General features: G+C 41.8%; 2 protein-coding genes across 2 annotated transcripts in view; both read right to left on the bottom strand.

Annotated features, from left to right (window-relative positions):
- TIMM13 (translocase of inner mitochondrial membrane 13) overlaps positions 1-6,003 on the bottom strand; it is a 6,768-nt gene extending 765 nt beyond the window's left edge. Inside the window, exons 1-3 of the mRNA XM_075282637.1 lie at positions 5,825-6,003; positions 3,442-3,510; positions 1-1,610 (exon numbers count right to left, since the gene is read on the bottom strand). The exon at positions 1-1,610 is cut by the window's left edge and continues 765 nt beyond it. Of these exons, the coding sequence (XP_075138738.1) occupies positions 1,512-1,610; positions 3,442-3,510; positions 5,825-5,953 (297 nt within the window). The 5' untranslated portion in view covers positions 5,954-6,003 and the 3' untranslated portion in view covers positions 1-1,511. The remainder of the gene's footprint in view (positions 1,611-3,441; positions 3,511-5,824) is intronic.
- Positions 6,004-23,709: 17,706 nt separating this feature from the next.
- LMNB2 (lamin B2) lies at positions 23,710-64,481 on the bottom strand. Its single transcript, XM_075283308.1, has 12 exons — positions 64,206-64,481; positions 55,699-55,835; positions 54,100-54,256; positions 49,375-49,500; positions 49,129-49,299; positions 47,950-48,075; positions 45,810-46,030; positions 41,408-41,714; positions 40,145-40,252; positions 34,467-34,586; positions 30,629-30,733; positions 23,710-23,799 (listed from the first exon to the last, which is right to left on the bottom strand). The coding sequence occupies exons 1-12, from the start codon at positions 64,434-64,436 to the stop codon at positions 23,758-23,760; spliced, it is 1,851 nt and encodes a 616-aa protein (XP_075139409.1). The 5' UTR covers positions 64,437-64,481; the 3' UTR covers positions 23,710-23,757.
- Positions 64,482-72,089: the final 7,608 nt, after the last annotated feature.

The raw sequence follows: 72,089 nt of genomic DNA, 5'->3' as shown, positions 1-72,089 counted from the left end.
ATAACCCTCCCTCTCCTTTAGTCTTTCTACCGCAGACCTCACCTCTGCATTCATGTACACTGCCTGCCAAGTTCTCAGACTACCTTAGGCATACTCTGCTTTGGACATGTAAGACACGCACAAATGGGCTTCAATTGGCTAGCTGCTGACATCACAGTATACATAGGGAAGTCGAAGATACAGTCAGCCAGTGTAGTTAAAGAGGACCTTTCACCATATCTGGGCACATGCAGTGTTATATACTGCCGGAAAGCTGACAGTGCGCTGAGTTCAGCGCACTGTCGGCTTTCCCCATCCGTGCCCGGTGTAAAGCGCTATCGGTCCTGGGACCATAGCGCTTTAGTGTCAGAAGAGCGTTTCTGACCATTAGCCAGAGACGTCCTTCTGCCTCGCGGCGCCTATCGCGCTGCACAGTGTGAGCCGGGAGGAACGCCCCCTCCCTCTGCTCACAGCGCTCGTCCATAGACAAGTATTATCAGGGAGGGAGGGGGGGCGTTCCTCCCCGCTCCACAGCACAGCGCGGGGAAAGCCATGGCTAACAGTCAGAAACGCCCTTCTGACCATAGAAGAGCTACGGTACCGGACCGTAAGCTCTTCACACCGGGCACAGATCGGGAAAGCCGACAGTGTGCTGAACTCAGCGCACTGTCAGCTTTCCGGCAGTATATAACACTGCATGTGCCCAGATATGGTGAAAGGTCCTCTTTAAATGCTGAGAAGTAGCACATCATCGGGGGTGGGAGATCAGATATTTGAACTGTAACCACGTTACGCTAAAAGTTAGAGTACCTAATCTCTTTTTCTCTTGAGAGTGTGTCATTTCTCAAACCCTTCTACATTTAACTACACTGGTCGACAGCTACTAAACCTAACCTATGTAATAACGTGATGTCAACTGTGCTGGCCAATTCAAGAGCACACACGTGGGAGTCCCGGATGCCCAAAGCAGAGTATGTATAAGGTAGTATGAGAAACTGGAAGCCAGTGTAGATGAATTCAGATGTCAGGTCTGCATAGAAAGACTAAAGGGAAAGGAGTGTTAGGCTACAAATTAAAGCAACAATTCGGTAGCCATAAAGTTAACAGACATAGATTCTCCTTGCACATATGTCTATTAAAGGTTCATGATCTATTGTAATCCTGAGAGAAGCATGTTTCTTTTCTTAAAAGCATATGCCACATCAGAAACAATAACCAGCACACAACTCATGTTTCTTAAGGAACACCTGGTAGAGACACAGGAAGACATAACACATTACAGTTGTACTACTGCTCTAGGGATCCTCCAAGGAGTAGGAAGACAACCTCAAATGCCATTTAAGTTCTAAATTAAGATAAAGGAGAATGGTTCAGCAGATTAATGAGCCATACAGTTTTTATCAATGGCATAGCCATTAGGTTTGTCCATTTAACCCATTCACTGCATAGCCTCTTGCTACACAATGAGAGGTTAACTCCCAGTTGTAGTAGGTGTGGGAATTCTGTTGGATGTTAGGTGGTCCTGGCCCATATCACATCTTAGAGCGTTCTCTTTGTAGTCTGGAGTTGTAGGCTCTGGACACAGTATTCCAGGCATCCATGTATCTGTCCATACACATTGCAATGCATTTCTATAAAGAAAAATCATTCTGTAGTTATCTAGATAGATATTCACACAACATTTATTTTGAAAAGTACAGAATTTTTTTTCCTTGTCACCACAATAGAACCAAAAATCTTGGGATACTACACTGAAGACTGGCACTGGCTAGATCAAGAGCGTTAAGTGTTTGGCACAAAAAGGAACAGAAGTATTATGAGACCACCTGTGGAGTTCATTGGCAATTGTCAGGCGTATTCATGGCTTATATTAACCCCGTAAAGAGGACCTATCAATCTGTCTAAAGAGCCAAACAACATACATCCTCTGATAGGTGCCGTCACCCTCAGCATTTTGGCATTATTCTTATCCAAATCCATTTAGCGGTTTCAAAAAATATATGCCCTGTTTAGGTATATTACAGTATAGTAGCCAGGTGGGCGGTAACACTAGTTTCTATGAAGGCAGGGTCTCTACCTGTTCGATGTCAGTCAGTGTTACTGCCCACTTGATGTGGATAAACAAAACACCAAAATGCTCAGAGTGACAAATGATGTATGTCACCGGGCCCTTTAAGATTTGGTAACTGTTTAAAGGGGATTGTCCCATTAAAAAACGATCAGGGACCGCCAGTGACAAGGAGAATGGGGGACTGAAAGTCCTCCATGTGAATGAAGCGCCACTGTACTTGTGTGACTAGCACTCTATTCACTACTATACCCCCATAGTAGTATAGTAGTACAGAGATTACACTCCCAGCAGCCACAAAGCAGTAAATAGAGCACCGTTCATATCAGTGCACTTGTGTTACATACACATTGAGGTGACAGTCTCCTATTCTCCTCATCAATGGGGGATCTGGTAGCCAGGAACACCAGTGGTATAATACTTATCTCCTATCCTGGGTGTCTAATGGGATAACCCCATTAAAGAGGACCTTTCATGTCGTCTGACACTGTGCGTGTTATAGCATGTCAGCTTTCCCGCCCCAGTGCCAGAGATACCAGTGCTGTTAGTTTCAGCACCAATGGGGTTTGGGGGTGCCAATATCAAGGGACACAAAAGGTCCTCTTTAAGGACCAGGCCTATTTTAGAATTTAGGACCAGGCATAATTGTCATTTTCATATTATTACATTTTTTTTCTATCCACACTACCATTACATGAAGTAACAACAATTTTGCCCTTAATTTTTGCATAATAAATTGTGTCATTTTAACATTTTATATTTTTTGGCATGCCAGTATGATTATAGTGATACGCAATATTTATAGTTTTAAGTTTTCAGTGTCTATATTATAGGAGCTAGAAAAAAAAAGGTTTTTGCATCAGCAAAGCTGTATAAGGGCTTTTTTTGTGGGATGCGATGAAGTATTCACAGCTGATTTTTGGAACATTACTTTTTAATCCATTTTAGCAAGGCAGGATCAACAAAAAGCATTTTTAACACGATACACATAAAGCGCTGTACAAAACGTACTGTCGAGAGGTATGCTTTTCAGTAATACAAGTATCTTACCAGTAACAATCATGCTGGAATTTATTGAACCTAAAGGGCCGCAGCCCATTTGCTCTATTTGTTGAAGGGTATCTTACTTCATCCACCCTGTATATAAACTTTAGGGGGTCTTTATGCCACTTACTTTTGGGGCTCAGTATAGACTTCCCTAAATAGTGTTTCCATAATACAAGCCTTATTTCTGCCAAATATCCAAGGCTGTATACCACTATTTCAAACTAACTCCCTGGTACTCTGTGTGTTCCCATGCATCTTGCTCTGTAAGTACAGCCAGCATTTACAATTGGCAGGACTTTGTACATAATAACTCAATCAAGTAGTAACTATCAATGCAAGTCACATACCTGTTCTGAATTATCCAGTGATCCTCCTGGTTTCCCAATACATTTTCGAAAACATTTATCAGTCATCCGCTGTCAAGATGTGCAATAAGTTGTTAGTAGGGGTACACAAGATGGCAAATTCTGATGCATATACATTATTTTCGTAAAGTTATTCATGATTAGGATTGCATGATAAAATATTCAATGTCATTTCAATATTTTGGTTCAGCAAATGGTTCAATACCACAGCTAGTTTCACATCTGCACCATTCTCTCCGTTGTTCAAGTCCACAGTTTGGCCTGCCTTGATCTCCTACTATTTTCATAAAAAGCGTGGGTCGTTGAGAGAACAACATGATCTCTGAAAAAGGGTCCAAGTACAAAGATGCGCCACATTTACACTCAGCTATGCCAGAAAATTGGCGTAGATGGGTTAGTAAATTTCCCCCTTAGTGTTATATTCATACATACTAAGGCTCTGCTCAGAAAGCTGTAAGAACAGCATATGTGTATGACATATATTGTGTTCCACTTTCATCTAATAGGATTAATCCTGAACTATATGCCAAAAAATTAATTTGTGACCGACTGTGATCCCAATGGGCACATGGACTTGAGTGGGGGCAATGGGACAGATTTACCAAGACTAAAAAGAGCTTAGCAAAAAGGTGCTATTTTTGTGTAATGAAGACAAAATAGTTACAAAAGCCAGGAAACTGACAACACTCTCTATAATTGGTGCTTTTATAAAACAATCCAACAAACAAACCCCAAAGCAAAATAGCACTGGTATTCGCATATGGGACACCGTAGCCTCTTCAAACAACTGATCTGTGGCTGTCCCTAGTGTTGGACACCAACCACACATTGGTGATTAATAGTTCAGTTCCAGAAAATCCCTTTATACTGAGGCCACACATGGAAGAAAATCTGAATTTTTTCAGGCCGATTTTGTTGCGTTTTTTTGAGCCAAAGCCAAGAGTGATTTCAATTGGAAAGGAAAATACAAAGGAAGCCCATATATTTCCCCCTTCTGCTAAAACCACTCATAGCTTTGGCTCAACAACCTGCAACAAACAAGGCGCTTTAAATCTACTCACCTGGAGACCTGTGCTGTAGATGATCACATGCCATAAACTCATCTATCCATAGCAGGCAATCATTTACCTCAGCCTTTATGCCTATGCATATGGCACAAGACCACTAAGGGCTATGTTCATATCTGTGCTGAGTGTCCACTCATTGCAAGTTCATCTAAAAAAAATAACAAAAACTGACAAACAATTACACCACACATACCGTAATCCATCAGTTTTGACGGCTCCAACAATGGTTATCCATCAAAAAAAAAGTGTCAGTTTGTGGTGGATCCTCCTGCAATCTAAGCATGCTCAAAGAACAATGAAAAGACGTAATGCAAAACTGACAAAAATGGATTACATCTGTTGGCAATGTTTGTATGTGGACCTCAGTGTTAAATAAATAAAAAATGGATACTTTGCTGTCCGTCATGTTTTGGGGATTTTTTTTTTTTTTTGCAGATGGTGAAGGTCTGACTTTTGTCTTGCTCCATAAGAGCATATACACAACGGAAAACGCACCAAACACACAATAGGGGATGATTTTAAACACCCATTGAAATTGATGTGTTTTTAAAAAACCCGTTCTAGTCAGTTTGTATGATCTTTTGCGGGATCACAAAAACCGATTAGATGCAGAGACACCAACACAGATGTGAACCTAGCCTAAACCACCTGGCAGGCAACCATGGGTCAGTGTGCTATCCAGGGTTTTTCCCAGACAGCACACTGATCCATTCATTTCTATGGGTCCATACACATGACCATGAATTACACGGTCACAGTAAGGGACGATCGTCTAGGCTGCAAAATATGGGACAGGTCCTATTCCTGTCCAAATTTGCGTCCCTGCTTCTGCGGCTCCTATTCAGTGAATGTAAGGGGCTGTGTAAGTGACATTCGCATGTCCCTTGTGCCATTCATTTAAGGTACCCGTTTAGTACATTGCCGTACGTAACCAGCTTAAGGGTAAGAATTCACTTGAGTGGCCATTTGGCTACATGGCATTTAACCACCACAGCAAAGAAGCCAAGGTCAGCAGCGTCCACCAAACCACTCGCTTACCCTGCACATCCATTTGGATGCAAACAGACAGACAGGTTTCTTTCTATATTAACTACTGAGATTCCCAACCTGGAAGGATTCACAGTCCTGTCACATAAAAGCCTTACACTGAAATTCATCATACAGGACAAGGCAGGGAACCGCCAAGTGACCACATCCATTGTGCGCCCATGTACAGTACAAGGTCATTGGTGAGAGCCCGGTCACATGACGAGGACGGTGTCTGTCAGGTAGTTACTAGTCTGTCTCTCCGTACTGACCTGCAGCAGCTCCTGCGCATTGGCCACCGCGATCTGCACCTTTACTTGCTCCATGATGGCGCCAGTGTCTAATTTGCTCGAGCCCGAGGCAGAGCCCGACGGGGAAAAATCTGAGCTGAATCCGTCCATGTCTCCACAAGCTGCCGCAACTCAAAGTCACACTCACATGTGCCGACTGCTTCCTGTGGGAGAGCGGAACCGGAAGCTTTACCCAGATGGCCACGCAAAGCCTGATGGAAGTTGTAGTTCTGCCTGCCCTCAGGCGCTTTGTTGTAACTGCTTTGCTTGAAGAGAATTGCAGAGGTATTAGGCTAAGGCCCCACATAGCGATATACAGCAGTAAATGCTGCGGATAAGAACGCAGGAGAAACTCGGTTTTTTTTTGGTTTTTTTTTGGGGGGTGCAGTGTTTTTGATTAAAGGGATTCTACCACTAAAACACATTTTTTTCTAGTTACCACATCGGAATAGCCTTTAAAAAGGCTATTCGTCTCTTACCTGTGGAAGTGCTCTCCGCCGCGCCGTTCGTTCAAAATACCGGTTTGTACTGGTATGCTAATGAGTTTTCTCGCAGTGATGGGGGCGTCCCCATCGCAGGAGCAGCGATGGCGTCCCCATTGCAGCTCGAAAACCAACCGCAGCGCCGCCTCTCTGGTCTTCGGTGTCCTCCCCTTGCTTCTTCAGCGTACTGTTGGAAGCCTGCGCAGTACGCTCTGTTCGGCGAAGATTGCCGAACGTACTGCGCATGCGCAAAATTGCGGTCCCAGCCATAGTGCAGGCACTGCAATTTCGCTCATGCGCAGTACGTTCAGCAATCTTCGCCGAACAGAGCGTACTGCGCAGGCGTCCGACAGACGCTGAAGAAGCAAGGGGAGGATACAGAAGACCAGAGAGGCGGCGCTGTGGTCGGTTTTCGAGCTGCAATGGGGACGCCCCCATCACTGCTCCTGTGATGGGGATGCCCCCATCGCTGCGAGAGAACTAATTAGCATACCGGTACAAACCGGTATTTTGAACGCACGGCGGACAGCACTTCCACAGGTAAGAGACGAATAGCCTTTTTAAAGGCTATTCCGATGTGGTAACTAGAAAAAAATGTGTTTTAGTGGTAGAATCCCTTTAAGTTTTTCTCTGCAGATTTTCTTGCTTTATTACCCTATGGGTAAAACACGAGTATTTCCTCAGGTATAATTGACAGTTCAAACTTAAAAGAGGAAAAGCTAATTTTTTTACAGAATAACTTATTTATTTTTTTTGTTGATGGGGTTAGCCAAAATCTCATTCACCTTAAACGGTACAAGGATATATATTTTATATTATATATTATATTATATTTTTTCTCTTACAGGTTCTGTAAAACACAAGGTTTATTTCCATCCCCCTGGGTAGTGAGAGGATCACTTCACACTGTTTTGTGATGACGCAGCAGTGCTCAGTAAGGTTGTGTTCACACAGAGGAATATGTCGTGGATTTCGCCCCAGAATCTCAGCTTCCCATTGTTTATATTGGGAGGTAGAGATTCCTGCAGGACATGGGAATAAAAAAAAGCGTTCTTGCCGCAGACAGCGAGACTCCCTGCAGATGAATTCATTTTCCTCCATGTAAACATACAGTTCTATGAAAAAGTTTTGGCACCCCTATTAATCTTAATCATTTTTAGTTCTAAATATTTTGGTATTTGCAACAGCCATTTCAGTTTGATATATCTAATAACTGATGGACACAGTAATATTTCAGGATTGAAATGAGGTTTATTGTACTAACAGAAAATGTGCAATATGCATTAAGCCAAAATTTGACCGGTGCAAAAGTATGGGCACCTCAACAGAAAAGTGACATTAATATTTAGTAGATCCTCCTTTTGCAAAGATAACAGCCTCTAGTCGCTTCCTGTAGCTTTTAATCAGTTCCTGGATAAAGGTATTTTGGACAAACAATTCAAGTTCAGTTAAGTTAGATGGTCGCCGAGCATGGACAGCCCGCTTCAAATCATCCCACAGATGTTCAATGATATTCAGGTCTGGGGACTGGGATGGCCATTCCAGAACATTGTAATTGTTCCTCTGCATGAATGCCTGAGTTGATTTGGAGCGGTGTTTTGGATCATTGTCTTGCTGAAATATCCATCCCCGGCGTAACTTCAACTTCGTCACTGATTCTTGAACATTATTCTCAAGAATCTGCTGATACTGAGTGGAATCCATGCGGCCCTCAACTTTAACAAGATTCCCGATGCTGACATTGGCCACACAGCCCCAAAGCATGATGGAACCTCCACCAAATTTTACAGTGGGTAGCATGTGTTTTTCTTGGAATGCTGTTTCTTTTTGGACGCCATGCATAACGCCTTTTTTTTATAACCAAACAACTCAATTTTTGTTTCCAAAATGAAGCTGCCTTGTCCAAATGTGCTTTTTCATACCTCAGGCAACTCTATTTGTGGCGTACGTGCAGAAACGGCTTCTTTCTCATCACTCTCCCATACAGCTTCTCCTTGTGCAAAGTGCGCTGTATTGTTACCGATGCACAGTGACACCATCTGCAGCAAGATGATGCTGCAGCTCTTTGGAGGTGGTCTGTGGATTGTCCTTGACTGTTCTCACCATTCTTCTTCTCTGCCTTTCTGATATTTTTCTTGGCCTGCCACTTCTGGGCTTAACAAGAACTGTCCCTGTGGTCTTCCATTTCCTTACTATGTTCCTCACAGTGGAAACTGACAGGTTAAATCTCTGAGACAACGTTTTGTATCCTTCCCCTGAACAACTATGTTGAACAATCTTTGTTTTCAGATCATTTGAGAGCGGGCTGTCCATGTTCGGCGACCATCAAACTTAACTGAACTTGAATTGTTTTGTAGAAAGAAATGGTCCAAAATACCTTCATCCAGGATCCAGGAACTGATTAAAAGCTACAGGAAGCGACTAGAGGCTGTTATCTCTGCAAAAGGAGGATCTACTAAATATTAATGTCACTTTTCTGTTGAGGTGCCCATACTTTTGCACCGGTCAAATTTTGGTTTAATGCATATTGCGCATTTTCTGTTAGTACAATAAACCTCATTTCAATCCTGAAATATTACTGTGTCCATCAGTTATTAGATATATCAAACTGAAATGGCTGTTGCAAACACCAAAATATTTAGAACTAAAAATGATTAAGATTAATAGGGGTGCCCAAACTTTTTCATAGGACTGTACCCTTAGGCTAAGGCCCCATGTGGCGTCCTACAGCAAAAAAGCGCTGTGGGAAAAAACACAGTGGCAACGCATCGTGGCTTTTCCTGCAACACTTTGGACAGAAAGTTCACAGAGGTTTCCTCTTTGGACTTTCTGTTTCTGTATATAATTGACATGCTGTGATTTCCAAAACCGCAACGCACCGTGTTTTTTACTACAAAGTGATTCACTGTGACTGTAAAACACTGTTTTTTTTTCCTTGGTATTTATGCCAAGAAAACTCCCCCTGTGCTCACAGAAGCTCACTCCTCCATGAAAGGTTCTTAGCATAAGGAAGCGCCTCTCTTCTCTATCTCCCCTTCTGAAGAAAATAATGTGTTGCCTCACAGACAAGAGCGCCACGTACCTGAAAAGGGCAGCAATATGCACTCCCCTCAAAGCTCCTCAAGACATGGGGCCGAGGGAGGGGAAACACTTAAAATGAAGCACTGGGCACCTGGAACGGGCAATGCTATATACTCTCCTTTGGGTTCGCCAAGCCACAGGATAGCAGAATTTTCTGGCGCATCCTCCCCTATATCTATCAAACAGAGGAATTTAGATAAGTGAAGAGTATGTTCTTCCTATTTACACAAAGCTGAACCGCCGTAGGCTAAGGGGGACTGAACATTACTGGTTTCTGATTGCATAAATCGAGGGTCAGATTTTAGAGTTGGGCTGGCAGGTAAAACATCTCCTTTGTCTCTCTCAAATGGGAGATTCGGGGGTCCTCCAGTCAGAGTGTGCACAACTGGCATTTAGTTCTATGTTTGCTAAAGAGGATGACCTTGGCCTACACTCTCACATTGGGGTCCCAAACATTCAAGCACTCGGCTTTGGTATCTATTATTAGGTCCACATAGTAACCAGACCCCAGTGACATCACACTTGTACATATTCATTATTACTCATATTCATGCTTTCTAAGGGTGCATTCACACTACGTATACAACAGCTTATTCTGAATGTTAAACACGTTCAGAATCAGCGGCGTATAAATCAGTTCCATTCATTTCTATGGGAGCCGGCATGCGAGCGCTCCCCATAGAAATGAATGGGCTGCTTCTTTCACTGCGAGCGCTCCCATTGAAGTGAATGGGAAGTGCCGGCGTGTACGCTCCGGCATGAGCAGAGCTTGCCGTATACGCCGGCACTTCCCATTCACTTCAATGGGACTGCTCGCAGTGAAAGAAGCAGCCCATTCATTTCTATGGGGAGCGCTCGCATGCCGGCTCCCATAGAAATGAATGGGAAGTGTTCGGCAGCCCTGCTGTAACACCGGCGTGTACGGCTGTGATACACGCTGGCGTTACGTAGTGTGAATGCACCTTAAGGCTGAGCCGGAAGGAGATGGCTCTTTAAGAGCCCTGTTATCCTTGCTCATAAAGGCAGCCAACTGAGCTGTCATAAGGTTTCTAATTATATCACTAATATACATAGAGCAAAGTGGCGTACCGAAGTCAAGATGATGATTTGGCGCCTAAAGTAAATGAATTCCCTAATCTTCATTCCTTGAATTTTTCTAGCCCTGAGTTTATAAAGGAAGTTAAAATCAGATCAAGTCATTTTCTGATGTAAAACGTGTTTTCCCTTCTGAAAGACTCTTTTGTTCAGAGGATCGCCCCGATAGGTCCGAGGGTCTAAGTATAGGTAACTCCGCTTTATGGAATTCTTCCAGCAAGATATATGGTAAGTAAGCACATGTGTATTCACTCACTTATGACAATTTCTCCCCATGTGAGAAAAGATAACTTCAGATCTGTGGAATGTTATTTGAAATGGCCTTGTTTCTTCACTTATATCGTTCCCTTTTCAAAGACGGCTTCCTTCTTTACTAACAAATGCCTAGATCAGGTTCTTTCAGTGGCTTCAGCCCAAGGTCGTATCTCTATGTCTCCCCCAGGAGTAAAGAAGTGAAATGGCTCCATCTGTCCGGTACTCAATGTCAGAGTACTGAATCAGTATTTGGAAACAAAACGGTTTTGTCTGGAGAGCATACTAGAGCTACGTTTATTTCAAGAACAAAGCCTGTTTCTTATCAAAATAGATTTAAAGGGAACCTGTCCAAGCATTTTGGTACACTAAACCACCCAGAAATCCTTAACGATTAGGAATTTAATGTCCCAAATTGCCCTATTGTAAAGCCATATATCCCTACAATAAAAATAAAAAAGCTTTATGTTCATCCTGCAGTTCTTCCCTAAAGCCGGAGGATTACACCTTGGCTTCAGTGTGCATTCACTGTACCTTGGACACATGTGCTGTGAAGCCTAGGTGTACGTCCTCGCTTTCACTGAAGAACTGTGTTGGCGCTGTGAGCACCAGAAAAAGAGTTCAGTTATACACATCAGATTCATCTCTAGGTAAGCATAAGGGTAAGTTCACACGGAGCTTTTTGGTCAGGGTTTTTAGGCCGTATCCGCCTCAAAACCCTGACCGAAAAGACGGCTCCCATTGAAATCAATAGGAGCCGCTCAGGTCTTTTTCCTTGGAGCCATTTCGTCCGGCTCCCTGAAAAAAGAAGCGACATGCTCATTCTTCAGGCTGAGTTGCCTCGCAATTTGGCCTGAAGAAACTCCCTTCTCCGGACTAATCCAGAGCAGAGTGTGCGGCTGGATGCCGATGCAGTGCACCGGCTTTCAGTCACGGCTACCCGTTTTTTGGATCGGATCCAAAAAACCCTGTGTGAACTTACCCTAAAGCTACGTTCACACAGAGGTTTTTGGTCAGGAAACTCAAATTCCTCCTCCTAAAAACGCCTCACCGTAGGACTGTATGTTGAGGCGTTTTTTGGAGGAGGAATTTGAGTTTCCTGACCAAATTTCTGACCAGAAAACTGTGTGAACGCAGCCTGTTTGCTGACGACCGTGGCTGTTTTCAGTGTGCTATTCGTGTATTTCATGGATAGCACACTGACCCATTCATTTCTATGGTCTCGTACACATGACCGTGAATTACATGATCCCTTGTGCAGACCAACAGTCAGGGCCGCAAAATAGAGAACACCAGAAAAACAAAACGAGGTAGACTGTACACTCAACATATAGAAAATATAAAAATATTTATTAATATATTAGTACAATCATAACAAGAAAACACATACAATACAGGAAAAAATTCCCACAAAGGATCTGCTTAGCCACAGTTTCATCGTCCCTTTGAAAAGACATTATATTGCCGAATTACACGGTATTTATATATATATTCAAAGTTAAAAGGCACATCAGCATGAGGATGAGATATAGTAAACATGAAAATACAATAAAGAGTTTGTGCATATAGGTATATCAATAGACACTATTATAACCACCAGTCAATAGTAAAGCACAACACTCATATCTATCAAAAACTGACAACTATGTCTTAGTATCTCAAAAACCTACAGCAATTTTCAAACCCAGCTAGATAGAGCAGGTCCTATTCCTGTGCCATTTTTTGGCCCCTGCTTCTGTGACTCCTATTCAGTTAATGTAAGGGGTCATGGAAACATGGCCTGTGCACAAACGGCACATGGGGAATATAGCTCTGGCTGCCTGGCATGTGCAGAAGACCAGAATGTACATTAATCTGTTTTTGGTGTTTCTGGAAGAGTTTTTTGGGTTCCATATAGATAATCCCTTCATTGCCAAAATTAAGATATATCCATCTGAGACTGGAAACAGACAGTTAATATGTAACTATAAACAAGCAAATGGACAATTTTTCACTTCTCATGTCTGACACTCAGCATTGAAGCATGTAAAAGATCACAGAGCTGACCTCATCAATCATACTAATAATAGGCGGTTAATAATATGGCAGTTTGCATTAGCAGACATGGGAGGGGAGAGAGGGACTTTTCTATTTTGCTAAAGGAGTGGGAAGAGGGTGGGTGGAGATATGAGTCTTCTGCTCCAAAGTTCCGAGACTCTTACTTCAATGTCACGGTTAACCCCACTGCCTTTACCTGAGAATAAACTGGCCTTTGAAATGACAAAGAACTGGATGTGGAGGTGGCTGCTCCTTCTTTTAGTACTGCTGCTAATTTTTGACAGGGGAGAATTGGAGACGAAAGTGCCCCCACCCCCTTCTGGGGTCTCTTCATTCTGCTGCCTGAGGCAAGATGATCATCTTTCGTCATTGCAGATGAGGCCCTGTAGTGCCTAGTGGCTTATAAGACCCCTTGCAATATCAATCTAGGAGTTGAGTGAGATTTTTGACCCTACTGTTCTTTTTTTTTTTCATAAGCAGAAACACTAGTCCTCAAAATAATGTATTACTCGAATAATCAGGTGTAAAGGTCCAGCAAACTTGAACAAAAGAGCAATAAAGCTCAAACGTATTTTAATAAAGATCAACTTATTATAAATCCTCCAAAATATTGTGCTAAGAAGTTTACATACCCCGGAAGAGGTCTGGGACATTACGATAAAGGCCTGAAGCCTGCTAAGAGTAACACTGAATCCAGGAGAGGTGAGTTAGTAACAGTGTTTTTTTATGTTTCTTCACCTCCTCTGAGTCTCCAACCCCAGAGTAAAATAATAGTTCATGGGTGGGCCACTGTAGGGCGTAATAGAAGTTGCAGGGGTTGGTTGGGCAACTGTGGGGCATAATAGAGGTTGTAGGGCCACAGTGGCCCACCCAACCTCTATTATGCCCCACAGTAACCTTTGCATTCTCTATTATGCCCCACAGTGTCCCCTGCAACCTCTACTATGCCCTACAGTCTATTATGACACTGTAGGGCATAATAGAGGATGCAGGAGCCACTGTGGGGCATAATAGAAGCTTCAGGGGTCGCTGTCGGGCATAATTCCGTGTGCAAGGGACATTTCTAAAAGTGTTCATTAGGGGACATTATGAATAGAAGGGGGCATCATTTATATATATATTTACAGAGATAAGTCACAACTGGAAGAAGAGGTCATGGTGGTCCAAAGGGAAGAGAAGGGAGATGTGGCCACAGGCAGCAGAGAGGCTAGTTTCACCACTGCGTGCTGCATTCATCTTTCCTTCAACTTTGACCAAGTTTCCTGTGCCTTTGAAGCTCACACAGTAGGAATGGTGTTCCTTTCATGTTGAAACAACCACACTGATAATTTTCAGAGTCCTGTATTTCAGCTGATGTTATTTGTGGGTTTTCTTTGCATCCTGAACAATTTTCTGGGCAGTTGTGGCCGAAATTTTGGTTGGTCTACTTGACCATGGTTTGGTTTTTACAGAGCCCCTGAGCTTGAACACTGCTGACTGGCATTATCAATTCCTTGGATATCTTTTAGTTCTCTTTTCCTGTTTTATACAGTTCAACTACCTTTTCCCGTCGATCCATGGACAACTGTGTCAACTTTTGGGCAAGTTATCAGGCCAAAATCACCAGGGTATGAGAACTTTTGATGTTTTTGGTTGTGATTACGATTTAAAAAGAGAAAACACATTAGTTTGATAATAAATGGCTTAATCAACCACTAACCATGAGTGGAGAAAAAGGTTTTGTGTTATCATTCATATTCTCTGAAAAAAGGCTAAAAAAATCCCAAAAAAATCTGCCGGAGTATGCAAACTTTTTAGCACGTGTGTGTGTGTGTATATATATACATATATATATATATATCACCAAATAGTAATATGAAAACTGTGATGGCTTTTCGTCATCGTCTTTTCCACAGTGCTTTTCCCGGAAAGTTGCAGAGTTTTCCGATGTGCACTATATGGAAATGGACAATTTACAAAAAAGCGACTTTTTTAAAAAAAAAAACCGCAGCATTTCCCCTGCAGATATTTTTCTGCATTATGTAGGTTGATACTATTAGCTAGAATCCCATCTACTTCGCAGTTACTGTAAAACACTGCTCTTTTGCCGTAGCATTTCCTTTGCAGCCAAATCGCTGTTTTCACAATGTGGGGCCCTGCTTACAGACGCCGGCGGTTTCCTTTAAAAACCCATTCATTTTAATGAGTTTTTTAACGGACTGCCGGCAAACTGTCCCCTATTCTGTTTTTCCGAGGTTTAGGACGGAAACCCAAAGGGCAGACAGAGGCGCAAGTGTGAACGCCGCAGTAGGAGTCCTGCAGACAAACGTGTGTGTCACTGGTCCAAGATTAAATGGCAGAGACAGCACACAGGTGACATTCGTGTACCTCCATGGCCCCGTTCACTCAGGTCAATGACAGAGCCTGTCCTCAGTTATGTCCTGGGCTCACAGCTCCATATGCGGATTGTGAAAATACAATGTTGTCTGTATGAGGCTATAGAATTGAATGGGTCAGTGAAAAACACAGCTGACAATGCACACGGACATGTTCATGAGACCAAATTCAGCGCCATTTTCTTCCATGTGAATTCACATCCTCTATTATCAGAACCTCCCACGCTCGTATACAAGACTTCTCCTGAGTTGCACCACTTCTCTGGAATGCTCTACCACAGACAATCGGATTAACTCCCAATTTCTACAGTTTCAAGCGCAAACTAAAGACGCATCTTTTCAGACAGGCCTATCACAATTCCTAATGTAAACCCTTCCATAATTAGAATCCAGAAAACGAACAATCCTCTGTTTACACTTCCACATTACCACACAGGACATGATACCGTATCTGACTGTAACTTTATATGTCCAGGCACCATCTGCACATTAAAGGACACAACTGGCGACAGCTCATACAGCTTTATATATGTGTAATGACAGTAATCTCTATCACAATAATGGCTGGACCACTGTATAAGCAATGCTACCTTCTATGGTGCCCTTGCTATCTCGTGTCACCCCCTCTACCTCATAAATTATAAGCTCTTGCGAGCAGGGCCCTCAGTCCCATTGTGGGAATTGACTATTACTCTGTAATGTATCTTTTCGTCTGTACTAAAGCCCTACAATTTGTGCTGCAGAATGTTGGTGCTATATAAATAAAATGTATTATCTTACACAGCTGATCCTTCCACTACAGTGACATGACCCATCCTACTTCAAGAGTACATGCTGCCTCATAACAAAGGTAAGTTGTTTTTTTTTCTTTTTATTACAGCAATGCTCTCTTGTCATGCGCAGGTGCCAGATTTGGATCTCACTGAAGATATTCGCTGCTGGTGACGTAGCAAAGAGGAGGGGCATTCATTTGGAAATAAGGGATTGTTCCTGAATGGTGAGAAGGCAGCATGCAAGTGATGACGCTGCTGTGCTCGGAGCACATGGGTAACGCCCCCTGTGCTCCGAGCTTAATTAGCATATCAGAAAAAAAGGATTTAAGTCAAAAACGGCTGTAAGACACAGAAGAGGAAAGGTAGGACTGGAATAGCCTTTCTAAAGGCTATTCCAACATATTCTTAAACATGCACATATCTAATGATAGACCCCTCTCTTTAATGGGAGAAAGAATATGAAATAATCCTCCGGTCTTATAGAAAAAGGCATGAAAGTATGTGAAAAGGAGCTAGAAAAAAGTGTAATAGTAACATAAGGTAAAGGTCCTCGAGTAAGGGTTGTTGCAGAGGGGGTTACATAGGGAGAAAGTGAAGTTACTGGGTCTCATTTAGTTAAACAAGAGGTATAAATAGAAAGGGGATAGTTAGTATAAGAGACTTACCACTGGTCATTCAGCTGTAGGCCACTGTGGCGTTAGTGGTATATGGTAAGGGTATGGGATGCCCCTTTATATAGAGCTACGGTATCTCAAATCAGAGAACCTTGTAGCACTAATAAACAAATGTTAATTACATATAAATATCCTATGGCGCATGCTCAGCATCTAGCAGTTTATTGTTAATGCAGTCCAGCATTGGAGGCATCAATGGATGTCACATGACTTCCTAAATGCCCCCCCCCCCCCCCCCCTGCTAGACAGTCAGGGTGCATCAAATATAAGGTTGTGTCACCCCCTTTACCTCATAGATTGTAAGCTCTTGCGAGCAGGGCCCTCAGTCCCAGTGTGTGAAGTGACTATTTCTTTATAATGTACTAGCTTTAACCCGCGACTTCGTCTGCGGTGATTTGAGAATTGGGCGGACACAGACGTGTGAAACTGTAAAAGTGCTTTAAAAAGTTTGGTGGGATAGCAAATGTGATGTGTTATATTGTGTATGTAGTGATACAGAAAATGTGATGTGTTATATTGTGTATGTAGTGATACAGACAATGTGATGTGTTATATTGTGTATGTAGTGATACAGAAAATGTGATGTGTTATATTGTGTATGTAGTGATACAGACAATGTGATGTGTTATATTGTGTATGTAGTGATACAGACAATGTGATGTGTTGTATTGTGTATGTAGTGATACAGACAATGTGATGTGTTATATTGTGTATGTAGTGATACAGACAAAGTGATGTGTTATATAGTGGAAAGCTATATGTAAATGTGAGTAGAGTGAGGGCTACTCCTGAGGTGACAGTAAGGAGTGTGCAGGCAGGTTGAGGCAGGAAATGCCAGGCAGTGTGTGTGAGTCTATAGCTGGGGATAGGAGTCCTGCTTTTGTGAGTCTCCTGCTAGGAAGCCATGTTGTTTAGTGGCACCAAAAGGTTATATTGTGTATGTAGTGATACAGACAATATGATGTGTTATATTGTGTATGTAGTGATACAGACAAAGTGATGTGTTATATTGTGTATGTAGTGATACAGACAATGTGATGTGTTGTATTGTGTATGTAGTGATACAGACAATGTGATGTGTTATATTGTGTATGTAGTGATACAGACAATGTGATGTGTTATATTGTGTATGTAGTGATACAGACAAAGTGATGTGTTGTATTGTGTATGTAGTGATACAGACAATGTGATGTGTTGTATTGTGTATGTCGTGATACAGACAATGTGATGTGTTATATTGTGTATGTAGTGATACAGACAAAGTGATGTGTTGTATTGTGTATGTAGTGATACAGACAATGTGATGTGTTGTATTGTGTATGTAGTGATACAGACAATGTGATGTGTTGTATTGTGTATGTAGTGATACAGACAATGTGATCTGTTGTATTGTGTATGTAGTGATACAGACATCTGTTATATAGTGGAAAGCTATATGTAAATGTGAGTAGAGTGAGGGCTACTCCTGAGGTGACAGTAAGGAGTGTGCAGGCAGGTTGAGGCAGGAAATGCCAGGCAGTGTGTGTGAGTCTATAGCTGGGGATAGGAGTCCTGCTTTTGTGAGTCTCCTGCTAGGAAGCCATGTTGTTTAGTGGCACCAAAAGGTTATATTGTGTATGTAGTGATACAGACAATATGATGTGTTATATTGTGTATGTAGTGATACAGACAAAGTGATGTGTTATATTGTGTATGTAGTGATACAGACAATGTGATGTGTTATATTGTGTATGTAGTGATACAGACAATGTGATGTTATATTGTGTATGTAGTGATACAGACAATGTGATGTGTTATATTGTGTATGTAGTGATACAGACAAAGTGATGTGTTGTATTGTGTATGTAGTGATACAGACAATGTGATGTGTTGTATTGTGTATGTCGTGATACAGACAATGTGATGTGTTATATTGTGTATGTAGTGATACAGACAAAGTGATGTGTTGTATTGTGTATGTAGTGATACAGACAATGTGATGTGTTGTATTGTGTATGTAGTGATACAGACAATGTGATGTGTTGTATTGTGTATGTAGTGATACAGACAATGTGATGTGTTGTATTGTGTATGTAGTGATACAGACAATGTGATGTGTTGTATTGTGTATGTAGTGATACAGACAATGTGATCTGTTGTATTGTGTATGTAGTGATACAGACATCTGTTATATAGTGGAAAGCTATATGTAAATGTGAGTGAGTAGAGTGAGGGCTACTCCTGAGGTGACAGTAAGGAGTGTGCAGGCAGGTTGAGGCAGGAAATGCCAGGCAGTGTGTGTGAGTCTATAGCTGGGGCTAGGAATCCTGCTTTTGTGAGTCTCCTGCTAGGAAGCCATATTGTTTAGTGGCACCAAAAGTAGCCTGTGACTCAATCCTAAGGGAAAACTATGTTTGTGGAAAATTGCACGCAAATCCGTCCAGGCGTTTTAGCGTGATTGAGTAACAAACATCCAAACACGCAAACTTTCACATTTATAATATTAGTAGGATCTTTTTTTGTCTGTACTTGAACCCTACAAATTGTACAGCGCTGCGGAATATGTTGGCACTATATAAAATGTATTATTATTATTATTATTATTATTGATGTGCTCCACAGTGGAACACGCCCAAGTAGTGTCTGATGTGTTCCACTATGGGCCAGATGAAGGCATAAAGGGGATAGCAAGTAGTGTGGGACAGAATCTGTGCTTGCAACTATAGTGTGCCCTGGAGGGTAGTTTGTAGAGGTTTGTCAGAAAATTTACTTTTTTTTTTTTTTTAATTTGGTCTATGCCACCTTTTGTCCAATAGTGCTCCAGTGTAGTTTGTATGGTATACTATAGGAGATGGTGGAGAGGGGGTTTGTTGTCAGTGAAAAATAGGTTGTATTATCTTTTAACTGTCACTGTATTTCATCAGTATAGTCTCTTTTGTCCATTACCACAATGGCTCCCCTGTTTGTCAGTAGGTTGAATTAGAATATCAGGATTATTTTTCAATTCTTGAAAAGTGTGTTTTTCCTCATGCGATATGTTACGATATTTTAAAGGGATCCAATCATTGGAATCCCATTTTTTTTCTCCCTGACACGTAGGAATAGGCTCTTAAGAAAGGCCATTCTATCTTTAGATGCCGCTGTTCAGTACAAATCCTGGTTTTCTTCTGTATGCAAATGAGTTCTTTCGCAGCACGGAGGGCGATTCCCAGCACTCAAACAGCACTGAGGGTGTCCCTAATGCTGCGAGAGAAATCTCCAGTGACACCTCTCTCCACTTCTTCTGTCCTGGGTTTCAAACTTACAGGCATGCGCAGTCGACACTCCGCTTACACAGTGTCTGCATTATAAAATACATCTAACTTTATCAATTTCTTCTTTATTTATTCCCCTCCTCATTTTCCCCCGCTTTTATATTTTCAAACTATTTATTCTCTTATTCTTTGTTATATTGCTTAGCTTGCACTTTATTATTGCATATTATTATAGTATGTATCCCAACCAAGATCATCATTTTCATAACTTACCATGTGTGAAACATTTGTTTATATTGCTTTAATACATATAGGGATCAAGCCAGGTTAAGTTCAACTGTTTGAATGAAACAAATCCCTAATTCTACATATTAATAATGAAAACTATATGTTATGGTGTTGTGAAGTTTGAAACCCAGGACAGAAGAAGCGGAGAGAGGTGTCACTGGAGATTTAATTTTCCTGTGCGAATAAAACCATCTGGGGTGTGCAGTGATCTTTATGGAATTGGAACCAGTGAAATTCTTAATCTCCTGCTTGCCAAACTGTACTCTGAAGAGTGATCTGGAAGTTGAATTGGAAACAGAGAAAGGCTGGTGGATGCCACACACTCGGATGCCACCTGTGCTTCCACAACCACTAAATAAAAAGAGGATATGGAAGCAGGGCTGCAAAATCGGACAGGAGTAGGACCTGTTCTTTATTTTGTGGCCTGGACTGTCTGCCTGCACAGGTAACTGTGTAATTCATGGTCATGTGTACAGGCCTATAGGAATGAATGGGTCAGTGTGCTATTGGGAAAAACCTGGATAGCATACTGATCTCAGCCACGGTCGTCTGCAAGAGGCCTAAGGGATGAATAGGCCAGTGAGTACAGAGCAAGCAAAGACATAAAAGCTGTCCAAGATGACCGTAAGTGTTTAGCCGTTTTAAAGAAATATTCCCAGCAGGTTTTAGAAGTACTGAGCAGTGTATATTTCAAATTGATATTTTTTGGAATCTGAACTAGGATACTGATTGAATACTAGAACATGTAGATGTTTTATATTTGTAACGAGATTGGCAGGTTCTGGAAAGCCATGTCATTTACTGCCTTAGGGCGGGTTCACACCTGCGCCCGGGCTCCACTTTGTGGGTTTCCATCTTCTGCTGACAGGAGATAGAAACCCGGCAGTTAGGGTCCGCCCGTGAGCGTCTTCTGGTCTCCGTGGCTAAACCGGTTTTGCTGCAGAAAGGCAGAAGACGCTCACGGGCGGACACTTTGCAAACCCATCCAATGGGCTCTGTTTTGAAGCGCTACGCTCGGACAAGTGCATACGTGACTAAATGAGTGGCGCGCTTACGCCGTGTGAAGGGGCCCTTAGAAGTTAAAGCATATTAAGGAAAGAAAAAAAATACTGAAAAGTACCGTATTTTTCGGACTATAAGACGCACTTGACTATAAGACACACCTAGGTTTTAGAGGAGGAAAATAGGGGGAAAAAAATTTTGAAGCAAAAAAATGGTAAAATATTTAATATATGGGAGTTGTAGTTTTGCAACAGCTCCAAGGTCACATTGACAGGTGAACCTGCAGCTGTACGGAGATCCATAGAGCGTCTTTTTGCAGGGCCAGATGTACTTTTTAGTTATACCATTTTGGGGAATGTCTATTGCTTAGATCACCCTTTATTTAAATCAAAGGCAAAAATGTGAAGAAAAAAAAAAACAACACAAGGTGGTTTGAAAAATATCAGTAGAGCGGGCATTTTCGGACACAGGGATACCTAATGTGTTTCACAGTAATTTTCTATTTTTATATGTATTCTAGGGAAAGGAGGTGATTTAGAAGTTTTATTTTTTTAAAGCTTTTTTTTTTTTTTTTCACTATTTTATTGCCCCTTCCCCCTAGGTGACTTCAACCTAGGGGGAAGTGCAAGTCCCATAGACGGCAATACAAGTGTAATTGGTAAATGGAATATTCTGTATAGGGGATATCCAACAATAGAAAACATCTCCTTTCTACTTCTCGGTGACAGCATATCCGTTGGTGAGGAGGAGGAGCAGTCTGAATGGAGCAACATTTTTGCCATTTCCATATTTTGCATGGAATAGCAGTACACATTGCCTAGCCACTGATGCAAGTCACAGACAACAATTTAATATGTAAAAGCTATCAAGTTCATATAAACATATTTCTGAGTGGAACCAGTATTCAAAATATAAGCAATTCTGAATTTTTCTAAAGGCTCAATAATGAAAATATGAAAAGCTGAGTGATGCTTAAATGGAAACATTTATTGCAAAACTTAACGTGATGACAGTATGCATGGATCAGTCAGTCTCAGAACAGTAACAAAATAACATGGCTCATTCAAATAGGAAATGCTTTTTTCCTGATCACCTCCAAACCATTACAGATAAAGAATTGGGTACTTATTTTTAGCAAGGAACTTTAGCACTTTAAAAAAAAAAAAAAAAAAAAAAAAATCACGGGAGAAAGTGACTGACAAATGAGGTGCTTCGAAATGTAGAAGACACCATCTAAGGGGGCGTTCACACTAGCGTCAGTGTCCAACAGCTAGTGTCCAATGCTAATGTCCGCGCAAGAATCTTGCGCGGACATTAGCATCGGACACTAGCCGTGTTCGTTACATTTTACATAATTTTAAATGGGACATCATGTAGCGTCCTTTACTGTCCGTGGGTGTCCTTAACTGTCCGTTCACAAAGACGTCCGATTTTTCAAGCGGACAAAAACCTACATATAGGATTTAGCTGTCCGCTTGAAAAATCGAAAATCTTCGCGAACGGACAGTTAAGGACAGACACGGATAGTAAAGGACACTACATGATGTCCCATTTAAAATAATGTAAAGTGTAATGGACACAGCAAGGAGCCGATGCATCTGTCGGACAGACAGATATTAGTGTGAACTCTGCCTAACCTCCACAATAATCAGTCATTGTAATTTATTTTTTAAATCCAGTCCTTGGTGGATACATTGTAGTGTATACACATAAGTCCCAACTTTACATTCTGTAATACATTGCTTGGCAAGCAGAAAAAATCTACATCTGATGAAACATCATGGTAATAAGCAAAAGGAAACTGATTTTAAATGCAAGTCGGCAATCTTAAACATTTAACATTTTCTGTAATTTAAGTTTAACTATGCCCGATAGTCAGTCTATAGCACGCCAAGATCTCTGCCAATTAACAAAAATTGTTTGGTGCTTGAAAATGGGGACGTTTAACCCACAAGTAGTATACTGGCAGAGATTAAAAGAAACAGATTTGACAAGTGCAAAGGCCATTACACAACTTGGTGTAAACTTACAGGCCATTGTTTCAGACATTAAATCATTGCCCTCATACATGTGAAAGATGTCAAAACTGAATTATATTACACACCTATCAAATACGCTTGGTATTTGGTCATTCCTTCTTGGCGGGACACCAGAGGTAGACAAGACGGCTAGCCTAAGTTGCCATTGATTGATTTATATGTGAACATTTCTTTTTTTATATAACACTTCCAAGTGGAAACAAGTTGTAATATAAAATGTATCAAACTCTAAAAGCAGGACCTTGTGTCAGTCAACTATAATGTTAACCAATAAAACATTTTGTACATGCTAGCCATAGTTTAAAACTTTTCCCCTACAAGATTTCTGCCATATGAAAGATAAAACATGAAACTTGCACCCTCACAGAGATATATAGTGTTAATAAAACCACGAAGAGAACAATAATCATAGTATGTATATATATATATATACGTATGTATAAAAAAAAAAAAAATAATGATATTTTCAAACATCTCTGGCAATAGTCTGCTTTTTATAGGTGCAGCGGAACAATGCCAAAAAAAAAAAAAAAATAGGTATAAAAATAGCAACTCTGGCAGTAAAATCAAACACGGGAGATCAGTTACATCAGGTAACAACCGGTGGAAGATGTACGAGGATCACCCTGCAAAATAAAATAAAGTATGTCAGGCGTTACAATGGAACCACGTATCAGAAGTGAATATGCATAGAGAAAAACACCAAAACCAAACATTTTTTTTTTCCAGATTTCATTGCTGAAAAGTTATTTACAGTTTATTAAGGTAAAGGATAAAGTAAATAAAACAAATAAAACATTCTGACTAATAACAGTATTGTCAAAGTCTGTTTAACCAATTCAGTCCTGGGCCAGACATTTTCAAGTTTTTTTTCTTATGCACAATTTTGAGGGCTACAATATTATCATTTGGGTTATAGAACAAAAAAAAAAACAAAACTTGCAAGTCTTCAGTAGGTGATACCTTTTTTAATGGCTAACTCCTAATGATGACAATATAATGTTTCAAAGCTTCCTGGCTTCGTCTTCAGATATATCTAAAAACACTTTCTGAGGGCTGCATATTTATGTACAACTGGACACATAGGGATAGGATTTCAGGGGGGGGGGGGGAGGAGAGGCTTATTACAATATACATATAAAAACAAACAATTCACAGTTCCCAGGTTCTTTATGGCTGTCTTAGTTCATTCATTTGTATAGAATGACATGAACCCATGTGATGCAATCATTCCATGATCCATAAGTAGGGTCATGGCCTTGTATTCATGAATCAGTCGCTGTTTCCTTGATTTAAAATTCCCTCTTAAAATCAAAATGTTCATGTCACTGGTGATATTATGATCTTCCTGGCAGAAAGGTTTTGGCATGGGAAGGTCCATTTTTTGTTGTTTAATTGTATGGCGATGTGAATTAATTCTCATTCTGAGTTTCTGGCCGGTCTCTCCAACATATAGATTTTCAGTGGAACATTTGGTGCACATGATCAAATACACTACATTAGGTGTGTTACAGGTGAATGTACCTGGGATTTTATTATATTTCATACCCACTGGCTAACATGGTAAAAAAAAAAAAACATTTTCCTTATACCATTTGGGTTATTTAATTTTTGCAACTTATTTGGTCACACAACGGGCTTTATTTTTATGTTTTTTATCTTTGAAAAAAATTATAAACAAAAGGAGGGAAAACATGTCTAATATTTAAATAAATTAAGTGAAAAACAAAGTGCTACAAAAAAATCTTTAAAATAGTTTTTCCATAGATATGGTAATTTTTATATGTATTGTGTTGTCAGGGGCTAGAACCTGTGATGATGACGTGTTATTGGCAAATTTTCCTTTATTTTTTACATTGTGCCCCCATAAGATAACAGACTTTTGAGAGAATCTGAACACTTTTTTTTTTTTGTGGAAAGGCTAATTTCCCCTGTAACTGGAGATCGATACTTTAGCCCCAGTTACAGGAGGAATACAGCCTCCTACCCATAACTGCTGTGCTGATCTGGGTCCTCTAGGACTCAGCAGCCCTAACAGCCTCTGATACCTGGCAGACCACTTGACCACCAGGTCAGAGGGGAGCCGCATTATGGCAGCTACCATAACGGCGTATACAAAATAATAAACCATCTGTCTTCTCTAAAGGAGGTGTAGTAACAACCGGCCCACAGTTCCTGCAAGGAAAAGCAAGACAACCGGCTATAACTATCCGGATATAAAAACCCAAAGGACGGTCCCGGAAGTGGTTAAGCATTTCAGGTTTTTAGGCTTAAACTGTATAAGTACAGTTACCTGCAGACTTAGACTATAATGGGATCCACTGGGTGTCCATCAGGTTTCTGCCGGTTTTATACAGAAACTCGCAGAGAAAAAAGTCCTCTGTACAGGACTTGAAGTCTACATAGGAGATTCCCCTGCAGATTGTAACACAGATGTGAACCTAGTCTTAGGCAGCAGATACTTTAAAGGGAGTCTATTACCCTCTGTAAGGCATTGGTTATAGTACTGTACAGAATAAAAACAGGTGTCCATCTGCACAGTCATGGCCAAAAGTTTTGAGAATGACACATATATTTTCACATGATCTGCTGCCCTCTGGTTTTTATCACATACAGAAATATAAATTGCAATCATATTATGAGTAACAAAAGCTTATATTGACAGAATGAGTTAATGCAGTAAGTCAATATTTGCAGTGTTGACCCTTCTTTTTCAGGACCTCTGCAATTCTCCCTGGCATGCTCTCAATCAACTTCTGGACCAAATCCTGACTGATAGCAGTCCATTCTTGCACAATCAATGCTTGCATTTTGTCAGAATTTGTAGGTTTTGGTTTGTCCACCCGTCTCTTGATGATTGACCACAAGTTCTCAATGGGATTAAGATCTGGGGAGTTTCCAGGCCATAGACCCAAAATCTCTATGTTTTGTTCCCTGAGCCATTTAGTTATCACCTTTGCTTTATGGCAAGGTGCTCCATCATGCTGGAAAAGGCATTGTTGATTGTCAAACTGCTCTTGGACGGTTGGGAGAATTTGATCTTGGAGGACATTCTGCTACCATTCTTTATTCATGGCTGTGTTTTTAGGCAAGACTGTGAGATTCCCTTGGCTGAGAAGCAACCCCACACATGAATGGTTTCAGGATGCTTTACAGTTGGCATGAGACAAGACTGGTGGTAGCGCTCACCTCGTCTTCTCCGAATAAACTGTTTTCCAGATGTCCCAAACAATCAAAAAGGGGATTCATCAGAGAAAATGACTTTACCCTAGTCCTCAGCAGTCCACTCCCTGTACTTTTTGCAGAATATCAGTCTGTCCCTGATATTTTTTCTGCAGAAAAGTGGCTTCTTCGCTGCCCTCCTTGAGACCAGGCCTTGCTCCAAGAGTCTCCACCTCACAGTGCGTGCAGATGCACTCACACCTGCCTGCTACCATTCCTGAGCAAGGTCTGCATTGCTGGTAGCCCGATCCCGCAGCTGAAATGCTTAAGAGACGGTCCTGGCGCTTGCTGGTCTTTCTTAGGCCCCCTGGAGCCTTTTTGCCAACAATGGAACCTCTCTCCTTGAAGTTCTTGATGATGCGATAGATTGTTGACTGAGGTGCAATCTTTCTAGCTGCGATACTCTTCCCTGTTAGGCCATTTTTGTGCAGTGCAATGATGACTGCACGTGTTTCTTTAGAGATAACCATGGTTAACAGAAGAGAAACAATGATGCCAAGCACCAGCCTCCTTTTAAAGTGTCCAATGGTGTCATTCTTACTTAATCATGACAGATTGATCTCCAGCCCTGTCCTCATCAACACCCACACCTGTGTTAATGGAGCAATCACTGAAACAATGTTAGCTGGTCCTTTTAAGGCAGGGCTGCAATGATGTTGAAATGTGTTTTGGGGGATAAAGTTCATTTTCTAGGCAAATATTGACTTTGCAAGTAATTGCTGTTAAGCTGATCACTCTTTATAACATTCTGGAGTATGTGCAAATTGCCATTAGAAAAACTGAAGCAGTAGACTTTGTAAAAATTAATATTAGGAACATTCTCAAAACTTTTGGCCATGACTGTACCTTTGAAATGTTTCTCAGGTGGTGTGTAAAAAGCAGTTTTAACAGATATGTAAATAAAGTTCACTGAGTACAGGGGGCATGGTATTTAATCCCTGAGCACAGCCATGTCACCACTTAACACCTATCCAGTCTTTTGGTTCGCCCCCTAGGCAGTGGAAGATTAGTAAGTGGACAGTTTGACTAGGCGAAAGCTGCTCCTCTCCCACAGTGAATACTTAGGTTAGTTTGAATATAACTTTATGATTTCAATAATTTATAAGGTTTATATAATTAAACATTTATATTGTCGACTCTTATCTAGGTTATATCATTTATCCAATAGTTGGCATACTTTGTGCACAATATTGATAAACCATACCCCTTTGTCGGATGAGACAAAGAATCTAAACAGCAAGTGTGGTACATAGGCTAGTTTTTTTTGTTGCAAATTAAGTCAAAATTCTGGCACATTAAGTTCAGCCTATTAATCAGACTATCTAAAAACAAACAGAGGCGTATACTACCTTGGTTTACATTATGAAAGAAGCCTACATTGGTATATTGGTAAAAACTGCTATCTTATGACAAACATTGGCAGGGTTTCCATCTGCTGATGAAGGACAAAAGAATGGACTATACGATATATTCATTTATGGTATGGCATATTGTAGTAAAATATAGTACAAAGGTTTATAGGAGGGGAAAAAAATACTAGATTCTAAGGGCAATGTATTAGTCTGTATACAGTAGGATATTTAAGACATGACTTTTTCATAAATCCATAGTTTAGGTGTAGATAAACTTTGTAATATACTTAATACAAGAAAAACGACTCCCTTATTTGCCGTCTCCTGTCACTGACAACATTAGTTCAACAATTTGGACTGCTCGGACATAAAAAGGCAATGAGCAGTGTGGAATCTGTTAAGGACACAGCCTGAAACCACCTTAAAGACATGGCCTTATTTATCAACTGTGATGTGTCAATTTACCGTATATACTCGAGTATAAGCCGAATTTTTCAGCCCAGTTTCTGTGCTGAAAAAGCCCCCCTCGGCTTATACTCGAGTCAGCAAAAATTATTATTTTTTTTATGACGGGGAGTCTATGACGAGCCACAATATCTATGTATACAATCTCCCATAAAATAGTGCAAAAAAATAAGATTAAATAAAATAAATAAAAGTTCTAAATCCCTCCTTTCCCTAAAATACATACAAGAGTAGAAAATGACTTTGAAACACAAACACATTAGGTATCCCTGTGTCTGAGAGTGCCCGGTGTACTGAATATAGGGGATCTGCAGTGCTCCTGTTCCATTGGGAAGGGGTTAATAGGAGCACTGTAGATACTCTATATTCAGCCAGGCTGAATTCCAAGTGGGGGGAAGAAAAAACAGTCCTCAAGCTCAAGGAAGGGGCAGACAGACAACCAAAACACCCCCTCCCCTTTCCCAGCATCTACTGCACCCAAAAAGTTTTAATTTTTGAAATTTTCCAGTAGCTGCTGCATTTCCCCCCCTAGGCTTATACTCGAGTCAATAAGTTTTCCCAGTTTTTTGTGGTAAAATTAGGGGCCTCGGCTTATATTCGGGTCGGCTTATACTTGAGTATATACGGTATGTTGTAATAACTTTGATAAGTTAAAATGTTAGCGATTTTTTTTTTTTATAACATATTGTACTTTTTTAGTGGTAAATTTAGTCAATATCTTGTGTTTATGAAAAATACACAATCTTCAAAGTTTGAAATTATTTGCTCTCCATGCAGAGTCAAGATTTAATCTCCAGTGGTGACAAGTAGTCTTCACTGTAAGGGACAATGAATTTGCTGAATAGCCTAACCCAGGAGCTGGTCACAGCAGCAACAGCTAACAGCTTCAAGAAAAGGTTAAAATGCCTTTTTAGAGAAAAATAGCAGTGATGATTATGGAAGTACATACAATACTAATATCCTTCAGTCTTGTCTTTTCCCACGCCCTGGGTAAACTTGATGGACATGTCTTTTTTCAACCGTATGGTTACCATGTTACTAAGGGCTCGTTCACATCTGCGCCCGATGTCCGTTCTGCAGGTTTCCGTTTCCTGCACTAAACAGACAGGAGACGGAAACCTGCAAGACTTTCAAGCCCATTCATTTGAATGGGTTTGAAAGCTGTCTGGCCGTGAGCGGCGGTGAGCGTTTTATGCTCTCCGCCGAGAAACAGTTTTTTTTTTTATCCAGACACAGTGTCGGACATGCAGTACTCTGGATAAAAAAAAAAAAAACGGTTTCGCGACGGAGAGCATAAAACGCTCACCGCCGCTTGTGGCCAGACCCGGTCTATGGTTTCCGTCTTCTTGCAGGCAGAAGACGGAAACCACAGAACGGAGACCCGAGAACCTAGCGTAAGGTGCGATGCTTATTTCTATGTAATATGCTGAAGCATAAATTACATGGAAAACACTCTAGAGCCAACCTTTGGAAGAAAGCTCTCTATAGGTCAGGGGACAACAAACTTCCAGCGCCTATGCTGGAGTCAGCACTTCAGGCACATCTACCTGGCGCAGGGCTCTCTCAGATGTGCTGCTTTAGGAGAGGTGGTACTAAGTGGGAAGGCATGAGGTGTGACTGTGTCTGGACACAAGTTAGTCTGCGCATGCCCACAGGCCACGAGAAAATGGCCGCTTACAATACTGTGCAGTCTTCTCTGCCCAATGCCTAGAAGTTACAAGCCACCACCAGAAGAGGAGGCTGAAGATGACACTGCTGACAAATATGGAGGCAGCGCTGGAGTTCTCTGGCAGCATTGGGGATGCCCCAGTGCTGTTTGAGCGCTGGGCCTGCCCCCAGTGCTACGAGAGGGCTAATTTACATGCAGAGAAAAAAAGAAAAAAAAAAAAAAAAAAAAAAAAAAAAGGGATTGTAGGCGAACGGCGGCATGGAGAAGAATAGCCTTTCTTAAGGCTATTCAGACGTGGTACCTAGAAAAAAAAATTGTGTCTGAGTGATAGAATCCTTTTAACGCTTTTTCTACGTGTCAGGGGAAAAAAAATTCCATTTTAATGATTGAATCACTTTAACTATACACTACAGACAGACTTTCTATTTTCAGACGCGAGAGCCAATTTATGGGTAAAAGCTTTATTGGAAGTTTTTCAGACATAAAGCGTATAGCCATGATTTATTTATTTATTTTTAAACTATCAACAACTAACAAAGTACTGGAGTCAAAGAGGCCTGACTTTAGATGTGGATATCGACAGCTAATGCAGCCATTTTTCCTGTACCTACTTGAACCTTTTTAAAACTTTAAGAACAAAACTGTAGGTATTGAAGAAAGAGACCTCTTGTTATAACCCATATTTTACATAAGAGTAATAATTCCAGAGAAGTTTACATTTTTATTTAAACATATTTCCGGATTTACCTGTTGGTGAAAGAGATCTTCCTCTCCAAAATCAGCTTCTTCATCCTCACCATCTTCTTCTACAGTGGACATGACAGTCTTTGTTACGGTTCTAACTGCTACTTCCTGATGAATAAGCATAAGTTAAAAAATTTTATGTGCTGAATCTATTGTGCGTGCAGTAAATTAATTTAATAATTTTATAAGTACCAATTTCATACTAAGGGCTGTCAGACAATTACCATTAGCCTGTGAAACATTCAGATTCTCCAAAAGAAAGTCGACGACCACCACCACAAAAAAAAAAAAAAACAAAACAACTTTTAGGGAGCCTTCACACGACATATACGCTCCGCTAATTCTGAACGTAAAATACGAGGAAAAAGCAGCTCCCATTGACTTGAATGGGTGCCGGCATACGAGAGCTCCACGTTGAAATCAATGGGAGGCTTTTTTCCCTATTGCTTTCAATGTGATATGTGCGTATGACATTGAAAGCAATAGGTAAAAAAGCCTTCCATTGATTTCAACGGGGAGCTCTCATATGCCGGCACCCATTCAAGTCAATGGTAGCTGCTTTTTACGCATGTTTTACATTCAGAATGAGCGGAGCGTATACTCCATGTGAAGGCTCCCTTAAACCACATATGCTGTTGTAGGACTGGTTAGCAGCAAAGTGAACAAGTGCAGTCTTGCTGCTGAGGAAGTTAAGAAATTGTGTGCCATATATAATTGTACCACGTGCACCAAACAGCACAGTGCCACACTTGCTGGAGTATCATTTTCTTTTACAGTCACTTAATTGCTGGGTGTTGTGGCAGGCGAGGCCCTAGCTTCAGAGCACAACAGCTTATTCGCATAGAAAATAAAAACTGAATTTCCCTGCAGCAAGATTGTACTTCAAAATAGGATACAATTTTCTTTTACCACCAAGAATAACTTATTTGCATATTCCTGGTGTACCCACTTGCAAAAAAATATATTATAATAATAAAAAAAATCTGACTGTTCTACAGCCTGCCTCACACTGCTTTATCATGGACTGTCAGGAGAAAGAGAGCGAGAGAGAGAGAGAATCTACTTTGTGTTGGTCAATTCCATATAAGCTTGTCAGTTTTCAACGGACTAAATAAAGCCAATCAATCCAAATCAACCCATCTGTTGATGGGTTCCTAAGGAATTAAAGTGTATATTTCATTCAGGTTAGTTCTGCTACATCTGTATGAGTGTGTATGTATAAAGACTCTGTACTCTTGTAGAAGAGGGAAGACCAGCTGTTCGTAGCTACCAATAAGTACACATATGCAGCCAGTTACTGTATACTCTATAATCATACGATCACTAGTGGCCACATGCACCTACTGGCACATAAGCATGAACTTTAGTTGCTGACCTGGACCTTGTACAGGTGGTCGGTGACAGAAGGATACTGTCTGTGGTGAGCTTCATGCTGGATAACTCTTAGCCCATGTATGAGACCGTGATAGCACTGAAGAGTATTGTCAGTGACCAACTGTTTCACCCCAAGAGTAAGGAGGAGCGCTATTGGAGGTCCTTCCTCCCAAACGTGGTCAGGCTGTATAATCAACATCAGGCTAAGGTCGGATTCACATCTGCGCCCCGGCCTCCGTTATGCGGGTTTCTGTTTCCTGCCTGAAACTGGACAGAAGATGGAAACCTGCATTCAAATCCATTCATTTGAATGGGTCTGGAAAGTGTCGGGCCATGAGCGCCGGTGAGCATTTTGTGCTCTCCGCGGCAAAAGTTTTTTTGTTTGTTTGTTTTTTTTAACCGGACACAAAGTCGGACATGCAGTACTTAGTGTCCGGTTAAAAAAAAAAAACAAAACAAAAAAAACTGTTTAGCCACAGAGAACAGAAAACGCTCACCGGAGCTCATGGCCGGACACTGTCTGTTGGGTTTCCGTTTTCTGCAGACAGAAGACGGAAACCCGACAGACTAAGATCGGGTGCAGATGTGAATGAGCCCTAAGCGAAGATCACTCCACACAGAGAACTAAATGATCCGGAGTCTTTTTCTTTTTAGTTGCCAAGACTCCTAGTATCCTTTTTTATCTGCTGTTGTCATAGGTGGTCTTGAAATATATTACTGTATTATCCATGTTGTTGTAACACTGAATTTGACCATGGTGGGGCTATTAAAGGATCTTATACCTTATCAAGCACAGATGAGGCTCAGCAATTACCCAGTTTGCAATCTGCATGGTAAGTCCCAAAGTAGCAAGTCGCAGTCAAAAAACCGCTGCAGTTAAGGACAGTGGCAGAAATGCATTGCAGTTAAAGGGGCTCTATCCCTGGGAAAAGTCATTTCTATCTAATCACATGCTTGCACAGGCTTTAGAAAGTCTATTCCACACTTACCTTTTGTATGTAGATTGCCTCAGTGGTGTCTGAATAAGTCAGTTTTTATTCATATGCTAATGAGCTTCCAGCCAGCTCAGGAAGTTCCCAGCAGCCTCCTCTCTCCCATTATCTTCTATGTGTGTGAAGCAAACAGGAAGCGAGTCAGCAGCAGCAGCAGCGGTCTCCCATAGAAAACAGCAGAGAGAGGTGTGCACCATCTATCGTGCACTAGTCTAATTAGCATATGGATATAAAAACGGACTTATTCAGAAACCACTGAGGCAATCTGTATACTAAAGGTAAGTGTGAAATAGACTTTCTAAAGGCTATGCAAAGGTGTGATTGGTTAAAAATGACTTTTCCTAGTGATAGAGCCCCTTTAAGGAAGAGCCAAAAGCACGCAAGAAGAAAAATGGGCTTTATTAACTAAAATTATGGTCCAGCGCCAGGGGCCCCAGAGGCAGAACCAACAGCTTTTACTACTCCTAGTGGCCAGGTCTAAACTCATGGTGCTGTGTCCCTCAATGAAATAAGCAAGAAATTTAAACTTAAAGAGGTTTGTGTTGTGTTTGTTGCAATTTACTTTCACAAAGCAAATATCTGATTCATGGTAATTAATAAAATGTGTGTATTTAGGCAATAAAATTACCTAAATGCACAAAAATGCTTAAAGAGGACCTCCCATCATCCCCTTAACTCAGCATCTGTTATCAGATGCTACGCCACTAATTCTGTCACACTTGGAATTTTTGCTCTAGCACCTACCATTCCCGAGCAATCAATACAGTTAGTTTTGATGCCCAATATTGCCATTGAGGTTCTGTACTGTTAGAAGGCAATTTTACCCATCACACTGGTTTCAGAAAATTAGGAGAATGTATATTCCTTGATTTTCCAAGCCCTGCAGCTGTCCTATCCAACCCACTTAAAATTGCTGTATGTCAAGTTGTATATCACTTACAATTGTAATATTGATGTTAAAGCTCCCACTACTGACTATCTTTGATCGTTTGACAACCAGATCTCTGGTTTCTGAAATGTCAATGCAATACGTCCTTGGCAGCAAAAAGGTTAAAAGCATAAGCAATATTATTGCAATTAGAAAACTATTTCAGTGACTTCGTTGGGCTGCTATACCATAAACACTGACAATTTACAACACATTTTCACATTAGGGCTAGTTCACACGTAAAAACCACCTGGCTTATTTTGGTCCTGAAAAAAAAAAACTGCTTCCTAATTAGGAAGGGGATTTTTGACCTTGAGGCGTTTTTGGTAAAAACTGCTTCAGAAAATGCCAGGCGGTTTTCCCCTCCCCTAAAGTGAATGGAGTGTAAAAAAAAAAAAATGCAGAAAAAAAAAAAGACCACCATTGTATGGAGGCAGATTTTTCAGGCGAAATCTGCCTCATTGCCCCCATGTGAACTAGCCCTAACAGAGTAGTATGACTAATTGTACACATGTATAAAGTTTATTAAGCAATTGTTTTGACTGACCTCCTCATCACTGTTCACCAGGGAGATTTTGATACTGCTGTCTGTTTCCCAGGAACTCTGGTTTTTCCAAACCAAAATCGAAGGAGGGCTATGGCTCACCCCAGCATCAGCACTGTATATCTAGAAGAGAATCATTTACAATTTTATACAATTTTTTTTAAAAAAGCATTAACAAAATACAAAAACATGTTTTCCACTTTCCCAAATAAAATCTTCTTTAATCTTTGACACCAAAAGATAAAGATTACCCTTACCAATAATTGCATTCCCCTCTCCACTGGATCCTGGCCAAATTGACATGTACAGTGACTTGTAAAGTATTCATACTCCTTGAACTTTTTCACATTTTGTCACCTTACAACCACAAACTTAAATGTATTTTATTGAGATTTAAGTGATAGACCAACACAAAGTAGTAGATAATTGTGAAGTGGAAGGAAAATGATACAAGGTTTTCAAAATTTTAATCAAATAAAAATCTGAAAAGTGTGACATGCAAAAGTATTTAGCCCCCTGTACTCTGATACCCCGAAATAAAATCCAGTGCAATCAAATAGTCTTCAGAGTCCAGCTGTAATTTAGTCTCTGTATAAATACACCAGTTATGTGAAGGCCTCAGTGGTTTGTTAGAGAACACTAGTGAACAAACAGCATCATGAAGACCAAGGAATTCACCAGACAGGTCAGAGATAAAGTTGTGGAGAAGTTTAAAGCAGGGTTAGGTTATAAAAACATATCCCAAGCAGCACTGTTTAATCCATCATCCAAAAATGAAAAAAGTATTCTACAACTTCAAACTTTTTATCAAAACATGGCTATCCACCTAAACTAATAGATTTACCAAGAGCATCACTGGTCAGAGAAGAAGCCCCTGGTCACTCCGGAGGAGCTGCAAAAATGAGCTCAGGTGGGAGTATCTGTCCACAGGACAACTATAACTTGTGCACTTCACAAATCTGGCCTTTATGGAAGATTGACAAGAAGAAACCCATTGTTGAAAGAAAGCAGCAATAGGGAAGTAGTGGAAATGGTGCTCACAGGTCAGAAAGGCAAATGTTGGCTCATTGAAGTTTATTCAGAAGCAAGCACTTACTTCTCAATAAACTTCAGTGAACCAACATGTGCCTTTCTCACCTGTGAGCGCCACTTCCACTACTTTCCCTATTGCTGCCGTCTACTCCCTTAGAATTCGGTGCCTGTGAGGTGTGCTGCCCCCTCCGCCTGGTCATTCAACTCCAATACGTAGTTGTGAACGGTTCCCAACTGGTACAGGTAAGAGGCTATTTGGTCTTAACCATTCCAAACTGGTTTTCACGGTAATACTACACTATAAGGTTGCTCGGTGTCTTGTTTTTCTTCTTTTGAATTGTTGAAAGAAAGACATAAGAAGTGCTGTTTGCCACAGCCATATAAGGGACACAGCAAACTTGTGGAAGAAGGTGCTCCGGTCAAATGAAATTAAACTTGAACTTTTTGGCCTAAATATAAAGCGACAAATGTGAAAAAGTAATACTACTCATCACCCTGAGCACACTATCTCCATTGTGAAGAAAGGTGGTGGCAGCACAATGCTGTAGGGATGGTTTTCTTCAGCAGGGACAGGGAAGCTTGTCAGAATTGATAGGAAGATGGATGTAACTAAATACAGGGCAATCCTGGAAGAAAACATGCTGGAGGATGCAAGAGATTTGAGACTAGGAAGGAGATCCACCTTCCAGCAAGACAATGACCCTATACAAGGCTGGCTCCAGGTTTCTGTGGGCCCCTGGGCGACAGCCTCAGTGGGCCCCTTTTTGGAGCAACCCATGCGCAAATGGGTGTTTCTTTTGCTGAGGCGGACCTACTGGAGTGGAGTGTAATACAGTCCATTCCATACAAGTAGATACAACCTGTTCAGACATTTGCCTTTGATTCCAATCAGAGATTGATTGCTAGCAGAAAAAGGAACCCACTGAAGTCAATGGAGGCTTTTTTCAGTGCTGAAATTCCACACTATTTTCCTCCATGTGAATGGACCCTTTAGAGCAGTCCTTTCTAATGCTGTGACCCCGCAATACAGTTCCTCATGTTGTGATGATCCCATTCAGTTTGGAACGCCGTTCATAACAGCGTGTTCCAGCTGAATAGCGCTGCTGCAGACGGTAACACGGCTTCTCAGTGGCTAAAGCCATCGGAAATATGTATTTTCTGATGGCTTTAGGCATACCTCCCAACTTTTGAAGATCAGAAAGAGGGACAAAATGTGTGCTGCGCCGTGGCAAATTTAGCTCATCCCACTTTTATGTTGACTCCGCCCATTTTTCATGTGCCCTTACACAGTATAATAAATGTGCAAAAAGAGAAAAACATGGCCCACACATCCCGACCTTATACATTGATCTAGTGCTTCTCAGCAAGTTTTACAATACCGAACATGAGGTTCTTAGTATACATATTGATCAATGTGCATAAGCCCACTAGCCACTTCATGGCGACCTCTTTATAGTGGGTCCCTACTCTACTGAGCGTTGCACTGCGACCACCACAACCGTAACACAGTGCCCACGACCCAGTGTTCCGGCAACACTCCTGCCACCAGACCAAGCCCCCAGGATCTGGGCCGCGGCGTCCCACAGGCACAGCGCCACAGGAGCTTGGTCTGGTGGCAGGGGTGTTGCCGGATCACTGGGTTGCTCACCCTGCGGGCGCTGTGTTTCGGTTGTGGCGGTCACAGGTCAGTGCCGCGCCCAGTAGAGTAGGGACCAACTATAAAGAGGTCGCCATGAAGTGGCTAGTGGGCTTATGCACATTGATCAATATGTATACTAAGAACCTCATGTTCGGTATTGTAAAATTTGCTGAGAAGCACTAGATCAATGTATAAGGTCGGGATGTGCGGGCCATGTTTTTCTCTTTTTGTACTTACACAGTATAATCCTCCTAGTGTCACCCATACATTATATGTCCCCTCGCCATCTCTCCCCCAGTTTCATATAACCCCTTCATCTGCCCCCAGTTTCATGTCCCCCCCCACCTCTGCCCCCAGTCATGCAGTCCCCCGCCTCCCTCATCTGCCCACAGTTTCATGTCCCTCCATCTCTGCCCCCAATGTCGTGCCATTCCCCCCCCCTTCATCTGTAGTTTCATGCTGTCCCCCCCCCCCCCCTTTCATCTGTCCCAGTTTCATGGGCCCCCTTCATTATGTTCCACCTTAATGTTTGAAAAAAAAACAAAAACACTTACTCACCTTCCAACGCTCCCCCACCGCTCTCTCCGCGGTCTCGCTCACTCACATAGTTGTAGGCGCGATGTGACATCACCACATCGCGGCTACACATGCAAAAGACGGAGTGCAGCGTTAAATCAGGAGCTGAGCTGTGACAGCTCCTGCTTTAATCACCTGTGTGTTCAACTCAAAATGTGTTGGGACATTTTGCACTGGCTTTACTATTACCGTAGAGATTGGGCAGTCCGTGCTGGTACCATAATGTCTGCACCAATATTTCTAATTTCTTTAGGTGAGAATATTTACCTTATCAAGTTTCACAGTTTTGTTTGTATTCAGGTCCTTAAATTTCCGTTCCCTCCCTCCTGTAATCCTATCCCTATGTGTCCTGTTGTACATAAATATGCAGCCTCTACAGAGTGTTTTTTAGTTATATCTGAAGAAGAAGCTCAGAGGAAAGCTTCGAAACGTCATATTCTGTCATCATTATGAGTTAGCCATTAAAAAAGGTATCACCTACTGAAGACTTGCAAAGTTTTTTTTGTTTTTTAAGTTTTGTTTGTGACATCACAATTATCTGTGTGTTACCATAACATTTTGGAGTTTTTTTGTTTTTTTTTTAAATAAAAATATCTTCTGTGAGAATAAACATATGAGATCTACTTTCCAGTTCCTCTCATAGCACGAGTAAGGGGCACATTTTGCCCTTAAAAGTGTAGGCTATTTTTTGTTTGGATTTTTAATGTTGAATCAAAAGTTATTTTTAAATAATATAGATGGGACTGCTATAATTTTTTTTTATCACCATTTAAACTTAATTATTGCATGACACTCCATGAGGTCCAAGGAGTTGTTTCCGTGCACCATAGATATATTTATGGGCGAGCAGTGAGATTTTTCTTTTTTTTTTTTTTTAAATTTAAATATTGTCTGTGGTAAAGATGAAATGCTTTGATTTTTTTTTTCCTAGTATCAACGCGAGAACTTTTCTTAGCCCTAAAGGACCATCTCTGTTGGTATTATTTTTGCTCCAGTAGGAACTGCTGTCTTTCAGAACCTTCGACAAGATATTATCGAGATATGAGCCAAACATCCTCTCCAATTCACCAGATATACATATTCGCTTACTCTTGGAGGAGCGGCTAGGATGTCTTCTCTTGGATTAGCCGCAACTAAATGGCTCTCTAACGCTAGGTTCACACTATCATTTGGGTTTCCATTCTTCAGGTCTACTTGGGGACCAAAAAAACAGAAACACAATCCACTTAAACTGTAACCTGCTTTCAGGACTTTGCTCTCCAAATTTTTCAAGCAGATTCAGGGACAGAATTCTATACGGAAACCAAGCACTGGTGTGAACCCAGACAAAGTGCTAGTAAACTTTATGAATGGATTTTGGTATCCATTTATGTAAGTGTAGAGGTATGCAGTGCTGTAATGAACTAAAAACCAGGACGTGAAGGAAAGGGAGTAAGAAGGGCAACTGAAATCCTGAAAGGAGAAAAAAAAAAAAAAACTCCTTTAGGGCTAGTTCACACGTGAACAAAGGGGCGGATTTTGACAGCGGATTTCGCTTCAAAATCCGCCCCTTTACAATGGTGGTCTATGTAGACCACCGGGGTTTTTTTTTTTCCGCTAGCGGCGGGCTGCCGCTAGCGGAGAAAAGAAAGGACATGCCCTTTCTTCAGGCGGAAGCCGCACGGGCTCAGCCGTGCAGCTTCCGCCCCCGGCAGCTCCCTCCTATGTCGGCTCATTCATTTGAGCCGACAGCGGAGGGGAAAGCCGCGACTGCGATGGTCGCGGCAGGCGGGTTTTGACAAGAGAGAGACTCGGCTCACCGCGTCTCTCTCCGTGTCAAAACCCGCACGGGCAGTTCACGTGTGAACTGACCCTTAGGCCAGGGTCCCACGGGACGCAAATGCCACGATTTGCCCACCATGGGGAAAATCGCAACATTTTACAGTAAGGGCAAAGTGAATCCCAATCTAGCGAATCCCAAGCCCACTTTGAGGTAAAAACTGTAGTGCGGTCAATTATACCTACAAAAACTCTGAACTTTCTAAAGCGCTGCAGGAAGAACCATGAAGTGTTGCCTTCGCGGTTGTTCCTGGAGCGCTTTTTTTTTTTTTTTTGCTGTGTGACATCCTGAGGCCCCAGATTGTGAAAGAGCTGTTTTCTGTTGCACATTTAGCTGTAGGTCTTTGTTTTGTTTTTAAACAAAGCCAAGAGTGGATTGTGGGTGAGGGAGAAATATAAGCGTTTCCTAGATATTTTCCATTCCCTCTGTCGCTGCTAGGTTTGATACAAGGGGCCTTAGCCTAAAGTTTTTTTGTTTGTTTTTTTTTATTGGGCCATGCCCTTAAAACCTTTGAGAGTTTGCAAAAGACTTGACTAATCCATGTGAGGGTATGTATTTTCGAAAACTCAATTGATCATGCATTTCACTTTAGCATTTCTTACACAGACTACCTACCTTGACAGACTGGCCTGCTTTTAGGACATACTTTGGTGTGAATTTATATACCACACTTTCTTGGTCTCCAATGCTCAAGTGAAGTCTCCAGCTGCCTAGAGATCGATCCTATAAGGAAAGTTTAAACTTTTAATTATGCATGTGAATACGGTCTGACTAACTTACTGAATAGGTTTGTGCAATGCAAGACCAAGTTCATATCCAAACCAGGTTTGTTTGTTTTTCAGCTACAGGAACACAAACACACTAACAGAAACCTATTTGACAGATGTATTATTTATGTTGAACTTCAACAGTGGCCAAAATTCTGTGACATGGCGGGACATAGACAAAGTGCCCAAAAATAATTAGAACATTTTTACCTCAATTGCAATTAATGAACAATTGAATGTGAATTTATTTAGATCATAATTACTCAGCCCTACAGTCTCTAGCTACCCATGTGATGCTGTGCTGAGGCAACATGTTACTGAAACAAAAACAAAAGCACAGAGAGAGAAAGGGAATAGGGGAAACCTAAAAATAATAATTAATCTTTTTAGAAGCAGAGATCTAGTTGCATTGCAGTATACATAAAAGAAAAACAAAAAACAAAACACAAACATTAAGAACACTGAAAGAGGACCTTTCACCACTCCAAGCCTATGCAGCTTTCTGCACCATGTTATAGGCGCTGCTGCACAGACTCTGGTGCACTTTGAATTATCTCACTAGCCCCCCTCGTTTTAGAGCTCTGAGCCCCGTTAATTCTGAGAACACGCAGCTGGAAGCAGCTCAGACACTGTCCAATGCTAATTGGACAGTGTCAGACTGACGTAGCTCTTGCCTTTATAGTCAGAAACGCCCTTCTGACACTGAACGGCTTCATTAACATACAGGGCGCCAGAATTAACGGGGCTCAGAGCTCCAAAACGAGGGGGGCTAGGGAGATAATTCAAAGTGCACCAGAGTCTGTGCAGCAGCGCCTATAACATGGGGCAGAAAGCTGCACAGGCTTGGAGTGGTGAAAGGTCCTCTTTAATGATATAAATGAGAAATAGGTTATGGCGGTCTGAGAATGGCAACATAAAAAGCACTGAAAACAATCAAAATCTGTCTACTCAATAGATTCCAGTTTTTATGTGCTCAGCACTGATTTGATTCAGTAGTGATCTGAAGAGGTTCTTTAAGTACACAACTACTATCATTCCAGGCAGGTAGTATGTGCAGAGCTCAGACAAAATAGAAACAATACAGGATAGAGTCAATACAATCAATACTCACCTCATCAGAATTATTTTTCAGATGAATAAACTTTCCTTCCTGGTCAATCTCCTCTACAGTGATGCTACCAGTTGCAGTGGATTGTTGTGACATATGAAACTTGCTACTAGTGCTTCGTTCAGTAGCACTGCTTGAAGCATGAGGCAGTCTTAGAAAGCTAGCAGAAGACTGAATATTGGTAGCTTCTTCACTTTCTGCTTCCATACGCTTTCTTTTGTTGCGAGACTGGCGGGTGGTGGCAGAGCTGCTACTTGAAGTGGCTCGAGATACTGTGACATGAGAATGTGGGCTTGGTGATAATTTCAACCTTAAAAATCAATTTTTAAACATAATTAGTAGTGATAGATTACAAAATATCAGGGGGGGGGGGGGGGGAAACACCAAGGGAAACAAATCCTACAAAATAAAGCTCACCCATTTCTTGACTCTAATCTTACAAAGGTTACATGCGTAGGAAAAGCTTACCAGCTCATTTTCTGCATTCGATAAGCTTACACTGGATAAGCACTAGGGATGAGCGAGTAGTATTCGATCGAATACCTCCCCTGCATAGATATTGGTGTAAAAAAAAACAAAAACCAGGGAAGGTGGGAGGGGCATCGAATTATTACTGCATTTACCAAGTGGTATTCGATCGAGTACACCAATAACTATGCTGGGGAGGTATTCTATCGAATACTACTCGCTCATCTCTAGTAAACACAAGAAGCTAAGTAATGTGACTTCTAGCCATCTGGTAGTCTCTGCAAATCTATTAATTGGGACACCAATTAATAGACTATTCAACAGGGCGATTTTACAGATAACCGTGTACGAGCGTTTATTGGCCCTATTAAACAAACTGATTATTATGATCAATCACCCGGATGAACAAGCACTTGATCCTTCATCGGCACAATTAATTAGGCATTTTACCTCGATTACTACTGTGAATATTTAGGTCACACCTCTTTACAGTTTGAGTATGTGTTGACACATCGGTTTTGTTCAGATTGAACACAGCTGAAAAATCTGCGATATACTCAGAGTATAATAGCAGTTCCAATTTGGACAACTCTGTTGGAATGACAATGCAGGTACGACCTCGCAAATATTGTAATAACTGAACCGAAATAACAGACGTGAACAAATAACACCTGTTAGGGCGGGTTCACACCTGTGCTCGTCGTCCAGAAGACGCACACGGGTGGTCACCTTTGCAAACCCATTCAAGTCAATGGGTTTGAAAGCTAACCGCCAGGTTTCCGTCTTCTGTCCAGTTTCGCGGGGAAGACTACAAAACTGGACAACAAGCACAGTTGTGAACCCGCCCTTATCCTGGTTGATTGCTTTCAGTTATTTTTTTGATCGCCCAGTCCTCTTAATGCCAGAATAGGTTTATTACACATGTGCTCTAGTATCTTGCCAGTTCCTGTGTATTTTTATAGGGGCCTGATGTGTACACTGTCCATTGTACGATTACAAAAGGACGTTTCATGTCCTTGGAGATGGGCACCGAATTTAACAGTGCCAGAGATATTGGTGGCATTACTTTTGGCACAGATATCCCTCTATTGTCAGAAGGGAGGGCCTTACAGACTAGAGTACTGTCAGGGGTACATTCCTCACAGCCCAGTTATGACACTAAGTCTTATAGGCCTGCCCTTCTGACAATGGCGAGATATCAGTGCCAAAACTAACGGCACCAATCTCTCTGGCACCCTGGTGGCATACAAGCAAAGCGCTCTGTCGGCTTTCTAGCAGTATATAATACTGCCCATCTCAGAGGACGATTCAATATACTTTATTTGTTATAGATGCTTATTAATGGGTTGTGGGGTTGTTTTTTGTTATTGAAAGCAAATAAGGGAATTCATTGTCACATTCTAATAAGCCATAATGTTGACATACAAGGGATCGTTTTTGGCTTAACGAGTTTACTTTTCTATTGCACCATTTTTAGAAACAGCATATTAGCTTATTGATCAGATTGAAGCAATGTGACCAAAACAGAAAATTTAGGGGTTTGTTTGGTTTTTTTTTCTTTACAGTGCAAATATTACTTTTTTTTGGTTTTTAAATTTACAATTAGTCCCATACTGGAATGACACTATTGCTACTAAAAAGTATGATGCTGCTGTATTCCTATAAATTACATTATGCAAACTGAGTGAAAGCATAACTATAATTTGCCACAGAGATACTTGTGAGTGTGATGTAGGGGCCCTTCAGTAGTACCAAGTCACCATGGCAGGGGGCTAATGAGTGTGAAAATACAAAGAGACCCTCTTTGATGCCACCATTTTTGAAGTCAAAAGTGCTAAATCGGCTTTTTTTTTTTTTTTTTCCCACTGTTTTGCCTCTTATAAAAATTTGAATAAAAGGTTATCAAAGTAATAATTCCCCAAAATGATATAACAAAGTACACCTGATCCCGCGCAAAAAAAAAAAAAAAAAAAACGCCCTATACATCCGCGTACACAGAAGTATTAAAAAAGTTACGGTGTCAAAATATGGCGTCTTTTAGAGGGGAAAAAAAATGTAAAAAAATTTGGCAGTTTTGGATTTTTATTGATTGGTTAAAATGAAAATAAAAACATAAATTTGGTATCTTTGGAATCATACTGAAACATAGAATACAGGGGACATGTCATTTAGGCTGCACAGTGAACGCCGTAAAAATGAAACCCGTAAGAAAATTGCACAAATGCACGTTTTCTTCAAATCCACCCCATTCTGAATTTTTTTCCTGCTTACCAGTGCATTGTACAGAGTAGTAAGTGATAGCATCATGAAGAAAAATTTGTCCCACAAACATTAAAGGGATTCTACCACTAAAACACATTTTTTTCTAGTTAACACGTCGGAATAGCCTTTAAAAAGGCTATTCGTCTCCTACCTTTGGAAGTGCTCTCCGCCGCGCCGTTCGTTCAAAATACCGGTATGCTAATTAGTTCTCTCGCAGCGATGGGGGCGTCCCCATCGCAGGAGCAGCGATGGGGGCGTCCCCATTGCAGCTCGAAAACCGACCGCAGCACCGCCTCCATGGTCTTCTGTATCCTCCCCTTGCTTCTTCAGCGTCTGTCGGACGCCTGCGCAGTACGCTCTGTTCGGCGAAGATTGCCGAACGTACTGCGCATGCGCGAAATTGCGGTCCCAGCCATAGTGCGGGCACCATAATTTCGCGCATGCGCAGTACGTTCGGCAATCTTCGCCGAACAGAGCGTACTGCGCAGGCGTCCGACAGACGCTGAAGAAGCAAGGGGAGGATACAGAAGACCATAGAGGCGGCGCTGCGGTCGGTTTTCGAGCTGCAATGGGGACGCCCCCATCGCTGCGAGAGAACTAATTAGCATACCGGTACAAACCGGTATTTTGAACGAACGGCGCGGCGGAGAGCACTTCCAAAGGTAGGAGACAAATAGCCTTTTTAAAGGCTATTCCGACGTGTTAACTAGAAAAAAATGTGTTTTAGTGGTAGAATCCCTTTAAGTCTTCAAATGGCTCAGAGTGGGGGGGGGGGGGGAGAGTGATATGGGATTAGGAAGGGTGGGAGTCCATAATGAAGATCAAAAAATGCCCGTGTCGGGATGGGGTTAAACAAGATTCAAATGAAGAAGTGCAGAGCCAATTATATGTTTCTGTGAATGCTTTACGTCCTTTTATGATGTCATCAAAGTGCTTTTAGCAGCTATACCGTGTATTTTGTGCTTCACTGACATATACATCACTTGGGTAGTTGTAATGTGTCACCTGAACTGCACAGAGAAGCAGGTGACACAGACAAAGCACAATATTACTATACTACAACATGTGACCATAATAAAAAAAATTTGATCATCAAGAAAACAGTAGAGCACTCAATGAAATCATGTGTGACATTTTCTTATAAAACTAACTCAAGCAACATTTACTGGAATCAGCCAAGACTGGACAAGAAATTTTATAGTAAAGGTGGGTTCACATCTGCGCCCGTGCGCACTTTAAGCAATCCTACTGGGTTTCAGTCTTCTGCCCCGAGAAACTGGACAGGGGACGGAAATCTGGCAGTCAGTTTTCAAATCCATTCAAGTGAATGGGTTTGAAAAGTGAGCACCCATGTACCTGTCCGCAGCAAAATTGTTTTTTTTTTTAACCGGACACAAAGTCGGACATGCAGGAATTTGTGTCCGGTTAAAAAAACAAAACAAAGCAAAACAAACAAAACAGTTTTGCCACCGACAGATACAAAAAAAAAAAAAAAAGGTCAAGCCGCTCACTTTTCAAACCGATTCACTTGAATGGGATCGGAAACTGACTTCCGGGTTTCCGTCCCATCCAGTTTCTCGGGGCAGAAGACGGAAACTCAGCAGAATTGCTTAAAGCGCGCACGGGCACAGATGTGAACCCGCCCTAAGATGCACATATAAGTCCTCATTGTTACCTCTCCTCTTCTCCTTCCAACAACTTGCGGTATGCATTTATCTCCATATCAAGAGCATATTTCACATCTAGCAATTCTTGGTATTCTGTCAGCTGTCTCTCTAGATGGTCTCTCATGGCTGCCAGTTCTCTCTCTTTATGGTCCAGAAGTTTGCGGTATTTGTCACGTTCACTGGATAGTATCTCCTCCAATTCACGGACACGATCTTCTGAAGCACTTAACTAAAATACAAAACATAACCAAACATGAATAGTGTAATTCATTACAGATGTTCTCGACTTGGTTGGAGGCACCCGACTTCAAAAACATAAGATTTTGTAGGAAACAAGGAACTTCTGTTGCATAAGAAATCTCTGCATAAATAAATATTGCAGCCCTTCATCACTTGCGTTTACGACCAGAGTCCTTAGTTATTCAGTTAGAGAGAGGAGCTAATTACATTCTTTGACATTCTAAGCCACTTATCCAAATAGCCCTATAGCAACACTACCTGTGACTAAAGGAGGGAGAGGGGCAGTAAAACAAGATTGGAACAAAAAAAAAAAAAAGCAAGACACCCACACTCATCTGTGGTACTCCAAGTGCCTGCACTATTCAGTGAAGCCTGTGACATCATTCCAGTCTTAATGCACTTCCACCCGAGGCGCATGCCACACTGAAGCAAAAGTTGTACTTCTCATGCTTCACTTAAGTATCGTGTGGGCAATGGCCAAATCACCGCTGGTTAAAAGGGGTCATCCGGGATAAAATTATATTTCTACACTAAACTACAAAGGGAAACGCATAGGGCCTGCTTTTTTTAAAAAAAAAAATTCTTAGCTGCCTTAGGATCCCATTCCAATTCATGGGCTCTATTTTTTAACTGAGTAATTCAAAGAGACTTTTGCAAGACTGTTGCTGTTTTAATAGCGCCCAGGTGTGGGGTCACAGCCTGCAAACTGATGGCTGAGCCAAGGGAGGTCCGCTCCATCCAGAGGAATACCTAGCAGAATGGATTTACCTAGTGAGCCTATGGTCACTGATACATCCCTTCCCTCTCCTCAAATCCACATCAACAGCTACTCCTACATTTAGTGGCAAGCAGCAAATACAATCTCACCCCACTTAGATATTCAGAATAAGACACCTCCCTGGAATAGCTATATTCTCTCTCAGAAACCACTTACTGGAAGTCCATTAGAGTGTGTATTGTGAAAGATTTGTATGTTAATTATGTCTTGCTCTCCATTAATCAACTTCAGAATGCCCTCCAGATCCCTCAACACCACTTCTACAAATACCTCCAGTTTGTTTCTCAATCCTCTGGCTATTCAATCTCCATTTTGTCCCACTTAATAGGGTTTATTTACTCCCAAAGTCCTGGAGGGCTTATCTCCACAATTTGTTCCCATCTCATCCAACCTGTCCTATTCAGTTAGAAGAGAAATGGCATTTTATAGTGACCTTGCAATATTATAGCTTTTAATAATATCACATGTCTGCTATAAAACAGATACTGTGTAATATAAATAATGAGGGGCACCCACACAGTACAATCTGCCCCACAGTGACCACACACTGTATAATCTGTTCCACAGATGAGTGCCCACAGAGGGGGCTCTAAGTGCCACCACTAGCATGCGTGCCATAGGTTCACCATCACAGTTCTAGACTATCCAAAACCCTTCACTGTGGAGTTCTGCTTGTTCGCTCACCCTTAAATCTTACCGTAGAAAACGGCGTCTGACCAGAAAAGCCCCTGCAATGAAGTGGATGGCTCATAGACATCCATGTCTATCCACCTGAAAAATTCCATCAGTGTTGTCTCCTACAAAAGAATCATTTTCCTTAAATAGAGGCATACGTTCCAAAAAGCATTGGGCCATGGGATACGTATACACTTCCACCTGCTGCTGATCTGTCATCTCCCGCTGAAGATCTCGAAGCCAAATGGCAATATCAGACTTTATTTTCCACTGGAATGTCTTCCCACAGGCCCCCCGGAAGCTGCATATTCTACCTGTTAGAGCTCATCATTGTCTGATGCTTGTCTTTGGTTTAATTTGACTATATATTTTTTTTTAACCTTGTTTTATTGAGTAATGAATAAAACACTAAACAGTGTACCCAGAAGAAAAACGAATGAAGTTAAAAATTGTACCTGCTTTTGCAGACCTGTAAGTTGGTAACCAAATGCCTCCACTCTCATTCGTGCCTCGCTCAGCTCTTCTCGAACTGCCTCTGCAGCTTGGTCATTGTGATCAGAGGAACGCCTGATGTTATCCAACTACAAATAGCAGACATACCTTTAATAAAAGTTCTTAACAGTCACAATAAGTTGGCAAACCCAGCCGCTTGATTAATCTTCCCACAAAGGTAAGTGAAATCAATGTACACAATCAAAAAACACCCCAAAAAAACCTCCAAATTTCAATGGAATGACCACATATTTCCGTTTTATTTAAAAAAAAACAAAAAAAAACAAAACCTAAAACTAGCTTAACTCTGTTATGTCGCATCTAGAAATATCCATAATTTTGTGATATTTGAAGCTCTAGGTAAAAAAAATAAATCTTCTATGTATATATAAAATAGATTTATATTATATGCATTCTGTCCCATCACATGGATATGATCACCCTTTTTTAGCCCCTACACGGTAAATGACCTTTTTTTTTTTGCTATTTACAGTATATGATCCTACTATTTTGTGGCCCCCACAGTATAAGAACCCCTATTTATGGCAACCACACAGGAGGTCAGCCTTTCAACTGCCATGACAAAGGGTTTTTGAAGGGTTCTTGAGGTTAGAGTAGGGCCCTCCCTCCAACTATTGAGGATGCTGTGATAACTATTGCACTTAGCATCTAAAGGGTTAATCTGCAATGTAGCAAGCATTGCTTTAGGGACTGCTAAACTGCAGTAATGTACAGCCTGTGTGACATACTAGTACAATGCTGAGTGGAAAGGTGCTAAACCCAATGCAAGTTTGTACACAATATTTTATTGCCACAGGTTTGAGCTTGTTGTCCAAACGATTAACTCTGAAAAGTAGTATTTTTCACCTGCAAAGTGCTCAAACCAGTGTACTGTGTATAGGCAGCACCACTGCCTACATTCATCCCACTGATCACATGATTGCCTACATGGCAATAGTAAGAGTCTGTTGGCTCTATCTACAGCCTATAAAGTTCTAACAGTGACTTTATCTGAGCTCCTGTGTGACTGGGGTTGCTGTACAATGTCAAAAACCATCTGAGGAGACCATAAAAATAAAACTCATTTCCATTACCTACACCAGCTACTGCACATAGAAAAGCAGACAGCACTTTTGTATTACCTTTGCCTGGTAAGTTTGCTCCATTTCTTCCTTGTATAGTTTAACTTGATCATCATGCTGTTTCCTGAGCTCTTCAAGAGCTTGGGCCAACTTGGATTCATACTCATACTTTTGCCCTCTATCTATTTCTACTAAACTGCGCTCATGACGTTTTCTTGTCTCTCTGAACTCCTGTAAAATTCAATAAATAATATGGTTACAAAGCTGTCAAGTCAAACAATTGAAGAATACATACAATTATCACACCTCTTCATAGACATTTTTTCTGAACTCCAGCTCCTCCTGGAGACTCTGGCAACGATTCTCCAAGTCCACACGCATCAAAGTTTCACTTTCCAGCTGCCTTTTAGCGATAGAGTGAGCATCTTCAGCCTGATGAAAGAGCAAAACTTATCAATGTATGGAAATAGAAGCTTTTTTTCAGGCTAAAAATATTGATGACTTATCCTAAAGATAGGTTGCTAATATCAGATCTGTGGGGTCTGATGCCCAATACCCAAATCAATTAGCGGTTTTCAGATACATAGAGAATGGAGCAGGAAGCAGACAGCTGCATTCTGGATAATGGTCACTCATCTGCAGAAACTCTGCAGGGTGTTTTTCTCCTCTGATTTTTCAGTGGACTCTTATTATACTCTTCAGAACCCACAGTAAAATAAGCGGAGAGCCAGGGGAGGTAACCAAGCATTTAAAAAATGCGACAACAAACCCCCTATATTACTCTATTTCAGACGTGAAGCCTGCTTGTTTTTAGACAACAAAGCAAGCAGTTTACAGCCCTCTTGAACTATAGCAACCACCATCCTAATTATACTTATCCACAGGACAGGAAATAAGTGTCCGATCGCCAGGTGCTCCGGTGTTCAAAATGGGGGACAAAGTCCCCCTAAGATCTCCTTGTTAAGGGAGAGTTAATACGATCGCATAACAGGAGGTCCATTCTCTTCTAGTGGGCCACGAGCATTACAGTCCCAGCTGCCCCATGATGCCCACTTAATGTCATAAGACACTCACACCTAACACTTAAGTACAATAAAAAAAATTTTTTTGTATGTATATGGGTGTAAACAGCTATTTGGGCATACAGCAGAGCTCAAAAGGAAAGGAGTACTACCCTTTCTAGCTTTAGAAATATAGCATTAGAGTGACTGGTTTTTGGATGCATTTTTTTTTGCAGAGCCCTAGAGGTGCAAGTAAATTGGAAATCCCTAAGCAGCTTCACCATTTTGTAGAGGCAATTTCAGGATCTCTGCAAATGTGCATGGAGTCCAACAACCAAACAAAATCTAAATCTGTGCCCCAAAAGCCACAGAGCTCCTTCATATCTGCGCCCTGATGTGGGCCCAACCTGCAGTGCTATTTGGTTTGTGAAGCATAATTTTGTTTTTGTCAGTCATGTGACTTTTGAATGGTCCCCGAATTGCGAGTGAAGTGGAATCAGTTTCCATTGTTATAACTACAACCCTCAAGGGATTTATGAAGCGGCACAGCGTTCATTTTTAACCCTCGAGTGTTGCATTAATTTAGTTTCCAGAAATTACATAAGACTGCAATTTTTCCACAGATTTCATTGCCCAATATACTGTACCCAGCTTGTGTCAGCAGAGAGACACACTCCAAAAACTGTTAAGAGGTTATCCCAGGCACAATAGCTTTTGGAGTGTTTGTCTGGCAAGCTGGACACTTCATATTGTTCACTGAAATGACATATTGCTGGAAATATTGGTTTCATGTACACATCATAAAACTCACTCTCTCATTGTATTTATGCCCACGAGAAAATGGCCGCTTGCACAGTATTGGAAGCGACCATTTTCTCGTGGCCTGTGGGCATGCGCAGTCTGCTCTGCCCAAGGCCTAGAAGTTACAAGCCATCGCCGGAAGAAGAGGCTGAAGATGACGCTCCTGACGAAGATGAAAGTGGCGCTGGAGAGAGTTCTCTGGCAGCATTGGGGATGCCCCCAGTGCTGTCTGAGAGATGGAGCCCGCCCCCAGTGCTGCGAGAGCGGTAATTTGCATACCAACAAGAACCAGGATTGTAGGCGAACGGCAGCACGGAGAAGACAACGGTAGGAGACGAATAGCCTTTCTTAAGGCTATTCAGACGTGGTACCTAGAAAAAATTGTGTCTGAATGATAGGATCCCTTTAAGTAAGGGGGGGCCCACTAGAAAGCTTTATTTGATGTGTTGGGGCACTAGGAAGCCAAAATATGTGTCTATGGACCACTGGGAGAATAATAATTTTGACCTCAAAAGTGCTTCCCAAAAATTAAAATTAATACAAAGTAAAAATTGAAGTCTTATAAAAAATATTCCATTTCAGTGCCCAACATGTTGTGCCCACTTTGTGTCATCAGATACAAGCAATCCTAAAGCTATTAAGTGGACTATCCTGGGTACAAAAAAAAGTTGTATATGTGGACTTAAACTGCTGCTTGGGCACACAGCAGGGCTCAAAAGGGAAGGCTTTTAGAGTACAGATTTAGAGGGACTTTCTGGTTGTCATTGTCTTTGCAGATCGCTGAAGGTACCAGTACATTGGAATTCCCTAAGTGACCTGATTTTGCAAAGGCAATTTTAGGAACTCTGCAAACATGACATTGTGTCCCAAAAAAAAAAAATAAAAAAATCTGCACTCCAAAAGAACTGCTAGGTCCTTCACATCTGCACCCTGCTGTGTGTCCAAACAAAAGTTCTGCCAGATAACACATTTTCACCCGTTGAAGGTCACCAGATAAAATCCCAGTTTTTGGCAGATTTTAGATTGTTATAATAGTGTATTTTTTGTTTGTACTTACAGTACAATACAAACAAAACACCTGGACATCCAGTGGGTCATCAGAACTAAAATTGACTAACACCAGTAATTAACTCAAAAGGGTGTCCCCCCAAAGAAAATTTATAAAATTTAACTTTTATTAATATGCATTAAAATGAATATAAAACTTGTGCACTCCCTATGAAAGTGAGCACCTTACAGTAAAACCCCAAAATTATCACGTGACTGCTCACTCGGATACTTGTTGAAAACAACAGTGAACACTCAGGTATTGACACTATGGGGTAAGACATAAGCTGTTGGGGATTATCAGCAGCCAAAAAATACCTATTCAGGCAAATCTTGTAGTCTATAAGGTCGCATCTACACCTACAATTGACAGCTGCAGATGACGCCTCATTGATTATATGCTCTAAGTAGGTTCAAAGGGCACCTGACCGATTGCTAGAGTTGCTGTCTAGATGCATAACAGCTATTTCCTCTCTCCGGTAACAATGTTCTAATAGTCTCTACGCGTTTCGTTTCTCTCACTCATCAGGAGACTAAACTACACCCTTCCTATCGGGTTCTAACATCTAAATGCCGGTGTGCGGTCAAAACCGCAGTTCGCGGGACCCTTGTGGTGGGTGCCGCTACTTTCATAAGGTCTGACCTTATTATTCCTCACAACTTGCAGTTTTTTGGAAACTACAGTTTGCAGAAAACGATTGCTTGACCATGCACTTTAGTGGCAAAGTCAAATTTCTGTGCAAGTTGTTTGTAATGTGTTTGCAGCAAAGTTGCATGAAAGTGGTTGTATATGTGAATGCTGTGCAATCTAAAACAGATTTTGGTATCAGTCAGTTAGATGCAGAATTGAATTTTAACACTCATGAATGGCAGCAAAATATTGCTCGTTTTCTGTATCAAGTGTTTTGGAGAGTATAAGTGCTCATCGTAGCTGATGTTTGTAGTGTATATAAATTGTATACAGCTTGATCTATTTTATATGCGCTTTGCAAGAATGTACGATTGAATATGAGTTTTAAGTGCAAACATATGTTTAGTGCATTATTTCAAAAAATTATTTGCATTCGTCACAAAGTTACATGAAGGTGGTCATGGCTATTGATAAACCACTGAGACACATGTAATCTTCAGGTGGTCTACTATCAAGAATTATATAGGGTTTAGGGATGCCCTTGCATTTCCCAGCTTCAAAGCAGATTTTAGTTCCGGTGATTTTATGAAGATATATGCATGCAGGTGTAGTCGTTAGGGTTAGGAGGTGTAAAGCCTGTAACTTTTTGTTTGGTTTCCACTTTTAATAAATATATATATATATATATATATATATTTTTTTTTTTTAAATAAAATACTTTAAAGCAAAATTGCATGAAATTGCCTGTTTGCATACAGTACCAAGTGGCATTTTGCTAATTCTGCAGGAGTCTACTTTCAGAAAATATATAGGTATTTATCATTATGGCACAACACCTTAGATGTCATATTTGACTATTACGTCCTATGTCACTAAGGGGTCAAACACGGTCACTTCTCCATTTAAGACTGCTTTCCTTGTTTTTTTCCTTCAAACTCTATCCAATAGCATCTGTATTCAGCGACACATACAGAAATCTATGGTGAGTGGAGAGGGAAGTTGTTACTGGTTGGTGGTGGATTTATTGCCTCATTTGGGAGTTATTACTAGATTCTGAAGCCCAAATAGCTATGTTAGATTGCAGTTAAAATTAGAGGTTTGGGACCCCAAGATCCAGCTGCATAGGAGAATACTGGTGGCTTAGTGGTCCCAAACCAACTAACATGTTCCCTTTAAAGAGATTGGCCTACAAAAGCAAATAATCTCCAAAGAACAGAGTGAGAAACTATACAAATCAGAGGGATCCAACTGCTGGGACCCAAATCAACCCCCATTCTGAAAGGAGCAGTGATCTGGCAGCTGCTCCATTCACTTATTCACATAATTTCATCTTGAAAGAGCAGAAGTACAGTGCTTAGTTATTTCCAGATGAAATTAATAGAATTTCAGCGCAATTGCACATTCACAGCTTCATTAAGACTGTGGCACGGCACCCCTGCTTAACATGATTGTGGAGGTCCCACATGTCAGTCCCCTGTGTACAGAGAAAAAGTTGTATTGGCAAGGATACCTGTTTAAAGATTAACATTTGATATTTTCAAAGTAGTATACCTTAGCAAGCTGACCTCGCAGATTGGCCAAATCAGCTTCCAGATTACGTTTCTCTTCGAGAGCTGCATTAAGTTCAGCCTCACTCCTGAAATGCAAGGCCTCCAGGTCTTTATTACGTTGCTGAGCTTGAAGCAGATCTGCATCTTTCTTCTTCAGACTAAGTAGAAGGGAAAAAAAGGACTGTTGAAAGAGGACCTTCCATCTCCTAAGGCACATGTGGTTTTATATACTGCTAGAAAGCCGACAGTGTGCTGAATTCAGCGCACTGTTAGCTTTCTAAAGGTATATGAAACCACATGTGTCCAAGGACATGAAATTTCCTCGTTAACCTTAAACATCAGAATTCACAGTTTCCTAACAAAAGCAGAATACAAATAAGGAAGGGGGAGGGAAAATAAAATAGAAGTAGGAGAAACGAGCAGGACACAAGAGGAACAGAAAAAGTTAATGCACCCAATTATTAACTAATGAATGCAGCGAACCAAAACATAGTAACAAATAAATACCAAGGAACTGAGTCTCAACAAGCTGACACTCCACAGACTATGATGGAGTGCCAGTCTGTAAGAAGCGTTTCTACCTTGAGATACCAATAGGGATCATCAGCAAGAGCGGCGCCTCCGGAGTTTCTGAGAGAACACGTGTTATAGTAGATATTTATGACCTGGGACCAACAGACCCAAAGGGATGAGCATCCCCACCAAAGACACTGTTCACTCCACCTAACCATAGCGCCAACAAGAGTCAGAACTCTTTAGGTACCAGCAATGTAAAAGGGCCAGAACAGTGCACCAATAGAAGAGAATATTGAATTAAGTTTCCTGCCCCTTTGTAGCAATACAGGATGTGTGCGTGAAGTGAAAGGAGCAAATCTATTAAGATTCATCAAATTGTTTCCCAGTTCTGCCTCCCAACTACAACAATAAGCAGGTAATGTAGTGGCTTTAGAGAGTAAGAAACCATAAAAAAAAAATCTGTGGAGGGGAGGACAGGACACGAGGCAAAGTCGATCAAATTCATTGGGAATCCTATGGATATGGGAGGTATTATCTAGGGAATGACAAATGAACAACTGTATCAAATCATAAAGGATCAATTTGATAAGGGAGCTAGGGAGGAGCCTGGACAGTAAATGACAAAAATGAGGGAAACTATTTTGATCTGCCTACAAAAACTAGAGGACTTGCAATGGGGTGGGTGAAACTCCTTTGTATTATACAGGGCAGATTCAACAGCAATACCTTCGATCAGAGTTATTTCTGATCGCGTGAATTAAATGCCCATGAGGCCACCAATCCCCTCCCTCTTTACCACCAGCTCCTGCGGTACTGTTGGAGGGAGTCTAGATATTATGTCAGCCAGAAGCCACTTATTTTTCTGTATATAAAAACACACACAAGTAGTATTTTGTGATGCGACATACCTAGTCTATAAAAATGCTTATGTCATATGAATAACACTGTAGTGATAAAAATGTATTGCCTCTTTCTTGATATATGTGAAACGGAGGCAACAGTATATCAGACCAGATTTCTACATTTTTACCAATGCAATGCAAATTGCTCAACTAAGACCATGTGTGAACTTATCTATACTTACAGTTTTTTCACTTCATCAAGGTCTGACCGATACTTTCCCAGATCAATCTGCAACCTTGCTCTGTCCTTTGCAGTCTCATCTAACACTTTTCGAGCATCAGCAAGTTCAGATTCATACAAAACCTTAATCCCGCTAACCTGTAACACAGCAAAATAGACAAAATTAGTACAGAGCTACTAATATATATATAGCACAAAATATATTCCCATTGAATGGAAATATAAATAGTGTTACAATGCAATATTACAATTGACTGTCTTCATCTCTCTAAACTGTTAGTAAAAATTTACTCAAGCTATTGGCATCCCAAAATTGAGTAATCAAGAAATGCATCTAACGACACACAAGACAAAAGAAAAAAAAAGAAAAAAGTAGTGGTTATATAATGTATAAAGAAAATTTGTGCATGCGAAAGTGACAAAGCCAAAAGTCGCTGCACCCTTTAGGGCAAAACTGACTGCAGCAAGAAGGAAATGTATAAGCCAGTGATGGCGAACCTTTTAGAGAACGAGTGCCCAAACTGTAACCCAAAGCCCACTAAATGATTGTGAAGTTCCAGAATGGCAATTTAAACTTAATACTGTGCGGATCCACAATTGTGGACAGTTACGGACCCACAAATTTCAGTCATGTGAATGGGGCTTTACAGAGCTTTCAATAATACAAACAACTTTGTACTGAAATGTAAAGCTCTGTGCATTTAGTACTTTGAACAATTAATGTTCACTACTTATATAGCACAGGATCTGTTTTATAGTGACTGTGCAATGTTACTGCATCCTGTACTAATATCACATCTGCTATAAAACAGATACTGTGTGATATAAATAGTGAGGGGACCGCAGACAGTACTATATGCTCCGCAGTGGCCCCTTCACAGTATTATATGCTCCACAGTAGGCCCACCACATAGTATTATATTCTCCACAGTACCCCCCACAGTAGGTCATCCACACAGTATTATACTCTCCATAGTAGCTCCCCCCCACAGGATTATATGCTCTACAGTGGCACCCACACACAGTATTATATGCTTATCAATACACCCCCCCCACACACAGTATTATATGCTCCTCAGTAAGCTACCCCAGTATTCATATGCTCCTCAGTGCCCCCAACAAACAGTTTTATATGCTCCACAGTACACGTGTTATATGCTCCTCAGTACGTATCCCCCGAGTATTATATGCTCTTTAGTATGACCCCCAGTATGTGCATTTGCACATACAACTGAAGGAAGCGATCGCTCATCAATGGGAAATCCTGTACTGGATTCCCTGTTAGTGAGAAATCAATGTACGCTCTATTCTGTTCCAGGCTCCCAGCAGTACCACAGAGAAAGTACCGGGAACAGAAGATGCACATAGCCTGTGTGCCTGAACAGATCCTGCTTTAGTGATCTGCAATTATAGTTATAGGTCAGAGCATGGGCATATTGTTACTATAATTATATGATACTTACAGATAACCAATGTGGAGTGCCTGGGACCTGTTAAAGGGGCTCTATCATTGGTTAAAGTCATTTTTAACTAATCACATCCTTGCATAGCCTTTAGAAAGGCTATTCCACACCTACCTTTAGTATGTAAATTGCCTCAGTGGTTTCTGAATAAGGCAGTTTTTGTTCATATGCTAATTAGACTTGGTGCACGATGCATCGTGCACCCTCTTCGCTATTGTTTCCTATGGGTATATACAGCACAGGCTGCTGCTGATGACTCAGCTTCCTGTTTGCACATACATATAGGAGATGATAGCAGGGACGAGTGCTGCTGAGAACTTCCTGTGCTGGCTGGAAGCTCATTAGCATATGAATAAAAACTGACTTATTCAGAAACCATCGAGGCATTTTACATACAAAAGGTAGGTGTGAAATAGCATTTCTAAAGGCTATGCATGGACGTGATTAGTTAAATATGACTTTTCCCAATGATAGAGCCCCTTTAAGGATGTGTGCATTTTCTATACTGCCATCTATTTTATTCTTCCTGAGACTTCGCTATAGCGCAGCTGTGACCCAGGAGCAGAATAGAATTACTATTTCAGTAAGTGCCCTTATTGGGCGGGGGAGTTTGAGACAGACAATGTTACCTTAGCATGTGTACCATTACAAGAATAGTACCCACTCTTCCCCCACCCCACATTTGTTTATTTTGTTTCTGTTACCTGTGGGGGAACAATTAGCGCTTAGTCACATGGCGAAATTAGAGGAGGATTTAAAGCAAACTTCTCCCTCAGAAACCTGTGCATTTTCTGGCCTCTCCATTCCTTTCATTTGTTAATATCAGATGAATGAAAGTCTTCTTCCGGTGGTGTCTTCCAACTTCTAGGCCTCGGGCAAGCCAACTGCGCATGCCCACCGGCCACAAGAAAAACGTCCGCTTCCACAGTATTGTAAGCGGCCATTTTCTTGTGGCCGGCGGGTATGCGCAGTCGGCTTGCCCTAGGCCTAGAAGTTAGAGGACACCAGTGGAAGAAGATGCGGTGAAGACCTCGTTGCAGAAGAAGATGGAGGCGGCACTGGAGAGTTCTCTGGCAGCATTGGGGATGCCCCCAGTGCTGTTTGAGCGCTGGGGCCCGCCCCAGTGCTGCGAGAGAGCTCATTTGCATACTGAGAAAAACCAGGATTGCAGGCGAACAGCGGCGCGGAGAAGACAAGGAGAGGTAGGAGAAAAAAAAAAAAGCTCCCACTGCTCTTTCCCATCTGCGGTGTTCAGGCAGCGCAGGTCCTGACGTCGGCACATATGTAATGTAGAAATCACAGGCTGGAAAATTTGAAAAGGGCTGGCTGGATATTCCTGCATAGGCCAGAGTGTTTTCTACTCCCTATATGTTCCATGCTGATCGGGCGGGGCTCTTCTTCTTGGGGGCAAATGCAAACCCAGAAGGTATTTTAAAGTGTAAGTGACACTCTTCTATGGCTTCACTGAATGTCCAGCTTCCTCCAAGTCTGAGTCTATGGAGATAGCTTCAGTACTTGCTTTTGTGAGCACATAGCCTCTTTTGGTGGATCATTTCTAGCAAATACCCTTACTATAGGGAGAAAATGTACGGCCGAGTGAAGCCAAAAATGTAAAAAAAAATTTTTTTTAAAAAAAAGCGCCATATGCGCTAAAAACTCACAAAATTATTTAAAAAAAAAAAAGCTCTGCAGTTAATGCACTAGTGAAATTGTGCATCAGGGAACAAAAATTTTTTTTTTTACTTTTCCTCAAGTGGAAACGCAGCCTCTTTTAAAGCCAGGGCCCCACAGTCCAGAAACACCACGGAAAAAAAAAAAAAAACACGGTGTTATACAGTAACAGCAAAGTAGATGGGATTCATGCGAATCCCATGCCCAATTTGCGGTAAAAACCACAGCGCAGTCGCACTCCGATTTCTAACAACGGCACAGTTTTGTAAAACACAGCATGTCAGAAACACCTGGGGCAGAAAACGTCGTGTTCTGATCAAATCTCTGCGGGAAGAACCATGATGCATCTCCTCTGCGTTTTTTCCAGCAGCACTTTAGCGCTGCGGACCATCCTGGAGGACCTTAGCTTAAAAGACACAAATTATCTTCTTCTGAGTCAGAAGTAAGCATTGTCTCTTTTGAAGGTGAAGTTCATTTGGTGACTAAAGTAGAGTATATGATAACGAATCGCTCTCCAGAGTCTTCCCTGTTCACAAAAATAATCAAAAAAAAAAAGTGTAATAATCCTGAAAAAAACTCCTCTATTCCAAAACAGGTTAATGAGAGATTCCAATTTTTATCTGAAGATACTGAGTTGTTGGAGGATGCCCTGAAATGTATGTACAGGACTCTAAAATACTAAAAATAACTCTCTTTGATCCAATGAATAGTAAAGCTGATAAGCATGGCTAGATCATTGTATGGTTGACTCCAACAGTTAAAAGGTCATTTAGAAGGAAAAACTTCTAGAGATCAGATATTAGCCTCTATTCCTTTGCTTCAAGGGGTTGGCCACTTTCAGACCAATACTGACAAACAAATGTACAATACAAAAAGATATACAATTTTCTAATATACTTTCTGTATTAATTCCTCACAGTTTTCTAGATCTCTGCTTGTTGTCATTCTGTTACTTCTAGAGCATAAAGGTAATTTACAGTCCATGGTCATGTGATGAGCACACAGGTGTACAGCTGATTACTAGGCAGCTGTCTGATTACTGTGCTGTGACTGTAACGAGTGGCACCTGTGTGCTCATCACATGACCATGGACCGTAAATCACATGACCACGGTCAGAGTTCTATCATCTAGAAGTAACAGAATGAATGACCACCAAGCCAAAATCTAGAAAACCAAGAGGAATTGATATAGAAAGTATATTGGAAAATTTTATATCTTTTCATTGTACATTTGTTTGTCAATATTGGTCTGAAAGTGGCCAACCCCTTTAAAATGGCCACTGCCCCCTTACGCTAGGTTCCTGCGTTCAGCTGTCCGTTCTGTGGTTTCCGTCTTCTGCATGCCAGAAGACGGAAACCATAGACCGGGTCCGGCCGTGAGCGGCGGTGAGCGTTTTATGCTCTCCGCCGCCAAACGGATTTTTTTATCCGGACACAGAGTACTGCATGTCCGACTGTGTCCGGATTATAAAACCCGGTTTCGCGGCGGAGAGCGCAAAACGCTCACTGCCGGACAGCTTTCTCACCCATTCAAATGAATGGGTGAGAGAGACTCCTGCAGGTTTCCGTCTCCTGCCTCTGTTTTAGGCAGGAAACGGAAACCTCAAGTATGGAGTGCCGGCGCAGATGTGAACGAGCCCTTAGCTGATGCTTCAGCAAAGTCTATACACTTTGCAGCAAGTTTTATCCAATTCTGCAAGATGTGTCTTTTGGCTTAAGTACCGGACACAGGGAGATACTAAGTCTAAGGTGAAGTTATGGGATTTTCCTTTTGAAGTAAAACTCATGTTTGGGTCAGATTTGGATAAGCTGCTTGAAAAGAAAGCAAATAAGAAAAAGGGATTTCCTGAAAATAGGCCTAAGTCAAGATGGAACGTTTGCCGGTTTCACTTTCCCAAAAGAAGAAAGGGAAGGGAGAAGTGGAGTTACCCCAAAGGGGGAAGAGGTAGAGACTTCCTTGTGTATACTAATCAACCCCCAAAACAACATTAACTCTTTGAGGTTTAGACAAGGTTCTCTTAGTTTGTCCACAACTGGGAAAAATAAATAACTGAATCCTTGGAATAATAATGGAAGTGAAAGCCTCTCTCAGGTATTAACCCCTTCCCGACATCCACCGTACTAGTATGGCAGATGCTGGGTGTTTAAAGATGGAGGCTGCCATAGCCGCAGGGTGTCTGCCGTTTTATACAGCAGACACCTGACGCTAATGCCCGCATCGATTGCAGGCATTAACCCCTCACGATCAAAGCTGATCGAGACGCCATTTTACTGGAGACTGCCAGCGCCAAGTGCTTGGGGGCTGGCTTCCCGTTGCTATAGCAGCCAGAAGCCTTGTGAAGGCTCCCAGGCCTGTCATTCTATACTTTTTATTGCAGGCTATTCTATGTAGCGTACAAAAGAAATGCTGCATTTTTGCAATGCATTAGTATTGTAGTGTATTACATTAGTGATCAAATCCCCTGGGGTTTAAAACTCCTAAGGGGTCTAATAAATGCAAAAACATTTAAAAATAAAAAGTATTAAAAATTCAAATCACCTCCCTTTCCCTAGAACACATATAAAAGTACATAAATACTGTGAAACACATATAGGGCTAGTTCACACGTGGGCAAAGGGGAGGTTTTTGATAGCGGAATTCGCTTCAAAAACCTCTCCTTTAACATGGTGGTCTATGTAGACCACTAGCTTTTTTTTTCCTCCTAGCGTTTTCCGCCTGAAGAAGCGACATGACCTTTCTTCAGGCGGAAAACGCCTGAAGAATTGCATAGAAGTGAATGGGAGGCGAAAACCGCGCGGTAAAAAACCGCGCGTTTTTTTGCACAGAAAACCGCGCGTTTTTTTGCAAAAAACCGCACGGTTTTCGCCTGCAGTTTCTATAGCACATATAGGAAAAAAAAACCCTAGTGAAAACCGCTAGCGAAAACCGCGTCAAAAACCTCGTCAAAAACCGCGTGGAATGCAAAAAACAGCGTCAAAAAAACTCCTCGAGGTTTTTTACCTTGCACAAATAAGCTAGGCGGTTTTCACGTGTGAACTGACCCATACATTAAGTATCCGAAAACGCCCGCTCTACAAATGTATAATAAATATTTTTCCCATATGGTCATCGCCGAAAAGAAAGTCAGAAGTGCCAACCCGCCGTTTCGCTGTTTGGCCTCTGAAAAATTTGTATCAAGTGATCAAAGCAATAGTAATTCCCTAAAATGGTATAACTAAAAAGTACAACTGGTCCCACAAAAAAAAAAACGCTCTATGCATTCCCATACATGGAAGTATAAAAAAAAAAAAAAAAAATAGTTCCGTCAGAATATGGCGACTGGAACAGTCTTGGATTTTTGTTAAGGGGGTTAAAATGTAAATAAAACCATATTATTTTGGTATCCTCAGAATCGTACCGAAACAAACACGATCACATGATGCCTTGCTTAGACAATATCCTAATTTAAAGGGATTCTACCATTAAAAACTTTTTTTTTGTCGTTTACACATCAGAATAGCCTTAAGAAAGGCTATTCGTCTCCTACCTTCAGAAGTCTTCGCCCCGCCATTCGGTTAACATTCCTTTTTCCGTTGGTATGCAAATGTATTCTCTCAAACAGCACTGAAGGCATCCCCAATGCTGCGAGAGAACTCTCCAGTGCTACCTTTAACTTCTTCTGGAACGTCCTCTTCATGCATCTTCTTCCGGCGCAGGCGGTGAAACTTGTAGGCCTTGGGCAAAGCCAACTGCGCATGCCCACAGGCCACAAGAAAATGGCCGCTTATTTACTGTGTAAGCGGCCATTTTTCAATTGGCTCTGCCCGAGGCCTATAAGTTTCACCGCCTGCGCCAGAAGAACACACATGAAGAGGACGCTTCAAAAGAAGATGGAGGTGGCACTGGAGAGTTCTCTCACAGCATTGGGGATGCCGCCAGTGCTGTTTGTGCATTGGGGCCCGTCCCCAGTGCTGCGAGAGAACTCATTTGAATACAGACGGAAAACGGAATTTTAACCGAACGGCAGGGTGAAGAAGACATCTAAAGGTAGGAGACGAATAGCCTTTCTTAAGTTTCTTAGTTTTCTTCCGGCTTCTTCTCTTCAAATCCCACGCCTGTGTAGTAGCGCTTCCCTCCGGAGCGCTACTGTGCAGGCTCACTCGCGAACTGCCATTAAGTAAAATGGCGAGTGAGCCTGCGCAGTAGCGCTTCAGAGGGAAGCGCTACTACGCAGGCGCGAGATTTGAAGAGAAGCCGGAAGACACGGAACCAGAGGGTGTTACTACAAGAAGACAGAAGAGGCAGGCGTGCCCGAAGCTTACGTCACATCATACATCCCCGCCCATGGTGCACGTTCGGTAAGTTTTGCATATATGTTTTAATGCTTTTATTTAAAAATGGCACGGGGATTTAATATAACATTTACGGTGCCTGAATAGTCTTTTTAAAGGCTATTCACGCATATGTGGGGCTCTATCAGCATAATTTTGCTGATAGAGCCCCTTTAAGCCGCCTCTTCTCTACTTCTGGTATTCAGAACCGATAATCTTGGTTATCACTGATGCAAGTTTTTGGGGTTGGGGAGTAAAAACCCAATCCACTCTATTGCCCCCCACATAAAACCACTATCTTCCATTTACAAGGAATTGAGGGCAGTATGGAGACAATCCAAAAGACTCAGCGCCTTCTTGTCAATTAGCATGTGAAAATCTTGTGGCAGCCTCACTTAACAGACCAAGCTATAGTACCCGTCTCAAAAAGTAAATTGCTGGAAGCCAATATCCAGTCTATTGCAGCGGTTCATCTGAAAGGCAAAGAAAATATAGTGGAGGACTAAATATTTTGGAATGGGGGGGGGGGAGGGTTAGGACTAAATATTTAGGGATGGGGGGGGGGGAGGGGGTTACCCACCCAAACAAGCAGGTGACAGTCCTGGGACAAGCAGACTCCTTGCCTCATGTCTGTCACTGAACTGCAGGTTCCTTTACACAAAGTCTTCTAATCCACAGACTTTAGTAATACCATATAAAATCCTACATAAAAGGCGCACATGTCGTCGCACACCAAGAAGAAAAGGAAACATAAAACACTATCCCACGCTAATAGTGGAGTTCCCGGGCCCTGGACTGCAGTTCCAACAACTAGAGCCAAGTGTCCTCACTCCGTTACACGCACACTTGTGGTGATGCCAGGTCAGTGTCAAGTGTCATTGTCCCCATACTAAGTGACAAGAAGACAGCCAGTGCTAATGAATGAGCACTGCACGAGATGTGGCCAGCCTATAGATGACACCCAGGCTCCTCAGCTAGCTGGAGGAGAGCGGACAAAGGCTTGGAATACCCCGCCAGCTCCAGCCTGCCCTCCACACCCCAACCTGCCGTCCTTCATACTCACCTCCCTGGTAGTGACCTCCTCCTTCTCGGAAACCTTCAGCATTAGACGGTCATTCTCCAGCTCCAGGGATCGCACCCGGTCTATGTAGACGGCCAGGCGGTCATTGAGTTGCCGCAGTTCTTCTTTCTCCTGTAGCCGGGTGATGCGAGTTGGAGAGAGCGGCGTGGAAGCTCCGCGTGCTGGGGAGTGCACGCCTGGAGGTGCCGAGCGGCTAGGGGTAGAGGTAGCCATGCTCCAAGTCCAAGGGTCCCGCTACTGAAATAGTGACTAGCTCCCTTCTCCTCAGGCAACGGTCACTTTTCATTGAATGGCGGGAGTAAAAGATTCCATCCAATGGCAGGAGAGGCAGCGCGTGACGTCATCAGAAGCTTAGGATTCCGAGGTAGCCATGTCTAGTAGGGTAACGCGTATCTACGTTTCTCAAATGGCTGCGACGGCAAAAGCCCATACCATGTTTCAAGATGGTGTCCAATCCTAGCCAGTGTGGCAACCTGGGAAATCTAGTTCCGTGATAATAGAACGCGGCCATTTTAGGCGGAGAGCTGTCACTAGTGTCATCAGTTAGCGTCATAAATGTTGTTTATTAATGAATGATGAATGAATATATATATATGTGTGTGTGTGTGTGTGTGCACGGTTTAGAATTGGAATGTTACATATTTATATATTCACATTTCATTGAAGCTTTCTGTTTTCTTTTAAAATTGTGTGGAAAAAAAAGCTACAAAAATACATCTAAGGGCTCGTTCACATCTGCGTCGCCCTCTCCGTACTTAGGTTTCCGTTTCCTGCCTAAAACACAGGCAGGATACGGAAACCTGCAGGAGTCTCTCACCCATTCATTTGAATTGGTGAGAGAGATGTCCGGCCATGCGCGGCGGTGAGCGTTTTAGGCTCTCCGCCGCGAAACCGGGTTTTATAATCCGGACACAGAGTCGGACATGCAGTACTCTGTGTTCGGATAAAAAAAATCCGGTTTCGCAGCGGAGAGCCTAAAACGCTCACCGCCGCGCACGGCCGGACCCGGTCTATGGTTTCCGTCTTCTGGCATGCAGAAGACGGAAACCATAGAACGGACACCCCAAACGCAGGTGTGAACCCAGCGTAAGAGGACGTTCACACTTGCACCCCTGTCTGTCCGACGTTTCCATCCTAATCCCTGGAGAGACTGGATAGTGGATGGCTTGTCAGCGGTCAGTTTTAAGACCCATTTGAATGGGTTTTTAAAGCAAACCGCTGATGTCCGTATGCAGCCATATGCAGTCCATACGCTGTGAAACCTTTTTTTTTATTTAGCTGGACACAAAGTCTTGCATGTTGGGGGCCACACGGTGGCTCAGTGGTTAGCAATGGTGTTGAAATCCCTCCAAGGGCAAAAATCCATCTGCAAGGAGTTTGTATGTTCTCCCCGTGTGTGCATGGATTTCCATCCCATATTCCAAAGACATTCTGATAGGGAAAAAAATGTACATTGTGAGCTCTATGTGGGGCTCACAATCTACATTAAAATTTAAAAAAACACCAAAGTCCTACATGTCCGTGCAAAAAAAACTGTTTCCAGGAGGAGAGGCTGCATAAGGACACCAGGGGTTAACTTTAAAAACTTTGAAAAAACTGTGTAAGCGGCTACAAGAAAATGGCCGCTTACACCAGGCGGTTATGCGCAGTTGGCTCTGCCCGAGGCCCGACTGCAGAGCTTACTGTGCATACGTAGAAGTTTGAACCCAGCCGTTCCTGAAGAAGATGGAAGCAGCGCTGGAGATTTCTCTCGCAGTATTGGGGATGCCCCTAGTGCTGTTTGAGCACTGGGGACCGCCCCCAGTGCTGTGACAGAACTCATTTGCATACCGTCGAAAACCAGGATCTCTACCAAACCGCGGCGCGGAGAAGACATCTAAAGGTAGGAGAAGAATAGGCTATTCCTACGTGTGATCGAGAAAAAAATGTGATTTTAACTAAGCATATATTTGCATAATAACATTTGTAGAAAAATCCAGCACAATTGAGACCGCTCCAAATTCATTAAAACTTAGCTTTTAATCTTGAATAGCGAATACATAAAAACACCAGATACCAGAAAATAATAGAAAAAGAAAAAAAAACTTAAAAAAAAAACATGTTCACAAGACGTACATAACACAAGACATTGTGAAAAAAAAATCGCCTACGCATTTTGGAGCATGTTCCCCTTACTCATGGCAGTGAAACAACTAACATGAACCATGGATATATACCCCATTTCATTGGCTGATCATGCATGTAATACTATTTACATGTTTATGTCTATGAAAATGATTTACATGTATTGTTATTCTATGTATTCTATGTTGTATGTTGCATTGTGAGAGTCAGTTTAGTTTCAGATGTACACAATTTGGTTGATTTAATACGTACGTCTTGTGAACATGTTTTTGTAAGTCTTTTTTTCTTTTTCTATTATTTTCTGGTATCTGGTGTTTATGTATTTGCTATTCAAGATTAAAAGCTAAGTTTTAATGAATTTGGAGCAGTCTCAATTGTGCTTGATTTTTCTACAAATGTTATTGTGTTTTGCCTAAACCAGGAGGTTTTTTCCCTGCACTGGGAAGCTCCACTGATTCACTGTATATATTTTTGGGCTGTGGACTTTGCATTATAATGTATATATTTGCATAGCCTTTCTAAAGGCTATTCCTGACATTTGTTAATCCTCTCAGCCATTTTTGAATTAGCCCACTTTTATTGATATGCTAATTAGCCTCCAGGGTACACCTGGAAGCAGGGCCGCACCTTTAATGAGGCGAGGTGGCTGCCTCAAGCGGCAGTTTCGGAGCGGGCGGCGGCCACGGGACTTGTGTTTTTTTATTTTTTTTTACCTAAACTAGTCGAGGATAGAACCGCTCTTAAAAAAAACGAGCAGTCCTATCCTGTGTTAGTTTGGACCTCTGTGTCTGAGCACAGGTGGCGTCATCACGCCGCCTGCGCTTAGACGCAGACTTCTTTTGCCGGGTGAAGAAGAGAAAAACATACAAATGCAAAAAAGGCACCGAATAGTGGCTTCACTATTAACAATGTACACTCACCGGCCACTTTATTAGGTACACCATGCTAGTAACGGGTTGGACCCCCTTTTGCCTTCAGAACTGCCTCAATTCTTCGTGGCATAGATACAACAAGGTGCTGGAAGCATTCCTCAGAGATTTTGGTCCATATTGACATGATGGCATCACACAGTTGCCGCAGATTTGTCGGCTGCACATCCATGATGCGAATCTCCCGTTCCACCACATCCCAAAGATGCTCTATTGGATTGAGATCTGGTGACTGTGGGGCCATTGGAGTACAGTGAACTCATTGTCATGTTCAAGAAACCAGTCTGAGATGATTCCAGCTTTATGACATGGCATTGCATTATCCTGCTGAAAGTAGCCATCAGATGTTGGGTACATTGTGGTCATAAAGGGATGGACATGGTCAGCAACAATACTCAGGTAGGCTTTGGCGTTGCAACGATGCTCAATTGGTACCAAGGGGCCCAAAGAGTGCCAAGAAAATATTCCCCACACCATGACACCACCACCACCAGCCTGAACCGTTACCGATACAAGGCAGGATGGATCCATGCTTTCATGTTGTTGACGCCAAATTCTGACCCTACCATCCGAATGTCGCAGCAGAAATCGAGACTCATCAGACCAGGCAACGTTTTTCCAATCTTCAATTGTCCAATTTCGATGAGCTTGTGCAAATTGTAGCCTCAGTTTCCTGTTCTTAGCTGAAAGGAGTGGCACCCGGTGTGGTCTTCTGCTGCTGTAGCCCATCTGTAGCCTCAAAGTTGGACGTACTGTGCGGCGTTCAGAGATGCTCTTCTGGCTACCTTGGTTGTAACGGCTGGCTATTTGAGTCACTGTTGCCTTTCTATCAGCTCAAACCAGTCTGGCCATTCTCCTCTGACCTCTGGCATCAACAACGCATTTCCGCCCACAGAACTGCCGCTCACTGGATGTTTTTTCTTTTTCGGACCATTCTCTGTAAACCCTAGAGATGGTTGTGCGTGAAAATCCCAGTAGATCAGCAGTTTCTGAAATACTCAGACCAGCCCTTCTGGCACCAACAACCATGCCACGTTCAAAGGCACTCAAATCACTTTTCTTCCCCATACTGATGCTCGGTTTGAACTGCAGGAGATTGTCTTGACCATGTCTACGTGCCTAAATGCACTGAGTTGCCGCCATGTGATTGGCTGATTAGAAATTAAGTGTTAACGAGCAGTTGGACAGGTGTACCTAATAAAGTGGCCGGTGAGTGTATAACAGTGTCAAAAAGACAGAAGCACTTTAAAAATTACAAAATCTTTATTGAATGCATATATAAAATGATTACAATTACAAACATGTAAGACAAGGGGGTTAATACTCCAATAATAATACTGATGGTAATACTGGTGATTTATTGATCATACAGAGGGAATCACATGGTACAGATAATGATGAGTGAAAAACCCTTGAAGATATGTAATACAAAACAGGTAAGTATCCCACTATTAATAACCACCCACAAGGGTAAGGTAAATAAATCACTGACCATGGCTCAATGTACAAATCATTAGTAGGGTTGAGCGATTGGGATCGGAAAAGATCGGATTTCGATCGGCGATCGAGAACATTTCACGATCGGAATTCCGATTCCGATCTTTTCGGGCGGGATCGAGATCGAGGCTTATTTCCCACAATGCTTGGCTACTGGCCAATCATTGTGGGAAAAGCTTAGCACCCATAGGAATGAATGGAAGCGGCCAGCCGCTTAACCCTCTGCGTGACGGCCGCGTCCATTCATTCCTATGGATTTACCGCAGCCTGCCACTCTTCTGCTTCGTCCCTGTTTTACCGTATACTCAGCTGAATATACGGTAAAACGGACGAAGCAGAAGAGTGGCAGGCTGCAGTAAATCACTGTGTGCTGCGCTGCTGTGAGGACGACGAGGCAAGTTCACAGGTAGATAGATACTACTGTACATTGACTTGTCTATCTACTAGACAAGTCATTGTACAGTAATATCTATCTACTCGTGAACTTCGCTCAACTTACCTGCTCAGAAGTGCTGCCGCTGCCCTCTGCTGGTCCGGTCCTCTGTCCTTCATGTGGCTTCAGAGTGCCTCCTTAGACTAGTATTATAGAGAAGGCGGGGCTTAGGAGAGTGTGGGCGGGTACTGTGAGGGGAGACATGAGTGATGCACTCACGTCTCCCCGCCCATACTCTCCAGCCACACCAAGCCCCGCCTACTCCCTGCATCTCTAAAATACTAGTCTAGGTGGGGGGGACCAAGAAGAACTGGGAGCTGCAGGTAAGCGGACACCCGGGGGGGGTTAATCACTACACAGCGTGGGGTCCAAAAATTGAAACAATTTTTGGACTCCATGCTGTGTAGTGAATAGGATCGTTTTTAAAATCTGATGTCCGATTATTTAAAATATCCCATTGACTTGCATTGGGATCAGGTTCGAATGGAAAATGATCGGAGATCGGATTTTAAAAACGATCCTGAAATTTCAAGATCGGCTCAACCCTAATCATTAGCATAAAGAACACCTTACCGATTCACAAGCACTGATTTGGCCATTGTCTCCCTCCCCTTACCTTTCTTTCTCCTTCCTTCTTGTTTCTTTTTCCTTTCTACTTTCCTTCTTGTTCTTTCCTCTAATGTGATTCCTCTCACATTTATGTCTGTGATGTACATGTATCTTGCCTTATTTCTGCAGTCTCGGTCTTGTACAGGTTGCTCTCGCTACTGTTGATACGTACTTTGCTGTATATAATACATTTGTACTGTTAATGTTCTCATTTCTTGTTACTCTGTAACACTTGTTCTGAAAGTAAATTAAAAAAAAAACCTTGAATCTAAAAAAAAACAAAAAAAAAACACCTTACCACCAGTAACGCGCCCCGACGTGCGTTTTGTTGTGAAGCTTCACAGTGTGTGCATCCAGCCTCAGTATAACCCAGATGTACATGACGAGTGAATGTTACCACTTCCCGTCACTAGAAACTGTCCCAACACAGTTATGATAAAGACACACACGTTTTTTGACACTTTGGTGCCACTACTATAGTAAATATTTAGTTGCAAGTGATTTCATGCACATTTAGCTTGCAGCGTAGACTTGCAGAAATTCAGTATTTATGTACTTGTATAGTGCTTTACAGACATTGCTAATCAATGTCCTATATAGGGCTCACAATCTACATTCTCTTTCGGTATGTCTTTGGAGTGTGATAGGAAACACAGGGAGAACGTATAACCTCCATGCAGATGTTATCCTTGGTCAGATTAGAACCTCGGACCCCAGCACTGGAATCATTGCACCCCTCATATTCCATTAAAATATTTACAGCAATAATCAAAGTTTTTCCCAAATTCTGCTGCATAAAACTGAGCTTTCTATAAAAGTCTAAGTAGCCAACCTTCTGCATATAAGTGTCCAGAGAATAAACACCACAACTCCCTGTATTCTTTCATATGAAGGAGTTTACATTTGAAAGTCTTGGAGTGCAGCCCAGTTTCTGGATGTGTATGTCATCCAGGATATTTGTGTTCAAATCTTGCCGCCTTTCAGAGAGGAATACAAGCAGAAAAGACAGCTGCATGATGAGGGAGAGGAGTGGCTTGGCAGTTAGTACCAGGGGGCGGGGGCGACACTGGCTGACCCATTTCATAGCCAAACAGCCTGAACCACATTTGTTACGGGAAGACAAGGAACTTTATCTCATGCAAACCTATAAATGAGTCCAGAAATGAAATGGCTTCACTGTACAATCCTGCCATTGTCAGGGCTTACTGGCACTATTGCACACAAAGGTGACTTTAGACTTGAGTTATAGTACTAAATATTAGTACACGCATACAGCAGACACCACCCACTGTGCCTGCTTGTGTCAGTTATACCAATGAGTATTAGCAGCTGTCACTTCACATTCAGTTTGTGTAAGAAGTGACGCTGCTCACTGTGAGGACATGGTCTAATAGCATTAAACATTAAACATTTTATTGCAATATTTTGATTGGAAATATGATAGCAAACAAAGCAGCATTTCTAAAGCAATATATTTAGGAAAAGTCTTCAATTTACATAAGCTACTAGTATAGATAGGAACCTTGAGATGGGACAACCCTTTTAAAACTCAAGACAGGTCCCATTCCTGTAAGTTTTTGAAGCCATGCTTCAGCGGATCCTATTAATTGATGACATCAATGTGCCGCCCCTGCCGTTCAAACTCGGACAGCAGACGATCATCTGCACAGGGCCTCTGTATAACATAATGAATTCTTTATAGATATTAATATTTCAAAAAGATGTAACTGAATACTATTTGCTTGATTATATAGCGCCAACGTATTCCACAGTGATTTACAGAAAGTGTTATCAGTCACTGTCCTAAGTAGGGCTCACATAGAAATGCCCTATGTTTTATGGAAGTGGCAAAAGTGCCAACCACGGAGTCACCAAACTGACTAAACAAGTGCTATAATCACCAGGTCTCTGTAGGCAGCAGAGACCTCCCGTAATACAGATTTTATTGAGAACTACCATATGACCTCAGATTCATCAAAGTTCTGTCCCTTTTGCCCTAACTCTTATGTCATGATTCCTTCCTGCTCCTACTCTGCTTCTGACATAATCTGACATAATCTCTTGTTAGCTCCCCTCTTTCACATACTTCCCACCATGCCACAGTCAGGTTACCATGCCTCTGTCAGGTTACCATGCCTCTATTACCTTCCCCAAACCTCTCAAATGTCAAGGATTCAGGGGTACAGTCCATGATTCTGGGTGCTGTTCTGCTGTGCCGGTCGATGGAAAGTATGTCCCGGCTTTAAATCTTCTGCATCCGTAGTGACATCACTT

Source organism: Leptodactylus fuscus, chromosome 1 (genome assembly GCF_031893055.1).
Source record: "Leptodactylus fuscus isolate aLepFus1 chromosome 1, aLepFus1.hap2, whole genome shotgun sequence".
NCBI classification, from domain to species: domain Eukaryota; kingdom Metazoa; phylum Chordata; class Amphibia; order Anura; family Leptodactylidae; genus Leptodactylus; species Leptodactylus fuscus.
Note: the sequence above shows the minus strand (reverse complement) of the source record. Positions and strands in the feature narration are given on the sequence as shown.

Excerpts from the sequence above, each read along its gene's own strand:
- LMNB2 (XM_075283308.1), bottom strand. The coding sequence starts at position 64,436 with ATGGCTACCTCTACCCCTAGCCGCTCGGCACCTCCAGGCGTGCACTCC. Across the intron at positions 40,253-41,407 it reads TGAAAAATAATTCTGATGAG|GATCGATCTCTAGGCAGCTG; the intron begins GTGAGTATTGAT and ends CTTTCCTTATAG. Across the intron at positions 34,587-40,144 it reads AAGCAGGCCAGTCTGTCAAG|ATATACAGTGCTGATGCTGG; the intron begins GTAGGTAGTCTG and ends ATTCTCTTCTAG.